Source organism: Cynocephalus volans, chromosome X (assembly GCF_027409185.1).
Source record: "Cynocephalus volans isolate mCynVol1 chromosome X, mCynVol1.pri, whole genome shotgun sequence".
Taxonomy (NCBI): Eukaryota; Metazoa; Chordata; class Mammalia; order Dermoptera; family Cynocephalidae; genus Cynocephalus; species Cynocephalus volans.
Window position 1 is genome coordinate 29,230,215 of NC_084478.1, and position 72,089 is coordinate 29,302,303.

At 38.7% G+C, this 72,089-nt stretch overlaps 2 protein-coding genes across 2 annotated transcripts; both read right to left on the reverse strand.

The window, feature by feature from the left end:
• Positions 1–21,243: 21,243 nt before the first annotated feature.
• Positions 21,244–23,082, reverse strand: LOC134367769 (probable ATP-dependent RNA helicase DDX53; the record flags this gene model as incomplete). The annotated part of the gene is made up of 1 exon (XM_063084477.1): positions 21,244–23,082. A coding segment is annotated over exon 1 (1,839 nt), but the record flags the coding sequence as incomplete, so codon positions are not given.
• Positions 23,083–47,424: 24,342 nt separating this feature from the next.
• Positions 47,425–49,263, reverse strand: LOC134367768 (probable ATP-dependent RNA helicase DDX53; the record flags this gene model as incomplete). The annotated part of the gene is made up of 1 exon (XM_063084476.1): positions 47,425–49,263. A coding segment is annotated over exon 1 (1,839 nt), but the record flags the coding sequence as incomplete, so codon positions are not given.
• Positions 49,264–72,089: the final 22,826 nt, after the last annotated feature.

A 72,089-nucleotide genomic window follows, 5' to 3' on the forward strand; every position in this document is an offset into this window, starting at 1 on the left:
TTTATAAATACCCTTTTCAGAAATAGTCTTCTTGGGATGATATGTGAGTGTACTTCAAAAAGTTGATAGGAAAATAGAATTAAAATATAAAAGATAATATGAATCTTTTCATGAACCTTTTGAAGACTCTTCATATATCGGGCCATTACTCTGTTCAGAAGATGTGATATATTATGGCAAAAACTACCATGATCATTGCACATACTGGTGTGTTTATTTTGTGCATAGAACCATACTCATACCATAGAGTTGAAAGAAGTTGCAGCGGTGTGGGATAGCAGTTAAGAACACTAGAGCCTAAATAACTGGGTTCAAATCTCACTTCCACCACTTATTTTCTGTGAGTCCTTGAGCAAGTTCCAAACTTATTATGCCTTAGTTTTGCTATCTGTAGAATAGCATGCTAATAGCTATCCCATACACACATAGAGACACATATAAAGATACAGAAGTTGGTTCGTAGTAGGAACTCTCCCAGTGTCAATTATCCATGGTATAGGAATCAAAGGTGTTGAGAGACAACTACGGAGGTCACCAAATGCCTGTCCAAGGATTTCCCCAATAGAATTTCCTCTGGTCCACATCAAAATGAAAAACTAAGGATAATATTTTTTTTTCACAAATATAAATTCATTCAATTTAAATTTTTTATTTTATTTTAACATTATGGCCTTTTATTTTTTGTAAAATATCCTTTTAAAAATGGAATGAAGATAACAAGTGATTTTAAAAGATTTTTCCTAGGGCAAGAAAGAGTGTAAAACTAGTGCCAGTGGCAAGTTTAGGCTTTGAAATGTTACTGGTATATGAAACCTCAGTACTTATAAGCATTGATCTAGAACATTAGTATGGTCTGAATGTTTGTGTCCCCCCAAATTTCATGTTGAAACCCTAACCTCCAAGATGATGGTATGAGGAGGTGGGGCCTTTGGGAGGTGATTAGGTCATGAGGGCAGAGCCCTCATGAATGGGATTAGTGCCCTTATAAAAGAGGCTCAAGAGAGACACCTTGCCCTTTCTGCCATGTGAGGCTACAGTGAAAAGACTGCTGTGAACCAAGAAGCAGGCCCTCACCAAACACTGAGTCTGCTGGTGATTTGATCTTGGACTTCCCAGTCTCCAGAGCTGTGAGAAATACATTTCTACTGTTTATAAGCAACCTAGTCTGTGGTGTTTTCTTATAGCAGCTTGAACAGACTAAGACAATTAGCAAACACAAGCTATGAGTTGTTACTCATGGTTACAGGCTGGAGGGAGGTCTGGGTGGATGGAAACTTGAGGTAAAGGCCTATAAGGGAGTTAGGTCTGATCTGTCACTAGAGGAGGTATGAGATGAGAGATAGAAGGATGTTAAACTTTCAGGGGAAAGAAAACCCAATGTGGCCTTGGGGGAAAGTTCAGGGAAGCCTTCCTGCCTTCTCTCCTCCCACCCTCCCTCCAGCTTATGAGTAAGGACTTGCAGTATTTCTCTTTCTGTGCCTGTCTCATTTCACTTAACATTTTTCTTTAAGCTCATTCATGTTGCTGTGAATGGCAAAATTTCATTCTTTTTTATGGCTGAGTAGTATTCTATTGTGTATACCCCATTTTCCCATCCAGTCATCCGCTGATGGACATTTAGGTTGGTTCCATATCTTGTCTATTATAAATAGAGCTGCGATGAACAAGGGAGAGCAGGCATCCCTTTGACATGATGATTTCCATTCTTTTGGGTATACACTCAGTAGTGGCATTGCTGGATCATAGGATAGTTTTATCTGTAGCTGTTTGAGAAACCTCCATACTGTTTTCCATAGTGGCTGTACTAATTTACAGTTCCACCAGCACTGTAGGGGCATTCCGCTTTCTCCATATCCTAGCCGACATTTGGTATTCTCTGTCATTTTGATAATAGCCTGCCTAACTGGGGTGAAAGGATATCTCAATGTGATTTTGATTTACATTTCAGTGATGTTGAGCATTTTTTCATGTACCTGTTGGCCATTTGTATGTCTTCCTTTGAGAAATGCCTATTCAGCTCCTTTGCCCATATTTTAATTGGATTTTTTTGTTTGTTTGTTTTCCTGTTAAGTTCTTGTATACTGTTGAGTTCCTTGTATATTCTGGATATTAATCCTTTGTCAGATGTATAATTTGGAAATATTTTCTCCCATTCTGTAGGTTGTGATTTCACTCTGTTGATTGTTTCCTTTGCTGTACAGGAGGAGTTTTTTAGTTTGATATAAACCCATTTGTTTATCTTTTCTTTGGTTGCTTGTACTTTTGAGATCTTTTTCACAAAGTCTTTGTCCAGACCTACATCCTGAAGTGTTTCCTCTCTGTCTTATTTTAGGAGTTTTATGGTTTCAGGTCTAATACTTAAGTCTTTAATCCATTTTGAGTTGATTTTGATATATGGTGAATATATGTATATATATGAGAATAAAATTAGAAATTACCAACAAACAAAACTTTGGAAACTATACAAACTTATAGAAATGAAACAACATGCTCTTGAATGACCAATGAGTCAAAGAAGAAATAAAGCAGGAAATCAAAACAAATTCTTGAAACAAATGAAAACACAAGCACAACTTACCCAAACCTATGGGAAACTGCAAAAGCAGTACTAAGAGGGAAGTTTATTGCAATAAGTGCTTGATTCAAAAGAATAGAAATAAACAACCTAACTTTAAATGTCAAAGACTAGAAAAACAAGAACAATCTAATCCCAAAAGCAGTAGACAGAAACAAGTAATTAAAATCAGAGAAGAACTAAATGAAATAGAGACCAAAAGAATGGTACAAAAAAATCAACGAAACAAAAGGTTGTGTTTTTTTGAAAAGAAACACAAAATAGACAAGTCATTGGCCAGACTAACTAAAAAAAGAAGAGAGGAGATCCAAATACCAAAAATCAGAAATGAAAAATGAGACATTATGACCAATACCACGGAAATACAGAGAAGAGTTAGAGATTTTTATAAACAAATATGTGCCAACAAATTTGAAAATCTGGAGGGAAGAAATAAACCCAGGGGGTTTCAAGATGGCGGCTGGCGTGGAGTAGCTGAGGTGGAAAAGGCGGCCACTGGGCCTCAGGCAGCCAGGAAACTTGAGGACCTTCCTCTTGCCATCTCTTAAGGGAGGACTGCAGCTGCTGGCCGGTCGTGGGGGCTGAACGCCACTTTGCCCCCGGCAGGAGAGGCTGCCTCATTTACAGGCAACAGCTTTGAAGTGTGGAGCAGGAAAAGAATTGTTTCTTAGCTGCAAAAGCGAGTCTCGAAACAGGGAACACGGCGCCAGGGCTGCTGTGGATGCAGACAGGACCCCGGAGGCCGGGGCCGCGCTGAAGGCGGCCAACTGCCCTATTCAGGATTCGAGGTTTCAGGCCGGCATTAAAGAAGATTCCTGGGAGCGCCCGAGCCGCGCCGCGACTGAACAGCCCAAGGCGGCAGCTGCCGAGAACACGGAAGACGGCAAACCAGAGACAGAGTGAGCGCTCGACCTGGCACAGCACTGTGAGTGATCCCTGGCACAGATCTGTTCGGGGGGTGGATGCCCACGCGGCTCCCGCCTGCATCACCAGGCCACTCACCGCCCCGGTGCTGCCTCCATTTTCCCAGGTGCGGGCAGCTCCGCCCAGCTCGGCCATCACTGAGCCCTCCCACTTGCTTGGCCTGGCGCGGGGCTTACCGGAGCCTGCGGGCCCGCCTCCTCTCCCTCTCCCTCCGCGGTTCTCTGGCGGGGCTGGTGCCGTGGGGTGTCCCCGGCCAGTGTTGGGAGGGCAAGGAAGTACGGGCGGGCCGACTGTCACTCCACCACACCCTGGACTCCGGCGCCCGGTAAACTTCCTGTTACTGGGAGGCAGATACCATCTCTGCGGCCACCAGTTTGGAAAAATGCCTAATGAATTTCTGGTTGGGAATAGTGTGGTAGGAGAGTTCCCAGGTCCGCTTGAACCTGCCAGAGAGCAGGCTGCAGGCGGGCGCTAGACTCGGTTTATACTGGGGGGGATACAAAGGTGAACAAGACCCGAGAAAGATCTACACAATGCTACAAAGGCACCCAGAGAGACCGGTCGTCTGTGCCTAGCAGAAACCTGGTACACTTCCTGGGCGAGGCGGTGCTGAGCAGGGTCTTGAAGGCCCAGCTGACAGACGAGGGTTGCAGAAGACACGCCCCAGCCCAGCACAGTGCGCACAGAGCGGGGAGACGTGCGGCCAGGGAGGCAGAGACTCGACAGAAACCACATACCCGGTGGGGTCGCCACTGCACGATCTAACAGCCTGGGCCAGAGCACACGGAACAGGGTGAAGTCCTGCACAGGAAGTGAAAGCTCAACAGAGATCACACACCCTGTGTTACATGATCCACCAGCCCAGCAGAGTCCAAGCTGACCAGAAAGGTGGCTCCCCGGTAAAGCCCAAGACCCGAGGCAACCACACACACAAGGCACTAGAGGCCAACTGAGCAGTCACGGAGGGAGCCATACCAAATTGGCAACCACAGCAAAATCCTAGTTAGTCATTAGTCTCAAACCGGTGGACTGTGAAACCCCCTGCCACAATGAATAAACACCAAAAAAAAGATACCAGAAATACAAAAAATCAAGAAAGTACACCACCAAAAGTTAATAAATCTCAAACTCTAGATCCTATAGAACAAGAAGCCCTTGAAATAACTGACAAGGAATTTCGAGTGATAATTCTAAGGAAACTGAATGAGCTACAAGAAAACTCAGCTAGACATCATGATGAAATGAGGAAAAGTATACAGGATCTGAAAGAGGAAATATACAAGGAAATCAATGTCCTGAAAAAAAATGTAGCAGAACTTGCAGAACTGAAGAAGTTATTCAGCGAAATAAAAAACACAACGGAGAGTTTAACCAGCAGGCTTGTCGAAGTTGAAGAGAGAACCTCTGAACTTGAAGATGGGCTGTTTGAAATAACACAAGCAGACAAAAAGAAAGAAAAAAGAATCAAGGACATTGAAGAAAATCTGAGAGAGATATCAGACAACCTTAAGCGATCAAATATCCGAGTCATGGGTATTCCAGAAGGGGAGGAAAATGGAGATTCCATTGAAAACATATTCAACAAAATAGTGGCAGAAAACTTCCCAGGTATAGGAAAAATCACAGATCTTCAGATCCAGGAAGCTCAACGATCTCCAAATGTATTCAACCCAAAAAGACCTTCTCCAAGACATGTCATAGTCAAATTGGCAAAACTCAGAGACAAAGAGAGAATCTTAAAAGCTGCAAGAGAGAAGCGTCAAATCACCTATAAGGGAGCCCCAATCAGGTTAACATCAGACTTTTCATCACAAACCCTAAAAGCTAGAAAGGAATGGGATGATATTTTCAGAATACTAAAAGGCAAAGATTGCCAGCCAAGAATACTCTACCCTGCAAGGCTATCCTTCCGAAATGAGGGGCAAATAGTATATTTCTCAGACAAACAAAAACTGCGGGATTTCACTACCACACGATCACCCCTACAAGAAATCCTCAAGGGAGTACTGGGTTTGGTTCCTAAAAAATAACTACCATTGCCATAAAAACCCAAGAAAAATTCTAAACCTGCTAGTATATTAAAAATGGCATTCATGAAGAGAAAACAAGCTAACAAAAACACTATCTACAACCTAAGGAACCACCAACAAAGAAAGCAAACAGTAAATCAGAAAGCAAGGAACAAAAGACACCTAAGACAACCAAACAACCAATAAAATGCTAGGAATAAATCAACACCTTTTAATAACAACTCTTAATGTAAAAGGCTTAAATTCCCCAATTAAAAGACACAGACTGGCTGACTGGATCAAAAAGCAGGACCCAACTATATGCTGCCTACAAGAGACCCACCTCACCCATAAAGATTCACACAGACTAAGAGTGAAAGGATGGAAAAAGATTTACCATGCAAACAGAAAAGAAAAACGAGCTGGAGTAGCTATTCTTATATCTGACAAAATAGACTTTAAACTAAAAACCATAAAAAGAGACAATGAGGGACACTACTTAATGATAAAAGGACTGATCCATCGAGAAGACATAACAATCATAAATATGTATGCACCCAATGTTGGAGCAGCCAGATTTATAAAACAAACTCTATTAGAACTAAAGAAGGAAATAGACACTAATACCATAATAGCAGGGGACCTGAACACCCCACTGTCAATATTAGACAGATCATCTAGGCAAAGAATCAGTAGAGAAACACAAGATCTAAACAAGACTCTAGACCAATTGGAATTGGCAGATATCTACAGAACATTCCACCCAACCATCTCAGAATATTCATTCTTCTCATCAGCACATGGATCATTCTCCAGGATAGATCACGTATTAGGTCACAAATCAAGTCTCAATAAATTCAAAAGAAATTGGAATTATCCCATGTATCTTCTCAGACCACAATGGATTAAAACTAGAAATTAATAACAAACGAAACTCTGGAAACTATACAAACACATGGAAATTAAACAGCATTCTACTTAATGACATATGGGTCCAAGAAGAAATCAAGCAGGAAATCAAAAAATTTCTTGAAACTAATGAAAACAATGATACATCATACCAAAACCTGTGGGATACTGCAAAAGCAGTATTGAGGGGAAAATTTATTGCATTAAACGCTCACTTCAGAAGAATAGAAAGATGGCAAGTGAACAACCTAACACTTCACCTTAAAGAACTAGAAAAACAAGAACAATCCAAACCTAAAGTTAGCAGACGGAAAGAAATCATTAAGATCAGAGCAGAACTGAATGAAATTGAAAACCAAAAAACCATTCAAAAGATCAACGAATCAAAAAGTTGGTTTTTTGAAAAGATAAATAAAATTGACAAACCATTAGCATGGCTAACAAAAAAAAGAAGAGAGAAGACTCAAATAACAAAAATTAGAAATGAAAAAGGCGATATTACAACTGATTCATCTGAAATACAAGGAATCATTCGAGACTACTATAAACAACTATACGCCAACAAATTTGAAAATCTGGAGGAAATGGATAAATTTCTAGACACACACAAGCTCCCAAAACTGAACCGTGAAGACGTAGAAAATTTGAACAGACCAATAACAATAAAGGAGATTGAAGCTGTTATCAGAAGGCTCCCAACAAAGAAAAGCCCAGGACCAGATGGATTCACAGCAGAATTTTACCAAACATTCAAACAGGAATTGACACCGATTCTTTACAAACTATTCCAAAAGATTGAAACGGACGCAAATCTCCCAAACTCATTCTATGAAGCAAACATCATCCTGATACCAAAACCAGGTAAAGATATAACCAAAAAAGAAAACTACAGGCCGATATCCTTGATGAATATAGATGCAAAAATCCTCACTAAAATACTAGCAAACAGAATACAGCAACACATACGAAAAATTATTCATCATGATCAAGTGGGATTCATCCCAGGGATGCAAGGTTGGTTCAACCTACGCAAATCAATAAATGTGATACACCATATGAATAAACTCAAACACAAGGACCATATGATCATCTCTATAGATGCTGAAAAAGCATTTGATAAAGTTCAGCACTCATTCTTGACGAAGACCCTCTATAAGTTAGGTATAGAGGGAAAGTATCTCAACATAATTAAAGCCATATATGCCCAACCCACTGCCAATATCATCCTGAATGGGGAAAAGTTGAAAGCTTTTCCTTTAAGAACAGGAACTAGACAAGGATGCCCACTCTCACCACTCCTATTCAACATAGTGTTGGAAGTACTAGCCAGAGCAATCAGAGAAGAGAAGGAAATAAAGGGCATCCAGATTGGAAAAGATGAAGTCAAACTGTCTCTGTTTGCAGATGACATGATCCTATATATCGAACAGCCTTAAACCTCTACAAAAAAACTGTTGGAATTGATACATGATTTCAGCACAGTAGCAGGATACAAAATAAACACACAAAAATCAGTAGCATTTCTTTTCTCCAATAGTGAACATGCAGAAGGAGAAATCAAGAAAGCCTGCCCATTTACAATAGCCACCAAAAAAATAAAATACTTAGGAATTGAGTTAACCAAGGAGGTGAAAAATCTCTATAATGAGAACTACAAACCACTGCTGAGAGAAATTAGAGAGGATACAAGAAGATGGAAAGATATTCCATGCTCTTGGATTGGAAGAATCAACATAGTGAAAATGTCCATACTACCCAAAGTGACATACAAATTCAATGCAATCCCCATCAAAATTCCAAAGACATTTTTCTCAGAAATGGAAAAAAACTATTCAGACATTTCTATGGAACACTAAAAGACCACGCATAGCCAAAGCAATGCTCAGCAAAAAAAATAAAGTTGGAGGCATAACACTACCTGACTTTAAGCTATATTACAAAGCTATAATAACCAAAACAGTTTGGTACTGGCATAAAAACAGACACACTGACCAATGGAATACAATAGAGAATCCAGAAATCAACCCACACACTTACTGCCATCTGATCTTTGACAAAGGCACCAAGCCTATTCACTGGGGAAGGGACTGCCTCTTCAGCAAATGGTGCTGGGAGAACTGGATATCCATATGCAGGAGAATGAAACTAGATCCATACCTCTAACCGTATACTAAAATCAACTCAAAATGGATTAAGGATTTAAATATACACCCTGAAACAATAAAACTTCTTAAAGAAAACATAGGAGAAACACTTCAGGAAATAGGACTGGGCACAGACTTCATGAATACGACCCCAAAAGCACGGGCAACCAAAGGAAAAATAAACAAATGGGATTATATCAAACTAAAAAGCTTCTGCACAGCAAAAGAAACAATTAACAGAGTTAAAAGACAACCAACAGAGTGGGAGAAAATATTTGCAAAATATACATCTGACAAAGGATTAATATTCAGAATATATAAGGAACTCAAACAACTTTACAAGAAGAAAACAAGCAACCCAATTAAAAAATGGGCAAAAGAGCTAAGTAGGCATTTCTCTAAGGAAGATATACAAATGGCCAACAGACATATGAAAAAATGCTCAACATCACTCAGCATCCGGGAAATGCAAATCAAAACCACATTGAGATACCATCTAACCCCAGTTAGGATGGCTAAAATCCAAAAGACTCTGAACAATAAATGCTGGCGAGGCTGCGGAGAAAAAGGAACTCTCATACATTGTTGGTGGGACTGCAAAATGGTGCAGCCTCTATGGAAAATGGTATGGAGATTCCTCAAACAATTGCAGATAGATCTACCATACGACCCAGCTATCCCACTGTTGGGAATATACCCAGAGGAATGGAAATCATCAAGTCGAAGCTATACCTGTTCCCCAATGTTGACCGCAGCACTCTTTACAATAGCCAAGAGTTGGAACCAGCCCAAATGCCCATCATCAGATGAGTGGATACGGAAAATGTGGTACATCTACACAATGGAATACTACTCAGCTATAAAAACGAATGAAATACTGCCATTTGCAACAACATGGATGGACCTTGAGAGAATTATATTAAGTGAAACAAGTCAGGCACAGAAAGAGAAATACCACATGTTCTCACTTATTGGTGGGAGCTAAAAATTAATAAATAAATTCACACACACACACACACACACACACACACACACACACACACACACACACACAAACCGGGGGGGGGGGAGAAGTTATAACAACCACAATTATATGAAGTTGATATGACAAGCAAACAGAAAGGACTTTGTTTGGGGGGAGGGGGGAGGGAGAAGGGAGGGAGGTTTTGGTGATGGGGAGCAATAATCAGCTACAATGTATATCGACAAAATAAAATTTAAAAAAATAAAATAAAATAAAATAAAATAAAGAAAAAAAAAAGAAAATCTGGAGGAAATGGATAAATTTCTGGACACATATAAACTACCAATACTGAAGCAAGAAGAAGTACTAAAATTGAACAGACCAGTAAGTAATGAGCAATGAGATTGAAGCAATAATCAACACTCTCCCAACAAAGAGAAGCCCAGGACCAGATGGCTTCACTGCTGGATTCTACCAAACCTTTAAAGAGGAATTAACACCGATTCTCCTTAAACTATTCCAAAAAATTGAAACAAAGACCGTTCTCCCAAACTCATTCTGTGAGGCCAGCATCACCATAATACCCAAATCAGACAGAGACATAACAACAACAAAAAAGCTACAGGCTTATATCCTTGATGAACATAGATACAAAAACTATCAACAAGACATTAGCAAACAGAATATAACAGCACATCAGAAAGATTATACACCTTGATCAAGTGGGATTCATGATCAAGTGGGATTATGATCAAGTGGGATTCAACATGTGCAAATCAACAAAAACCATATTATTATCTCAACAGATGCAGAAAAAGCATTTCACAAAGTTCAACATCCCTTCATAATAAAGGCTTTCAACAAATTAGGTAAGAAGTAAAGTATCTCAACACAATAAAAGTCATATATGACAAACCTAGTGCCAATGTCATCATGAATCTGGAAATGCAGAAAGCTTTTCCTTTAAGAACAGGAACAAGACAAGGATTTCCATTCTTACCACTCCTATTCAACATAGTACTGAAGCCAATGTAATTTTCTAAAAATAATCAAGGTCATTTTATAATCTGTTTTCCCTTATGCTATTAAACATTCTTTTTGCTTTTCTTTTGTTGTGGTTGCACAGTACATTTTTCATTGATTATGAATATTCATGAGATACAAAGCTGACTGTCACTACTCGTGCCCAAAATGTAATGGCTAGATCCATACTGGCAGCATGCCCATTAGTACAAATTGCGATTATACCCAATGTCCCCCACCCAATTATCCCCGACTTCACTACCCAACTCCCTTTCCTCCACTCCACTTTGTATCCCTAGGTACGTTCTCTCCCTCTGCAAGTCCAACACACCACTGTGGTCTTTCTTTGGTTCCTTCTTTCTCTCTTAGCAACCACTTATGAGTGAGTACATGTGGTATTTATCCCTCTGTGCTTTGCTTATTTCACTCAACATATTTCTCCAAGCTCATCTGTGTTGTTGCAAATGGAAGGATTTCATTCTTTTATGGCAGAGTGTTATTCTATAGTATATATATACCACATTTTCCTTATCCAATTATCCATCAATGTACATTTAGGTTGGTTCCATATCTTGGCTATTGTGAACAGAGCTGCAATGAACATGGGCGTGCAGGTATCTCTTCGACATGATGATTTCCATTCCTCTGGTATATACCCAGAAGTGGGATTGCTGGATCATATGGAAGATCAATCTGTAGTTGTCGAGAAAGCTCGATGCTGTTTTCCATAGTGGTTGTACTAATTTACAGTCCCACCAACAGTGTGGAGTGTTCCCTTCTCTCCACATCCTCATGAGCATTTGTTATTCTCCATCTTTTTGGCTATAGCCAGTTTAACTGGAGTGAGGTGGTACTGCAATGCGGTTTTAATTTGCATTTCCCTGATGACTAGTGATGTTGAGCATTTTCTCATGTACCTGTTGACCTTTTGTATGTCTTCCTTTGAAGAATGTATATTCAGTTCCTTCACCCATTTTTTAATTGGGTTATTTGGTTCTTTGCTGTGTAATTGCTTGAGTTCCTTGTATATCATGGAAATTAATCCCTTGTCAGATGCATAGTTAGCAAAAATTTTCTCCCAATCTGTAGGTCATTGTTTCACTCTGTTGATTGTTTCCTTTGCTGTGCAGAAGCTTTTTAGTTTGATATAGTCCCATTTGTTTACTTTTTCCTTGGCTGCTTGTGCTTTCATGCTCATGTTCATAAAGCCTGTGCCCAGAAAGAATTGCTGAAGTGATTCACCAATATTTTCCCTTAGTATTTTTACAGTTTCAGGTCTTATACTTAAGTCTTTAATCCATTTTGAGTTGTTTTAATATATGGTAAGAGACGCATGTCTGGTTTTATTCTTCTGCATGTGGATATCCAATTTTCCCAGCACCACTTATTGAAGAGGCAGTCTTTTCCTCAATGTAGGTTTTTGTTGTCCTTGTCAAATATCAGATGGCTGTAAGCCTGAGGGGTGATTTCTGGGTTCTCTATTCTACTCCACTGGTCTGCCTGTCTATTTTTTATGCTAGTACTTGCTGTTTTGGTTACTATAGCTTTGTAGTATAATTTGAAGTCAGGTAGTATTATGTCTCCAGCTTTAATTAATTAATTATTTATTTATTTGCTCAGGATTGCTTTGGCTATTCAGGGTCTTTTGTGATTCCATATGAATGTTAAGATTGTTTTTCCATTTCTGTGAAGAATGTCATTGGTATTTTGATGGGGGTTGCATTGAATCTGTAGATTGCTCTGGGTAATATAGACCTTTTTACAATGTTAATTCTTCCAATCCAGGAGCATGGAATATCTTTCCATCTTTTTGTGTCTTCTTTAATTCCTTTCAGTAGTGGCTTGTAGTTCTCATTGTAGAGATCTTTCACCTCCTTGGTTAAATTGGTTCCTAGGTATTTTATTTTTTTGTGACAATTGAAATTTGGCTTACTTTCTTGATTTCTCTTTCTGTTAGTTCATTATTGGAGAATATAAATGCAACTGATTTGAGGGATTTATTTTGTATCCTGCAACATTACTGAAATTATTAGCCAGCTCTAGGTGGTTTTTGATAGAGTCTTTAGATGTTTCTATATATGGGATCGTGTCATCTGCAAATAGGGACAGTTTGACTTCATCTTTTCCAATCTGGATGCCCTTTATTTCTTTCTCTTGCCTGATTGCTCTGGCTAGTACCAGAGGTGGTATGAGTGGGTATCCTTGTCTTGTTCCTGTTCTTAACAAAAAAGCCTTCAGTTTTTCCCCATTCAGAATGATACTGGCAGTGGGCTTGTCATAGATGGCTTTTATTGTGTTGAGATACATTCCTTCTATACCTAATTGGTCGAGAGTCTTTCTCACGAAGGCATATTGAGTTTTGTCAAATGTTTTTTCAGCATCTATTGAGATAATCATATGGTTTTTATCCTTGAGTTTGCTGATGTGATGTATCAACATCAAACATGATGTTTGTTGAATGTGTTGACTTTCATATGTTGAACCATCCTTGCATCCCTGGGATGAATCCTATTTGATCATGGTTTTTAATTTTTTTAGTGTGTTTCTGTATTCTGATTGCTAATATTTTATTGAGGAATTTTGCGTCTATGTTCATCAAAGATATTGGCCTGTTATTTTCTTTTTTTGGTTTCTTTATCTGGTTTTGGTATCAAAGTTATGTTGGCCTCATCGAATGAGTTTGGGAGAGTGGCTTCTGTTTCAGTTTTTTGGAATAGTTTTAGGAGAATTGGTATTAATTCAGCTGTAAAGCCACCCAGACCTGGAGGCCTTTCTCTGTTGGAATATTGTTGATTACCTCTTCAATCTCGTTGTTTGTTGTCGGTCTGTTCAGGTTTTCTATATCTTCTTGATTTGGTCTGGGTAGTTTGTATGTGTCCAGAAACTTATCCATATTTTCCAGGTTTTCATTTTTGTTGTCATACAGTTGTTTATAATATTCTCTAATGATTCTTCATATTCCTGTGCTATTGGTTGTAATGTCCCCCTTTTCATTTCTAATTTTTGTTATTTGGGTCTTCTCTCTTCTTTTATTTATTTATTTATTTATTTATTTATTTTGTTAACCTAGCTAATGGTTTGTCTATTTTATTTATCTTCTGAAAAAATAAACTTTTTGTTTTGTTGATCTTTTCCATTGCTTTTTGGGTCTCTATTTCATTTAGTACTGCTCTGAACTTAATTATTTCTCTCTGTCTACTACCTTTAGGATTAGATTGTTGCTGTTTTTCTAGTTCTTTGAGGTATAGGGTTAGGTCATTTATTTGAAGTCTTTACATTCTTTTGATGTAAGCATTTATTGCAATAAATTTCCCTCTGAGTATTGCTTTTGTAGTATCCCACAGGTTTTGGTATGATGTGTCTTTATTTTCATCAGTTTCAAGAAATTTTTTGATTTCCTGTTTGATTTCTTCTTGGATCCATAGGTCATTCAGGAGCCTATTGTTTAGTTTCCATCTATTTATATAGTTTCCAGAGTCTTGCTTGTTATTAATTTCCAGTTTTAGTCTGTTATGGTCTGAAAAGATACTTGGGATGTTTCAATTTATTTAAATTTGCTGAGACTAGATTTGTGGCCTAATATGTGGTCTATCCTGGAGAATGTTCCATGTGCTGATGAGAAGAAAGTATATTCTTTGGTTGTTGGGTGAAAAGTTCTGTATATATCTGACAGGTCTGGTTGGTTTAAGGTGTAGTTTAAATTCGGTGTCTCTTTGTTGATTTGTTGCCTGGAAGATCTGTCCTATACTGGGAGAGGGGTGTTCAGGTCACCCACTATTAATGTATTAGGTCCTATTTCTTTCTTTAGGTCTAAGAGTGTTTGCTTTATGCATCTGAGTGCTCCCATATTCAGTGCATACATATTTATGCTTGTTATGTCTTCTAGCTGGATAGATCCTTTTATCATTATACAGTGGCCTTCTCTGTCTCTTTTTATGTTTTTTGGTTTAAAGTCTATTTTATCCAATATAAGAATAGCTATTCCTGCTCATTTATGGTTTCAATTTGCATGTTATATCCTTTTCCATCCCTTCACCTTTAGTCTCTGTGTGCGTCTACAGATGAGGTGGGTCTCTTGAAGACTGCATATACTTGGGTCTAGCTTTTTAATCCAATCAATCAGTCTGTGTCTTTTGATGGGAAGTTTAATGCATTCACATTTAGGGTAGTTATTGACAAGTATTGTTTAATTCCTGTCATTTAGTTGCTTTTTGTTTAGATGATTCAAATATCTTTTGATCATTACTTCCCCTTTTATTTCTCTTCTTCAGTGTTAGCTGGAAATTTGAGGTGGCATGATTTAGCTTCTTTCTCTTTCTCACTGGCATTTTTGTTTTAACATCAGGTTTTTCTCTTTCTTGTATATTCATGATAGTGAATATTGTTCTTCGGATTCCAGATGCAGGACACCCTTGAGAAATTCTTACAGGCCTAGTCGTGCAGTAGTGAACTCCCAGAATTTTTGTTTCTCTGAGAAATGCACTATTTCTCCCTCATTTCTTAAGGAGTGCCTTGCTGGGTAAAGAATTCTTGGCTGGCAATTTTTTTCTTTCAGTATTTTGAATATATAATTCCACTTTCTTCTGGCCTGTAGGGTTTCAGTTGAGAAGTCTGCTGTTAGTCTGACAGGGGTTCCCTTATAGGTGACTTGTCATTTTTCTCTTGCTGCTTTTAGAATTCTCTCTTTGTCTTTGAGCTTTGCAAATTTGACGATAATGTTTCTCAGAGAGGATCATTTTGGATTGAATCTGTTTGGCAACCTTTGAGCTTCCTGGATCTGAAGGTCTGCATCTCCCCCTACACCTGGGAAGTTTTCTGTTATTGAAGTTTTCAATATCTTTTCCTTTCTCCAGCCCTTCTGAAATACCCACAATTTGGATGCTAGAGCACTTGAGTTTGTCTGCTATCTCTCTTAATTTTTTTTCATATTTTAAATTCTTTCCCTTTTTTTTTTTTTCTGGTCTGCCTGGGTTATTTCAAAAAGACCACCTTCGATATCTGAAATTCTTTCTTCTGCTTGCTCTAGCCTGCTGCTCACCTCTCTGTTACGTTTTTTATTTTATTGACTGAGTCTTTCATTTCTAGGAGTTCTGCTACACTCTTTTTTTAAGGTATCAATCTCTTTGTAAATTTCCTCCTTCGTGTTCTGGACATTTTTTCTTGTTTCATTGTGTTCTCTAATTGAGTCTTCTTTTACCTCTTTGATTTTTCTTCAGATCATTGCTCAGAATTCCTTTTCAGACATTTCAAGGATTCCATGTTCTATGGGGTCTGAAATTTGAGCATTACTGTATTCCTTTGGTGGTGTCATATCTTCTTGTTTTTTTGTAGTTCTAGTATTTTTTCATTGATGTTTGGTCATCTGGTAGAGGACTTGCTTCTTCTACTACTCTGGGGTTATCTATGAGGATAAAGACTTCTTCCTCTATTTTCAGGCTCTACTAGTGACCCTTCTTATATCTATGTAGTCAAGTGAGCAGCAGGTTGCCTTTAGAGTGGCCCTGGCTGGTACTGTGGTGGTGAACTGTCCTTGCAGTGTCAGTAGGTGCGGCAGTTGCTATATAACATCACCTTGACTCCTGTTATAGAATCTGTGGCCATAGACTGAGCTCCCAGTACCACATGGATCTCGGCTCACCTCTGCACTTGCTGGGCCTATGGGCGCTTCCCTCTGGGGCCTAGGACTGAGCCCTGGTGCCATGTAGGTCTGAGCTCACCTCAGAGGCTGCTGCAGCTGTTGGCACTTCCCTCTGGGGCCTAAGAGTGAGCCCCAGTGCCACACGGGTCTCCACTCCTTAAACATTCTTTAAGAAAATGATTTCTATTCTTCCAAATCAGGAATAGATATGCTGCAATTCATTTAACTAGTGCCCTATCATTGGACCTCGGGGTTTTTAAAAAATTACTTAAATTAACACTTTAAGCCTTGTACATAAATATTGGTATATATGTGATTATCTTATTAAGGTAAATGTCTAGAAGTAACATTACTGGGGCAAAGTCTATTAAACATATACAGATTTTATCCATAATTTCAACTATCTTTCCAAGGAATATAATTATGCCAAATTGTAATTTACTGGTGTTTATTTCCCTGCATGTTTTATAGCATTAGGTATTTTCAGGGTTTTTTTTTTTCTTTCTAATCTTAGCCCAATTTTCCAGAGAAAAAGTTATGTCATTGGTTTAATTTTTATTCCTTTCACTCTAAAGAAGTCAAGCACTTTTTAACACAATTACTCTTCACTTTTCTGGTGAATTGTCTTTTACATTTCTGTCCAAATTTCTACTTTGGGATTCATCTTTTTTTTCTTTGTAAAAAGCTCTGTATGTTAAATATAAATAACTATGATTGTGTTATATATTTAAAATTATTATTCTGGTGTTTCCTGTGTCTTTGATGGTACTTTTGACATTAAGAAGATTTTCATTTTTATGTTGTCAAACCTATTAATTTTCTGTGTTTGCTTTTATGTTTAAAAATTATTTTCCATTTTGATATCAGAAATTATTTTCCTATGTAAGCTTCAAGTTCTTTTCTCTTTTATAAAGAGCAAGAATCTAGTGTGGATTACTTTTTAATGGTAGGAGAATTTTGTTAATCAATTGTTCTGGCATGTATCACATAACTTTCATTTATTTATTTTATTTAGTTAGTTTAGAATAGACTTTCCTTTCTTTTCTGATTTAAAATTTCACCTTTATTACATACCTTATTTATATACAGATTTATCTCTGGACAGTTCTCTCTCACAGTTTGTCAATCACATGGGATAAAAATGTTTTAAGTATTGTACTTTTATAATGTATTTAAATACCTGATTGTGCAATTCCTCTTAATTCATTTGAATTTTTCAAAGTTGTCTCTGTCGGAATGCAAACTAGTATAGTATAAATGTCAACATTATTGTTAGATAAGGAGAGCTACAGAAGTTTTGAAATGAAGGAGAGCAGACAGGAACTTAGGGAAAATGTGGCACTTTGGCTGGACCCAGAATGATGACTATGATTTGGCTTGGCAGAGAGGAAAGAAAAGGGACATCCCAGACCGGGGCGAATAGCCTGAGCAGCGCCCAGAATACTGAACAAGCAGTGTATAATGGGTGATGGGAGAGTGAGGGTGAAAGGGATCTAACATTTGTGGAATACCTACTGAATGTGAGTCACTATGCTAAGAATCTTATAGGAAAATCTCTGAGGGCAGCTGAATCCTCAGACTTTCACTCCTGTGCCAGTGCATGTTCAGTGCCTTGTTTTCAAGCCCTTCCAATTTGGATGCAGAACTCAGTGTTTCTTTGACTTTCTGAGAAACAATTTGCTCACACAAGAACTTTATTGGTCAAAGTAAACCAGTTTCTTGACCTCAACACCATACATTTCAGACCAAAAGATCAGTTGTCATAGGGTGCTATCTGGTGCATTATAGGGTGTTTATCGCTGACTTCTGCCTGCTGGATGCCAGTAGCAATTCTGCTCCCTGATAGGGACAACTAAAACGGTCTCCAGACATTGCCAAATGTCAAACTGGGGACAAAATCAACTCCAGTTCAGAAACACAGATTGCAACAAAGACAGGAAAGTTTACAGGGGGGTTTATATTACACAGTGCACAATATATAATCTCTTTTTGTTTTCCTCCCTGAAGTGCCTTCGTGGTTTTGCCTTGGATTGATTGTACCCCCCAAACCTTGAATCCCCCCACCCCTGTGATGGTGTTAAGAGGGTGGGAAATCCTATTATGGTAACTTAAAGATGGAGCCTTGAAGAGGTGATTAGATTGCAGGACCATGCTGTAGTGAATGGATTAATAATTGTGGTCAGGGGCATGGTTTGAAGGGCTTTAAAAGGAGATTGAGGAGGTTCATCTCTGCTCTCTCTGCTTCTTGCAATGAGAAGGGTCACTGTCACCACCACCAGATATGTTCCTTGGACTTTGGACTTCCCAGCCTCAGAAACTGTCAGCAATAAATTTCAATTTCTTTATAAAATACCCAGTTCCGTATATTTTGTTATAAGCAACAGAAACAGACTAATACAGTATCTCTACAACTAGGTTTGATTTGCTGTTGTTGCTTGTTTCTTTTTGCTGAATTTATTGCACAGTGTCTCAACCACGGCACTACTGACATTTGGGCCAGATAATTCTCTGTTGTGGGGAGCCTCTCCTATGCATTGTGGGGTGTTTAGTGGTACCCAGGAGATGCCAATGCTACCACCACCACCCCAAGTTGTGACAACCAAATCTGTATCTAGACATTGACAAAATTGTCTCTGGTGGAGGACCGCTGATACAACTATACCAAAGATAGGAAATTTGTAGGGCTTTATTCTATACAATCCATAAGATATAGCTTAGAAACCCTCTATTTTTTTTTTTCCCTTTGGAGTCTATCACTATCCTTTCAGTGATGGAGATGCAAGGATTACTCAAAGCCCAAATATTTGAAAGCTATGAGAGGCCCAGAGGGACTACACCAAGCTAACTCCTGCAAGAAAGGAGAAAGCTGGTGCAGCCCTGAGCTCGGTCATGTCTCATCTTCTGTGGTAGTATCCAGACCTTGGCCATGTAACAAGCTGAATATAGTATTAAAAGAAGTACAGAAAGGAGTGTGTGAACAGGACAGAAAATGATCTCAGTGTTTCCTACTAATGAATCAGGACATCTTTGCTGTTTCCAGCATGTGCTGTTTTCAGCACATAATGTTCCCATTCTGTGCACTTAAGGCTTTTGCCCTTTGTGCATTCCCTATTCTAAACAGGCCCCTGTGTTCCCAAAGGAGCCCCTTCTTGGTTACTATGCAACTGGTTGTTTTGTTTTTCTTATGGTCTCTCAAGGATTCTCCATCTCAGCACTATTGTTTTAGGCCAGATAATTCTTTGTTGTGTGGGACTGTCCATAGATTGCAGGGTGTTTAGCAACTTCTACCCACTAGATGCCAGTAGTTCCTCACCCCCCGCCCAAAGTTGTAGCAACCATTACTGTCTTCAGATATTGTCAAAGGTCTCCTGGGTAGCAAAGTACCCCTGGTTAAGAACCGTTCTTCTGTCTCTACTTACCTTTCTCCATACACTGGCTCTTCTTTTCAGCCTTTTCTTATAGAAGAAATGCACACTTTTCTTACTCACAGACACTGAGTGATAGTTTTTGTTGTTGTTGTTATTTAGACATGATTGAGTAGGTTACTTATGAATATTAGAAATTATGAGATTAAGCACCTGGTATATGTCATTCAAATGTGTTAACCATTGCTATTAATTTTATCAGGAGATATTGAGCCTATATATAAAACCTTTAAAAGCAGACTTTAAACCTCAAATACCTATGCCTAGAGTGTTTAACTCTTTTTTCCTCTTAATTTCTGACTTATTTGTGTTCACAACTAAGGCAAGCAAGCTGTGGGAAAAGACAGTTGCATTCATTTTTCTCTTTATTTTGCCAGAAATGTTAAGTCTTAACTAATTCCAACGTTTCCATGAAAACTGAATTTTGGAATTTATTTTGCATCATTGTGGCGATATTGTTTGCAATTGTGAGATGTATGTTGCTTCTAAGTAAGGCATAAGAGATGGAATTATAAACAAAATTAGAGTTTTACTAAAATGGGTTCCTATGGCAAGAGTGTCATCTGATTTTTTTATATTTTCCCCAGTAGATGATATATTTCTCTTTCACACTCAATTTTTCCTCTGGTGTGTGTGTATATGTGGTTTTGACCTTTTCAAGACAAATTGAATCAAAAATTAAAAACAAAATATGATGAAAAGAAAAGCAAAGAATAAAAAGAAACCTGCCAGTCACATTACAAAGTTACTAAACATGCAGAAAGTATTTCTGATCTTTAAAAAGGGTTTCTTTGTTCAATTTATTACACAAGGGTGCAATTTTCCCTAGATTAGATTATAAGGTGTTAATACAAAGTTGGGGTACACGATTTTACTTATAATATCACAAAATTTTAGAGGTGAAGGAGACCCCCAATTTTTTTAATCTAACCATCCCATTTTATGAGTGGAGAAATTGAGACCTAGAGAAGACAAGTGACCTCCCTGGAATTTCTAATCAGGGGTTAGTGACAGAATTCACGTAAGGATATGATTCCCAGACAGTCAGACACGTGTTCTCTTGGTTACATCTATCAGATAATATAGAACTGTAGAATCTTCTAGAAGATTTAGCACTTATTTTCTAATGAACTAAAAAATAATTCAGGAATGACAGTGGAGATATGTTTAGGGATTACTGTGGCACCAACCATTGGGGGTGCTGGGGAGAGAATATTTTGACTGGAATAAGCTTAATGAAAGCGATGTATGCTGCAATTCAGCGCAACTATTATAAAGCAAGAAAAGCACCATCACTGCCTTCTCCCAAGTCTTTAAGACAGATCGACATGGCAGACTATTAAAGAAACAAGATTTTACCAATACATAGCATTCAATTTTTCCCCACAAAGTATCTCATGCTCTCATTTTAAAAACATTTTTTTATTAAAGAACATACACAGTATTGAAAGCTTAGAGTTATTTAAGAATCAGTTATGTCTTCAAACTGCCAGTATGTTTCCAATAACTTTCTTATGTATCTTGAATACTGTGTATGTTCAACATGCCTTAAATCTTCCCGTAGCTGGTACAACTTTTCAATGTAAACATAATTCTTCTTGGGTTTTCCTCAAGATTTTCCTGGTCTTTTTTCTGTGTCCCCTTTTTTTGTTTATGGAAGTTGTATCGCTTGGCCATCGCTACAAGATCTTCTGGGACACTCTGATTTGCTCTTTTCAGAATTTGAATCAATTCATTGGCAATCTTTGAATTATCTTGAGTGATAAGGGAAATTGACGTTCCAGTCTTTCCTGCTCGTCCAGTACGTCCTACTCTGTGGATATATTCTTCAATGTTTTGTGGGAAATCATAATTATATACGTGTGTGATATCGTTAACATCAAGTCCTCGGGATACTAAATCAGTTGTAATCAATATCTTCACTTTTCCACTTTTAAAGTCTTCTAATGCTTCCTCTCGATCACATAGCTCTCTGTCACCATGTAGTGATTGCACAGGGAGGCCTTGGATACCAAAATCACTTGATAAGTCATCAACAACAAGTTTTCGGTTGACAAACACTATGACTTTGTCTTTTGGTGACATATTCTCTAGGAATTCTTGGATAAGAGCTCGTTTTTCTGCTTCTGTGGTAACGATTATATTTTGCTTCACTGTGTTTACAGCAACTAGATCCAGAGTGCCAACATAAACAATCATAGGCTCTTTCAAATAAGACTGTGCAAGTCTACGGACAGAATCTGGCCAAGTTGCACTTGTCATAACAGTCTGCCGATCTGGGCGCACATCTAACAAAATTTTCTTAATCTGGTGCTCAAGCCCCAGATGTAGCATTTTATCTGCCTCATCTAAGACCAAGTAGGTTATGCTTCGTAGGTCAACAAACTTATTCATTTGCAGGTCATTCAGTCTTCCAGGAGTTGCAATAATGATATCTACACTTTTGGTAATGCCTTGAATTTGTCCTTCTCTATTTCTACCACCATGTATACAAATACTTTTCAGACCTTTATATGAATATTTAGAACATTCAGCTTCCACCTGAAGAGCTAATTCTCTGGTGGGAGTGAGGACTAGCATGCCAGGTCCATTCCTTTGTTCTCTAGATATCGGTTGACCATCAAGATGAATAAACCCAGGCATTAAGTAGGACAATGTTTTGCCTGTGCCAGTTTGGGCAACTCCTATAAGATCTACTCCTTTTAAGGCAATGGGCCATGCCTGTGCCTGAATTGGTGTTGGTTTTTGAAAACCCGCCCTTGTTATGCTTTTCATAAGTTCTGTGTACGGACGGAAAGCGTCCTCAAATTCACAAGCTGGATTAGGGATGGGACGCTTCTCACCATCTTTCAAGTCATCACACATTACGTTGTAATTTTCTTTCCTCCACTTGTCTACCTGTTCTTTAGACATGGAGCTTGTAGCTTTGGATTCTGTGTAAAAGTCTTTCTTAATTGGTGGTAAATCTGCCCACTTTCTTTTTTCCCACGCCACGGCTTCTGCCTTAATACGATCCAAATCCATCAATGGCGGAGCTTCTCTGACAACGTTAACTGTGCTTACGTCTCTCCCAACAGGAGGTTGGGACGCAGCATTATCCACATCCGATTCTGAACGGTACCTTTCTTGTCTTTTAATAAGAGTATCTATAGCTGCCTTGGCCTTTGCTTTCATATCTTTGCTGCCAAAAATTTTCACTACTGCTTCGCAATCCCCCTTTTTAATCTGTATTTTAGTGTTTGTCGAACGCTGTAGGTCTTTTATTTTTGACCCACCACGACCAATGACTGAGCCAACCAGGTGGTTCTCCAGTCTAAAGCAGAGTGGTGGTTCATGGGAGCCTGCGGCTCTAGGACCCAAACCGCCTGAGGGGCCATTCCAACTGCTGCCTCTGCCACCTCTGTCATCGCAGCTGGCCCCAGGAGCTCCTGGACTACGCTCTGCCCTCTTCCAGTCCGGGACCCGGGACATTGTAGGGTAGAGGTAGTGTCGGTGCCAGCTTCTGGCCTACATACGGTCAGGAGATGCGAGAAGGTCTGGTCTGCAGCCTCCCACTCTGCAGGCTTTGAAGCGGCTGTTACCTAAGCAACCAGTGTTTGAGGCTGCAGAGGGGAGGGGCGTTGAATGCCTGACCAATCACGGGGCCGGGACTAGTGTGATGTAAGCAGGTGGCTGTGACGTACATTTAAAGAGGCACTCCCTCTCAGGGGCTGACCCTGCCAGCAATTACAGGACCCTGAGAGAGCGCCTTCCTAACTTTTGTGACCTGAGTGTCCAGCTCACTCTCACTCTCGTCATGATAGTTCTGGCTCAGCTTGGGGGCAACCTTGAAGCAGGCCTTAAATTTGTACACATTGAACTTTTTATAGGCCCATTATTTCCATAGGAGAAAAAAATAGAGTTCTAAAAAATTAACTTATTTGTTTGTATACTTGTGTGTTTATGTGTTTATTTGTTTTGGTAAATTTCTTTTGGAGTATCAACAATACTTGGTCTAGAGGAATTCATCACTCCCCTGCCCTCTAGTGTAAATTAAATTATACCATCAATGGTCTCTCAGGTACATACTCAGGGATGGCATTTTGCCTCTGATTCTTCAGCTAAACCCCAGCACTTGTCCAGGCAGTTTCCAGATATTATCACAGGGATGATGGTTAGAAGAGAGGCAGAGTGCGGCCTGAGGGACCTTTGGGGGTGTTTTCAGCGGTTTGTCATTCTTCTCGGTGCCTCTTAATTTTTTCCCTTTCCCTGTGGTTTCATATATTCTGAGATCTTAGCACTAGAAGGTTCTGTAGAAGTCATTTATCAGGTATAATGCAGAAGACAACCTGGCAGCAATCTGGACAGCTGGGCATCCAGCTTCTATTTGAACAATCCCAGAGGAAGGAAGCTCACTTCATTTCAAGGATGTTCATTCTTTTGTGAGGCTGTTTAATGGTCACAGAGATGATGTGCTTCCACTTGCTTCCTTAGATCCTTCTTCTGACTTCTGAAGTTACACAGAATAGATTTCATTCTCCTTGTATCCCTGTGTATGTAAGGACCACTGTCAAATCCCGTTAGGATGTTTGTTCATCAGGGTAACATTTGAGTTTCTTCAACATTTCTTGCTATGACATAGTTTCCCAGATCCACATCATCCTGTTCCCTCTGCTTTGGAAATGTCTCAATGAGGACCTTTTCTTATGCAGCACATAGATCTTAAAAAAAAAAAAAAAAAAGATCTGCAGAAATGGCCTTACCATAAAAGTACTTTTAGGGCCTCTTCACCGAGCATGGCAGTTCTACTAAGTTGACCTAAGATCTCCTGAGACACAAAGCTGTTCGTAGTAACATAATGGGCACTTAAGTCCGTTCTTCTTCATCCTGAACTTACTCTGTTGATTTTTTGTTTTTAATTTGTTTAACTAAAAGTAAACTCTATGTTTATCCTTTTATATTCATCCCATTAAGTTTGGTCAATTGACGTAGCCTATTAAGTTTAATTTTAGTGATTATTTTCTCATCCATCATATTATCCCTAGTTTCAAATCTTCTGCCAATTTAATGTTCATGGCTTCTTTCTCTCTTCAGACAAAGATGCTGATTAAAATTTGAACATGGTCCAGTATAAGATAAGAGTCTGTAACACGTTGGGAAAAACTTTCTCTATGTCAGCACTTTTCTGGAAAGAAACTTTTTGAAGAAAGAAAAAAGGGTTCTGTCCAAATATGTTTGGAAAATGCAGCACCATACATTCCCTCTGATAAAGTTACCATGCTTAATAGATAGTCCCAAAGCTCTGATAATTACAAGCATTGAGATAATTAATTTCTTAACTGAAAGTTTCCCAAAGGAATTGGCCAATGGACCTCCTCATCAATTTTTAGAATAAACTTATTCTTTGGAATACTTTCAAATTTACAGAACAGTCACACAGATAGTATAGGGGGGTTCCCATATACCCCTCAACCTGTTTGTTTCTTCTAATCTTATCATCTCACATTACCGTGATCTATTTGTCAAATATAGGAAATCACTATTAGTGTGTTACTATTAACTAAACTAGTGAATTTATACCATCAGTTTTTCAATAATGCATTTATATTGAGATATAAACCCAGAACCATTCCTTGACTTGTGGACAGGGGCTTGTATTCCTTTGCTATAAGGTGACTAGCTTTTACTGTTGTTTTATGTGAGTGATATGGAAGAATAGAAGAAGCCTTGAAAGTGAAGTGAAGGAAGGTCATGTTATTGGGAGAGGGGTAGCTGTAAAATTTGAGTAGAGAGCAGTGCACTTTAAGGTGAAATCCATTGTGGTGAATTACTGGGATCATACAGAACTGATAGGAGACTTTTATGGGTATTGCAAGTACAGAGAGGGATTGTGCCTTCAGTGTCATTCATTACCACCTATGATGGACCTTATCAGTTGGAAAAATTGGTTGTTATCTAATTAAGGGCCACCAGTATAACATTCTTTTCTTCAAGTATCTCTACAGTAGTTTTGTCCCTTGTGTCTGAAATGTTCCCACTCAATATAAACCCCTGTGGCTTATCATGGTACTTTATTACCATGCTCTTGAAAAAACACAAAAGTGTGATGTTGTCAGATGCTTTCGAGTGAAGTAACTGGCTAAGAGGTTCTTGTTGGGCAGAGAGACAAAGAGTGAAGGGATTGAGTTTCTGGTAAAGGTTAGGTAAAGTTTGTCTCAAGGTAAGAAGAAAGGTGATGTAAGGAATGACAAGAATGTGTTTAAGACAACCCAACGTTTTGTTTAGGGTAGTTCCTAGGACCTTATAGGCAACAGCAAGGTAGTAAAATACTGCAGGCAGTGAATTGGGCTAATTTTCAATAACTCTAATTTCCACAAACTCTCCTATAAATTAGTTAATTCTGCTGGCCTAAAATATTGTAGATGGGATTCCCTTAGAAATAGTGTTTTATTTAATAAACCTTCTTTGATGACCTAAGAAAAACTTGACTTTTTAAATTCTAGTTGGTGTTGATAATTATACTAATTATAGCAGATTTTACATCCATACAGCACTTTACAATTTATAAATACCCTTTTCAGAAATAGTCTTCTTGGGATGATATGTGAGTGTACTTCAAAAAGTTGATAGGAAAATAGAATTAAAATATAAAAGATAATATGAATCTTTTCATGAACCTTTTGAAGACTCTTCATATATCGGGCCATTACTCTGTTCAGAAGATGTGATATATTATGGCAAAAACTACCATGATCATTGCACATACTGGTGTGTTTATTTTGTGCATAGAACCATACTCATACCATAGAGTTGAAAGAAGTTGCAGCGGTGTGGGATAGCAGTCAAGAACACTGGAGCCTAAATAACTGGGTTCAAATCTCACTTCCACCACTTATTTTCTGTGAGTGCTTGAGCAAGTTCCAAACTTATTATGCCTTAGTTTTGCTATCTGTAGAATAGCATGCTAATACCTATCCCATACACACATAGAGACACATATAAAGATACAGAAGTTGGTTCGTAGTAGGAACTCTCCCAGTGTCAATTATCCATGGTATAGGAATCAAAGGTGTTGAGAGACAACTACGGAGGTCACCAAATGCCTGTCCAAGGATTTCCCCAATAGAATTTCCTCTGGTCCACATCAAAATGAAAAACTAAGGATAATATTTTTTTTTTTCACAAATATAAATTCATTCAATTTAAATTTTTTATTTTATTTAACATTATGGCCTTTTATTTTTTGTAAAATATCCTTTTAAAAATGGAATGAAGATAACAAGTGATTTTAAAAGATTTTTCCTAGGGCAAGAAAGAGTGTAAAACTAGTGCCAGTGGCAAGTTTAGGCTTTGAAATGTTACTGGTATATGAAACCTAAGTACTTATAAGCATTGATCTAGAACATTAGTATGGTCTGAATGTTTGTGTCCCCCCAAATTTCATATGTTGAAACCCTAACCTCCAAGATGATGGTATGAGGAGGTGGGGCCTTTGGGAGGTGATTAGGTCATGAGGGCAGAGCCCTCATGAATGGGATTAGTGCCCTTATAAAAGAGGCTCAAGAGAGACACCTTGCCCTTTCTGCCATGTGAGGCTACAGTGAAAAGACTGCTGTGAACCAAGAAGCAGGCCCTCACCAAACACTGAGTCTGCTGGTGATTTGATCTTGGACTTCCCAGTCTCCAGAGCTGTGAGAAATACATTTCTACTGTTTATAAGCAACCTAGTCTGTGGTGTTTTCTTATAGCAGCTTGAACAGACTAAGACAATTAGCAAACACAAGTCAGGGTGCTATGAGTTGTTACTCATGGTTACAGGCTGGAGGGAGGTCTGGGTGGATGGAAACTTGAGGTAAAGGCCTATAAGGGAGTTAGGTCTGATCTGTCACTAGAGGAGGTATGAGATGAGAGATAGAAGGATGTTAAACTTTCAGGGGAAAGAAAACCCAATGTGGCCTTGGGGGAAAGTTCAGGGAAGCCTTCCTGCCTTCTCTCCTCCCACCCTCCCTCCAGCTTATGAGTAAGGACTTGCAGTATTTCTCTTTCTGTGCCTGTCTCATTTCACTTAACATTTTTCTTTAAGCTCATTCATGTTGCTGTGAATGGCAAAATTTCATTCTTTTTTATGGCTGAGTAGTATTCTATTGTGTATACCCCATTTTCCCATCCAGTCATCTGCTGATGGACATTTAGGTTGGTTCCATATCTTGTCTATTATAAATAGAGCTGCGATGAACAAGGGAGAGCAGGCATCCCTTTGACATGATGATTTCCATTCTTTTGGGTATACACTCAGTAGTGGCATTGCTGGATCATAGGATAGTTTTATCTGTAGCTGTTTGAATAACCTCCATACTGTTTTCCATAGTGGCTGTACTAATTTACAGTTCCACCAGCACTGTAGGGGCATTCCGCTTTCTCCATATCCTAGCCGACATTTGGTATTCTCTGTCATTTTGATAATAGCCTGCCTAACTGGGGTGAAAGGATATCTCAATGTGATTTTGATTTACATTTCAGTGATGTTGAGCATTTTTTCATGTACCTGTTGGCCATTTGTATGTCTTCCTTTGAGAAATGCCTATTCAGCTCCTTTGCCCATATTTTAATTGGATTTTTTTGTTTGTTTGTTTTCCTGTTAAGTTCTTGTATACTGTTGAGTTCCTTGTATATTCTGGATATTAATCCTTTGTCAGATGTATAATTTGGAAATATTTTCTCCCATTCTGTAGGTTGTGATTTCACTCTGTTGATTGTTTCCTTTGCTGTACAGGAGGAGTTTTTTAGTTTGATATAAACCCATTTGTTTATCTTTTCTTTGGTTGCTTGTACTTTTGAGATCTTTTTCACAAAGTCTTTGTCCAGACCTACATCCTCAAGTGTTTCCTCTCTGTCTTATTTTAGGAGTTTTATGGTTTCAGGTCTAATACTTAAGTCTTTAATCCATTTTGAGTTGATTTTGATATATGGTGAATATATGTATATATATGAGAATAAAATTAGAAATTACCAACAAACAAAACTTTGGAAACTATACAAACTTATAGAAATGAAACAACATGCTCTTGAATGACCAATGAGTCAAAGAAGAAATAGAGCAGGAAATCAAAACAAATTCTTGAAACAAATGAAAACACAAGCACAACTTACCCAAACCTATGGGAAACTGCAAAAGCAGTACTAAGAGGGAAGTTTATTGCAATAAGTGCTTGATTCAAAAGAATAGAAATAAACAACCTAACTTTAAATGTCAAAGAACTAGAAAAACAAGAACAATCTAATCCCAAAAGCAGTAGACAGAAACAAGTAATTAAAATCAGAGAAGAACTAAATGAAATAGAGACCAAAAGAATGGTACAAAAAAATCAACGAAACAAAAGGTTGTGTTTTTTTGAAAAGAAACACAAAATAGACAAGTCATTGGCCAGACTAACTAAAAAAAGAAGAGAGGAGATCCAAATACCAAAAATCAGAAATGAAAAATGAGACATTATGACCAATACCACGGAAATACAGAGAAGAGTTAGAGATTGTTATAAACAAATATGTGCCAACAAATTTGAAAATCTGGAGGGAAGAAATAAACCCAGGGGGTTTCAAGATGGCGGCGGCTGCGGCAGCTGGCGTGGAGTAGCTGAGGTGGAAAAGGCGGCCACTGGGCCTCAGGCAGCCAGGAAACTTGTGGACCTTCCTCTTGCCATCTCTTAAGGGAGGACTGCAGCTGCTGGCCGGTCGTGGGGGCTGAACGCCACTTTGCCCCCGGCAGGAGAGGCTGCCTCATTTACAGGCAACAGCTTTGAAGTGTGGAGCAGGAATAGAACTGTTTCTTAGCTGCAAAAGCGAGTCTCGAAACAGGGAACACGGCGCCAGGGCTGCTGTGGATGCAGACAGGACCCCGGAGGCCGGGGCCGCGCTGAAGGCGGCCAACTGCCCTATTCAGGATTCGAGGTTTCAGGCCGGCATTAAAGAAGATTCCTGGGAGCGCCCGAGCCGCGCCGCGACTGAACAGCCCGAGGCGGCAGCTGCCGAGAACACGGAAGACGGCAAACCAGAGACAGAGTGAGCGCTCGACCTGGCACAGCACTGTGAGTGATCCCTGGCACAGATCTGTTCGGGGGGTGGATGCCCACGTGGCTCCCGCCTGCATCACCAGGCCACTCACCGCCCCGGTGCTGCCTCCATTTTCCCAGGTGCGGGCAGCTCCGCCCAGCTCGGCCATCACTGAGCCCTCCCACTTGCTTGGCCTGGCGCGGGGCTTACCGGAGCCTGCGGGCCGGCCTCCTCTCCCTCTTCCTCTGCAGTTCTCTGGTGGGGCTGGTGCCGTGGGGCGTCCCCGGCCAGTGTTGGGAGGGCAAGGAAGTACGGGCGGGCCGACTGTCACTCCACCACACCCTGGACTCCGGCGCCCGGTAAACTTCCTGTTACTGGGAGGCAGATACCATCTCTGCGGCCACCAGTTTGGAAAAATGCCTAATGAATTTCTGGTTGGGAATAGTGTGGTAGAAGAGTTCCCAGGTCCGCTTGAACCTGCCAGAGAGCAGGCTGCAGGCGGGCGCTAGACTCGGCTTATACCGGGGGGGGATACAAAGGTGAACAAGACCCGAGAAAGATCTACACAATGCTACAAAGGCACCCAGAGAGACCGGTCGTCTGTGCCTAGCAGAAACCTGGTACACTTCCTGGGCGAGGCGGTGCTGAGCAGGGTCTTGAAGGCCCAGCTGACAGACGAGGGTTGCAGAAGACACGCCCCAGCCCAGCACAATGCGCACAGAGTGGGGAGACGTGCGGCCAGGGAGGCAGAGACTCGACAGAAACCACATACCCGGTGGGGTCACCACTGCACGATCTAACAGCCTGGGCCAGAGCACACGGAACAGGGTGAAGTCCTGCACAGGAAGTGAAAGCTCAACAGAGATCACACACCCTGTGTTACATGATCCACCAGCCCAGCAGAGTCCAAGCTGACCAGAAAGGTGGCTCCCCGGAAAAGCCCAAGACCCGAGGCAACCACACACACAAGGCACTAGAGGCCAACTGAGCAGTCACGGAGGGAGCCATACCAAATTGGCAACCACAGCAAAATCCTAGTTAGTCATTAGTCTCAAACCGGTGGACTGTGAAACCCCCTGCCACAATGAATAAACACCAAAAAAAAGATACCAGAAATACAAAAAATCAAGAAAGTACACCACCAAAAGTTAATAAATCTCAAACTCTAGATCCTATAGAACAAGAAGCCCTTGAAATAACTGACAAGGAATTTCGAGTGATAATTCTAAGGAAACTGAATGAGCTACAAGAAAACTCAGCTAGACATCATGATGAAATGAGGAAAAGTATACAGGATCTGAAAGAGGAAATATACAAGGAAATCAATGTCCTGAAAAAAAATGTAGCAGAACTTGCAGAACTGAAGAAGTTATTCAGCGAAATAAAAAACACAACGGAGAGTTTAACCAGCAGGCTTGTCAAAGTTGAAGAGAGAAACTCTGAACTTGAAGATGGGCTGTTTGAAATAACACAAGCAGACAAAAAGAAAGAAAAAAGAATCAAGGACATGGAAGAAAATCTGAGAGAGATATCAGACAACCATAAGCGATCAAATATCCGAGTCATGGGTATTCCAGAAGGGGAGGAAAATGGAGATTCCATTGAAAACATATTCAACAAAATAGTGGCAGAAAACTTCCCAGGTATAGGAAAAATCACAGATCTTCAGATCCAGGAAGCTCAACGATCTCCAAATGTATTCAACCCAAAAAGACCTTCTCCAAGACATGTCATAGTCAAATTGGCAAAACTCAGAGACAAAGAGAGAATCTTAAAAGCTGCAAGAGAGAAGCGTCAAATCACCTATAAGGGAGCCCCAATCAGCTAACATCAGACTTTTCATCACAAACCCTAAAATCTAGAAAGGAATGGGATGATATTTTCAAAATACTAAAAGACAAAGATTGCCAGCCAAGAATACTCTACCCTGCAAGGCTATCCTTCCGAAATGAGGGGCAAATAGTATATTTCTCAGACAAACAAAAACTGCGGGATTTCACTACCACACGACCACCCCTACAAGAAATCCTCAAGGGAGTACTGGGTTTGGTTCCTAAAAAATAACTACCTCTGCCATTAAAACCCAAGAAAAATTCTAAACCTGCTAGTATAATAAAAATGGCATTCATGAAGAGAAAACAAGCTAACAAAAACACTATCTACAACCTAAGGAACCACCAAACAAAGAAAGGAAACAGTAAATCAGAAAGCAAGGAACAAAAGACACCTAAGACAACCAAACAACCAATAAAATGCTAGGAATATATCAACACCTTTCGATAACAACTCTTAATGTAAAAGGCTTAAATTCCCCAATCAAAAGACACAGACTGGCTGACTGGATCAAAAAGCAGGACCCAACTATATGCTGCCTACAGGAGACCCACCTCACCCATAAAGATTCACACAGACTAAGAGTGAAAGGTTGGAAAAAGATTTACCATGCAAACAGAAAAGAAAAACGAGCTGGAGTAGCTATTCTTATATCTGACAAAATAGACTTTAAAGTAAAAACCATAAAAAGAGACAATGAGGGACACTACTTAATGATAAAAGGACTGATCCATCAAGAAGACATAACAATCATAAATATGTACGCACCCAATGTTGGAGCAGCCAGATTTATAAAACAAACTCTATTAGACATAAAGAAGGAAATAGACACTAATACCATAATAGCAGGGGACCTGAACACCCCACTGTCAATATTAGACAGATCATCTAGGCAAAGAATCAGTAGAGAAACACAAGATCTAAACAAGACTCTAGACCAATTGGAATTGGCAGATATCTACAGAACATTCCACCCAACCATCTCAGAATATTCATTCTTCTCATCAGCACATGGATCATTCTCCAGGATAGATCACGTATTAGGTCACAAATCAAGTCTCAATAAATTCAAAAGAAATTGGAATTATCCCATGTATCTTCTCAGACCACAATGGATTAAAACTAGAAATTAATAACAAACGAAACTCTGGAAACTATACAAACACATGGAAATTAAACAGCATTCTACTTAATGACATATGGGTCCAAGAAGAAATCAAGCAGGAAATCAAAAAATTTATTGAAACTAATGAAAACAATGATACATCATACCAAAACCTGTGGGATACTGCAAAAGCAGTATTGAGGGGAAAATTTATTGCATTAAACGCTCACTTCAGAAGAATAGAAAGATGGCAAGTGAACAAACTAACACTTCACCTTAAAGAACTAGAAAAACAAGAACAATCCAAACCTAAAGTTAGCAGACGGAAAGAAATCATTAAGATCAGAGCAGAACTGAATGAAATTGAAAACCAAAAAACCATTCAAAAGATCAACGAATCAAAAAGTTGGTTTTTTGAAAAGATAAATAAAATTGACAAACCATTAGCATGGCTAACAAAAAAAAGAAGAGAGAAGACTCAAATAACAAAAATTAGAAATGAAAAAGGCGATATTACAACTAATTCATCTGAAATACAAGGAATCATTCGCGACTACTATAAACAACTAGACGCCAACAAATTTGAAAATCTGGAGGAAATGGATAAATTTCTAGACACACACAAGCTCCCAAAACTGAACCGTGAAGACGTAGAAAATTTGAACAGACCAATAACAATAAAGGAGATTGAAGCTGTTATCAGAAGGCTCCCAACAAAGAAAAGCCCAGGACCAGATGGATTCACAGCAGAATTTTACCAAACATTCAAACAGGAATTGACACCGATTCTTTACAAACTATTCCAAAAGATTGAAACGGACGCAAATCTCCCAAACTCATTCTATGAAGCAAACATCATCCTGATACCAAAACCAGGTAAAGATATAACCAAAAAAGAAAACTACAGGCCGATATCCTTGATGAATATAGATGCAAAAATCCTCACTAAAATACTAGCAAACAGAATACAGCAACACATACGAAAAATTATTCATCACGATCAAGTGGGATTCATCCCAGGGATGCAAGGTTGGTTCAACCTACGCAAATCAATAAATGTGATACACCATATGAATAAACTCAAACACAAGGACCATGTGATCATCTCTATAGATGCTGAAAAAGCATTTGATAAAGTTCAGCACTCATTCTTGACGAAGACCCTCTATAAGTTAGGTATAGAGGGAAAGAAAGTATCTCAACATAATTAAAGCCATATATGCCCAACCCACTGCCAATATCATCCTGAATGGGGAAAAGTTGAAAGCTTTTCCTTTAAGAACAGGAACTAGACAAGGATGCCCACTCTCACCACTCCTATTCAACATAGTGTTGGAAGTACTAGCCAGAGCAATCAGAGAAGAGAAGGAAATAAAGGGCATCCAGATTGGAAAAGATGAAGTCAAACTGTCCCTGTTTGCAGATGACATGATCCTATATATCGAACAGCCTTAAACCTCTACAAAAAAACTGTTGGAATTGATACATGATTTCAGCACAGTAGCAGGATACAAAATCAACACACAAAAATCAGTAGCATTTCTTTTCTCCAATAGTGAACATGCAGAAGGAGAAATCAAGAAAGCCTGCCCATTTACAATAGCCACCAAAAAAATAAAATACTTAGGAATTGAGTTAACCAAGGAGGTGAAAAATCTCTATAATGAGAACTACAAACCACTGCTGAGAGAAATTAGAGAGGATACAAGAAGATGGAAAGATATCCCATGCTCTTGGATTGGAAGAATCAACATAGTGAAAATGTGCATACTACCCAAAGTGATATACAAATTCAATGCAATCCCCATCAAAATTCCAAAGACAATTTTGTCAGAAATGGAAAGAACTCTCCAGACATTTCTATGGAACACTAAAAGACCACGCATAGCCAAAGCAATGCTCAGCAAAAAAAATAAAGTTGGAAGCATAACACTACCTGACTTTAAGCTATATTACAAAGCTATAATAACCAAAACAGTTTGGTACTGGCATAAAAACAGACACACTGACCAATGGAATACAATAGAGAATCCAGAAATCAACCCACACACTTACTGCCATCTGATCTTTGACAAAGGCACCAAGCCTATTCACTGGGGAAGGGACTGCCTCTTCAGCAAATGGTGCTGGGAGAACTGGATATCCATATGCAGGAGAATGAAACTAGATCCATACCTCTCACCGTATACTAAAATCAACTCAAAATGGATTAAGGATTTAAATATACACCCTGAAACAATAAAACTTCTTAAAGAAAACATAGGAGAAACACTTCAGGAAATAGGACTGGGCACAGACTTCATGAATACGACCCCAAAAGCACGGGCAACCAAAGGAAAAATAAACAAATGGGATTATATCAAACTAAAAAGCTTCTGCACAGCAAAAGAAACAATTAACAGAGTTAAAAGACAACCAACAGAGTGGGAGAAAATATTTGCAAAATATACATCTGACAAAGGATTAATATCCAGAATATATAAGGAACTCAAACAACTTTACAAGAAGAAAACAAGCAACCCAATTAAAAAATGGGCAAAAGAGCTAAGTAGGCATTTCTCTAAGGAAGATATACAAATGGCCAACAGACATATGAAAAAATGCTCAACATCACTCAGCATCCGGGAAATGCAAATCAAAACCACATTGAGATACCATCTAACCCCAGTTAGGATGGCTAAAATACAAAAGACGCTGCGGAGAAAAAGGAACTCTCATACATTGTTGGTGGGACTGCAAAATGGTGCAGCCTCTATGGAAAGTGGTATGGAGATTCCTCAAACAATTGCAGATAGATCTACCATACGACCCAGCTATCCCACTGTTGGGAATATACCCAGAGGAATGGAAATCATCAAGTCGAAGTTATACCTGTTCCCCAATGTTGACCGCAGCACTCTTTACAATAGCCAAGAGTTGGAACCAGCCCAAATGCCCATCATCAGATGAGTGGATACGGAAAATGTGGTACATCTACACAATGGAATACTACTCAGCTATAAAAACGAATGAAATACTGCCATTTGCCACAACATGGATGGACCTTGAGAGAATTATATTAAGTGAAACAAGTCAGGCACAGAAAGAGAAATACCACATGTTCTCACTTATTGGTGGGAGCTAAAAATTAATAAATAAATTCACACACACACACACACACACACACACACACACACACACACACACACACACACACACATACACACAAACCGGGGGGGGGGGAAGAAGTTATAACAACCACAATTATTTGAAGTTGATATGACAAGCAAACAGAAAGGACTTTGTTTGGGGGGAGGGGGGAGGGAGAAGGGAGGGAGGTTTTGGTGATGGGGAGCAATAATCAGCTACAATGTATATCGACAAAATAAAATTTAAAAAAATAAAATAAAATAAAATAAAGAAAAAAAAAAGAAAATCTGGAGGAAATGGATAAATTTCTGGACACATATAAACTACCAATACTGAAGCAAGAAGAAGTACTAAAATTGAACAGACCAGTAAGTAATGAGCAATGAGATTGAAGCAATAATCAACACTCTCCCAACAAAGAGAAGCCCAGGACCAGATGGCTTCACTGCTGGATTCTACCAAACCTTTAGAGAGGAATTAACACCGATTCTCCTTAAACTATTCCAAAAAATTGAAACAAAGACCGTTCTCCCAAACTCATTCTGTGAGGCCAGCATCACCATAATACCCAAATCAGACAGAGACATAACAACAACAAAAAAGCTACAGGCTTATATCCTTGATGAACATAGATACAAAAACTATCAACAAGACATTAGCAAACAGAATATAACAGCACATCAGAAAGATTATACACCTTGATCAAGTGGGATTCATGATCAAGTGGGATTATGATCAAGTGGGATTATGATCAAGTGGGATTCAACATGTGCAAATCAACAAAAACCATATTATTATCTCAACAGATGCAGAAAAAGCATTTCACAAAATTCAACATCCCTTCATAATAAAGGCTTTCAACAAATTAGGTAAGAAATAAAGTATCTCAACACAATAAAAGTCATATATGACAAACCTAGTGCCAATGTCATCATGAATCTGGAAATGCAGAAAGCTTTTCCTTTAAGAACAGGAACAAGACAAGGATTTCCATTCTTACCACTCCTATTCAACATAGTACTGAAGCCAATGTAATTTTCTAAAAATAATCAAGGTCATTTTATAATCTGTTTTCCCTTATGCTATTAAACATTCTTTTTGCTTTTCTTTTGTTGTGGTTGCACAGTACATTTTTCATTGATTATGAATATTCATGAGATACAAAGCTGACTGTCACTACTCGTGCCCAAAATGTAATGGCTAGATCCATACTGGCAGCATGCCCATTAGTACAAATTGCGATTATACCCAATGTCCCCCACCCAATTATCCCCGACTTCACTACCCAACTCCCTTTCCTCCACTCCACTTTGTATCCCTAGGTACGTTCTCTCCCTCTGCAAGTCCAACACACCACTGTGATCTTTCTTTGGTTCCTTCTTTCTCTCTTAGCAACCACTTATGAGTGAGTACATGTGGTATTTATCCCTCTGTGCTTTGCTTATTTCACTCAACATATTTCTCCAAGCTCATCTGTGTTGTTGCAAATGGAAGGATTTCATTCTTTTATGGCAGAGTGTTATTCTATAGTATATATATACCACATTTTCCTTATCCAATTATCCATCAATGTACATTTAGGTTGGTTCCATATCTTGGCTATTGTGAACAGAGCTGCAATGAACATGGGCGTGCAGGTATCTCTTCGACATGATGATTTCCATTCCTCTGGTATATACCCAGAAGTGGGATTGCTGGATCATATGGAAGATCAATCTGTAGTTGTCGAGAAAGCTCGATGCTGTTTTCCATAGTGGTTGTACTAATTTACAGTCCCACCAACAGTGTGGAGTGTTCCCTTCTCTCCACATCCTCATGAGCATTTGTTATTCTCCATCTTTTTGGCTATAGCCAGTTTAACTGGAGTGAGGTGGTACTGCAATGCGGTTTTAATTTGCATTTCCCTGATGACTAGTGATGTTGAGCATTTTCTCATGTACCTGTTGACCTTTTGTATGTCTTCCTTTGAAGAATGTATATTCAGTTCCTTCACCCATTTTTTAATTGGGTTATTTGGTTCTTTGCTGTGTAATTGCTTGAGTTCCTTGTATATCATGGAAATTAATCCCTTGTCAGATGCATAGTTAGCAAAAATTTTCTCCCAATCTGTAGGTCATTGTTTCACTCTGTTGATTGTTTCCTTTGCTGTGCAGAAGCTTTTTAGTTTGATATAGTCCCATTTGTTTACTTTTTCCTTGGCTGCTTGTGCTTTCATGCTCATGTTCATAAAGCCTGTGCCCAGAAAGAATTGCTGAAGTGATTCACCAATATTTTCCCTTAGTATTTTTACATTTTCAGGTCTTATACTTAAGTCTTTAATCCATTTTGAGTTGTTTTAGTATATGGTAAGAGACGCATGTCTGGTTTTATTCTTCTGCATGTGGATATCCAATTTTCCCAGCACCACTTATTGAAGAGGCAGTCTTTTCCTCAATGTAGGTTTTTGTTGTCCTTGTCAAATATCAGATGGCTGTAAGCCTGAGGGGTGATTTCTGGGTTCTCTATTCTACTCCACTGGTCTGCCTGTCTATTTTTTTATGCTAGTACTTGCTGTTTTGGTTACTATAGCTTTGTAGTATAATTTGAAGTCAGGTAGTATTATGCCTCCAGCTTTAATTAATTAATTATTTATTTATTTGCTCAGGATTCCTTTGGCTATTCAGGGTCTTTTGTGATTCCATATGAATGTTAAGATTGTTTTTCCATTTCTGTGAAGAATGTCATTGGTATTTTGATGGGGGTTGCATTGAATCTGTAGATTGCTCTGGGTAATATAGACCTTTTTACAATGTTAATTCTTCCAATCCAGGAGCATGGAATATCTTTCCATCTTTTTGTGTCTTCTTTAATTCCTTTCAGTAGTGGCTTGTAGTTCTCATTGTAGAGATCTTTCACCTCCTTGGTTAAATTGGTTCCTAGGTATTTTATTTTTTTGTGACAATTGAAATTTGGCTTACTTTCTTGATTTCTCTTTCTGTTAGTTCATTATTGGAGAATATAAATGCAACTGATTTGAGGGATTTATTTTGTATCCTGCAACATTACTGAAATTATTAGCCAGCTCTAAGTGGTTTTTGATAGAGTCTTTAGATGTTTCTATATATGGGATCGTGTCATCTGCAAATAGGGACAGTTTGACTTCATCTTTTCCAATCTGGATGCCCTTTATTTCTTTCTCTTGCCTGATTGCTCTGGCTAGTACCAGAGGTGGTATGAGTGGGTATCCTTGTCTTGTTCCTGTTCTTAACAAAAAAGCCTTCAGTTTTTCCCCATTCAGAATGATACTGGCAGTGGGCTTGTCATAGATGGCTTTTATTGTGTTGAGATACATTCCTTCTATACCTAATTGGTCGAGAGTCTTTCTCACGAAGGCATATTGAGTTTTGTCAAATGTTTTTTCAGCATCTATTGAGATAATCATATGGTTTTTATCCTTGAGTTTGCTGATGTGATGTATCAACATCAAACATGATGTTTGTTGAATGTGTTGACTTTCATATGTTGAACCATCCTTGCATCCCTGGGATGAATCCTATTTGATCATGGTTTTTAATTTTTTTAGTGTGTTTCTGTATTCTGATTGCTAATATTTTATTGAGGAATTTTGCGTCTATGTTCATCAAAGATATTGGCCTGTTATTTTCTTTTTTTGGTTTCTTTATCTGGTTTTGGTATCAAAGTTATGTTGGCCTCATCGAATGAGTTTGGGAGAGTGGCTTCTGTTTCAGTTTTTTGGAATAGTTTTAGGAGAATTGGTATTAATTCAGCTGTAAAGCCACCCAGACCTGGAGGCCTTTCTCTGTTGGAATATTGTTGATTACCTCTTCAATCTCGTTGTTTGTTGTCGGTCTGTTCAGGTTTTCTATATCTTCTTGATTTGGTCTGGGTAGTTTGTATGTGTCCAGAAACTTATCCATATTTTCCAGGTTTTCATTTTTGTTGTCATACAGTTGTTTATAATATTCTCTAATGATTCTTCATATTCCTGTGCTATTGGTTGTAATGTCCCCCTTTTCATTTGTAATTTTTGTTATTTGGGTCTTCTCTCTTCTTTTATTTATTTATTTATTTATTTATTTTGTTAACCTAGCTAATGGTTTGTCTATTTTATTTATCTTCTGAAAAAATAAACTTTTTGTTTTGTTGATCTTTTCCATTGCTTTTTGGGTCTCTATTTCATTTAGTACTGCTCTGAACTTAATTATTTCTCTCTGTCTACTACCTTTAGGATTAGATTGTTGCTGTTTTTCTAGTTCTTTGAGGTATAGGGTTAGGTCATTTATTTGAAGTCTTTACATTCTTTTGATGTAAGCATTTATTGCAATAAATTTCCCTCTGAGTATTGCTTTTGTAGTATCCCACAGGTTTTGGTATGATGTGTCTTTATTTTCATCAGTTTCAAGAAATTTTTTGATTTCCTGTTTGATTTCTTCTTGGATCCATAGGTCATTCAGGAGCCTATTGTTTAGTTTCCATCTATTTATATAGTTTCCAGAGTCTTGCTTGTTATTAATTTCCAGTTTTAGTCTGTTATGGTCTGAAAAGATACTTGGGATGTTTCAATTTATTTAAATTTGCTGAGACTAGATTTGTGGCCTAATATGTGGTCTATCCTGGAGAATGTTCCATGTGCTGATGAGAAGAAAGTATATTCTTTGGTTGTTGGGTGAAAAGTTCTGTATATATCTGACAGGTCTGGTTGGTTTAAGGTGTAGTTTAAATTCGGTGTCTCTTTGTTGATTTGTTGCCTGGAAGATCTGTCCTATACTGGGAGAGGGGTGTTCAGGTCACCCACTATTAATGTATTAGGTCCTATTTCTTTCTTTAGGTCTAAGAGTGTTTGCTTTATGCATCTGAGTGCTCCCATATTCAGTGCATACATATTTATGCTTGTTATGTCTTCTAGCTGGATAGATCCTTTTATCATTATACAGTGGCCTTCTCTGTCTCTTTTTATGTTTTTTGGTTTAAAGTCTATTTTATCCAATATAAGAATAGCTATTCCTGCTCATTTATGGTTTCAATTTGCATGTTATATCCTTTTCCATCCCTTCACCTTTAGTCTCTGTGTGCGTCTACAGATGAGGTGGGTCTCTTGAAGACTGCATATACTTGGGTCTAGCTTTTTAATCCAATCAATCAGTCTGTGTCTTTTGATGGGAAGTTTAATGCATTCACATTTAGGGTAGTTATTGACAAGTATTGTTTAATTCCTGTCATTTAGTTGCTTTTTGTTTAGATGATTCAAATATCTTTTGATCATTACTTCCCCTTTTATTTCTCTTCTTCAGTGTTAGCTGGAAATTTGAGGTGGCATGATTTAGCTTCTTTCTCTTTCTCACTGGCATTTTTGTTTTAACATCAGGTTTTTCTCTTTCTTGTATATTCATGATAGTGAATATTGTTCTTCGGATTCCAGATGCAGGACACCCTTGAGAAATTCTTACAGGCCTAGTCGTGCAGTAGTGAACTCCCAGAATTTTTGTTTCTCTGAGAAATGCACTATTTCTCCCTCATTTCTTAAGGAGTGCCTTGCTGGGTAAAGAATTCTTGGCTGGCAATTTTTTTCTTTCAGTATTTTGAATATATAATTCCACTTTCTTCTGGCCTGTAGGGTTTCAGTTGAGAAGTCTGCTGTTAGTCTGACAGGGGTTCCCTTATAGGTGACTTGTCATTTTTCTCTTGCTGCTTTTAGAATTCTCTCTTTGTCTTTGAGCTTTGCAAATTTGACGATAATGTTTCTCAGAGAGGATCATTTTGGATTGAATCTGTTTGGCAACCTTTGAGCTTCCTGGATCTGAAGGTCTGCATCTCCCCCTACACCTGGGAAGTTTTCTGTTATTGAAGTTTTCAATATCTTTTCCTTTCTCCAGCCCTTCTGAAATACCCACAATTTGGATGCTAGAGCACTTGAGTTTGTCTGCTATCTCTCTTAATTTTTTTTCATATTTTAAATTCTTTCCCTTTTTTTTTTTTTCTGGTCTGCCTGGGTTATTTCAAAAAGACCACCTTCGATATCTGAAATTCTTTCTTCTGCTTGCTCTAGCCTGCTGCTCACCTCTCTGTTACGTTTTTTATTTTATTGACTGAGTCTTTCATTTCTAGGAGTTCTGCTACACTCTTTTTTTAAGGTATCAATCTCTTTGTAAATTTCCTCCTTCGTGTTCTGGACATTTTTTCTTGTTTCATTGTGTTCTCTAATTGAGTCTTCTTTTACCTCTTTGATTTTTCTTCAGATCATTGCTCAGAATTCCTTTTCAGACATTTCAAGGATTCCATGTTCTATGGGGTCTGAAATTTGAGCATTACTGTATTCCTTTGGTGGTGTCATATCTTCTTGTTTTTTTGTAGTTCTAGTATTTTTTCATTGATGTTTGGTCATCTGGTAGAGGACTTGCTTCTTCTACTACTCTGGGGTTATCTATGAGGATAAAGACTTCTTCCTCTATTTTCAGGCTCTACTAGTGACCCTTCTTATATCTATGTAGTCAAGTGAGCAGCAGGTTGCCTTTAGAGTGGCCCTGGCTGGTACTGTGGTGGTGAACTGTCCTTGCAGTGACAGTAGGTGCGGCAGTTGCTATATAACATCACCTTGACTCCTGTTATAGAATCTGTGGCCATAGACTGAGCTCCCAGTACCACATGGATCTCGGCTCACCTCTGCACTTGCTGGGCCTATGGGCGCTTCCCTCTGGGGCCTAGGACTGAGCCCTGGTGCCATGTAGGTCTGAGCTCACCTCAGAGGCTGCTGCAGCTGTTGGCACTTCCCTCTGGGGCCTAAGAGTGAGCCCCAGTGCCACACGGGTCTCCACTCCTTAAACTTTCTTTAAGAAAATGATTTCTATTCTTCCAAATCAGGAATAGATATGCTGCAATTCATTTAACTAGTGCCCTATCATTGGACCTCGGGGTTTTTAAAAAATTACTTAAATTAACACTTTAAGCCTTGTACATAAATATTGGTATATATGTGATTATCTTATTAAGGTAAATGTCTAGAAGTAACATTACTGGGGCAAAGTCTATTAAACATATACAGATTTTATCCATAATTTCAACTATCTTTCCAAGGAATATAATTATGCCAAATTGTAATTTACTGGTGTTTATTTCCCTGCATGTTTTATAGCATTAGGTATTTTCAGGGTTTTTTTTTTTCTTTCTAATCTTAGCCCAATTTTCCAGAGAAAAAGTTATGTCATTGGTTTAATTTTTATTCCTTTCACTCTAAAGAAGTCAAGCACTTTTTAACACAATTACTCTTCACTTTTCTGGTGAATTGTCTTTTACATTTCTGTCCAAATTTCTACTTTGGGATTCATCTTTTTTTTTTCTTTGTAAAAAGCTCTGTATGTTAAATATAAATAACTATGATTGTGTTATATATTTAAAATTATTATTCTGGTGTTTCCTGTGTCTTTGATGGTACTTTTGACATTAAGAAGATTTTCATTTTTATGTTGTCAAACCTATTAATTTTCTGTGTTTGCTTTTATGTTTAAAAATTATTTTCCATTTTGATATCAGAAATTATTTTCCTATGTAAGCTTCAAGTTCTTTTCTCTTTTATAAAGAGCAAGAATCTAGTGTGGATTACTTTTTAATGGTAGGAGAATTTTGTTAATCAATTGTTCTGGCATGTATCACATAACTTTCATTTATTTATTTTATTTAGTTAGTTTAGAATAGACTTTCCTTTCTTTTCTGATTTAAAATTTCACCTTTATTACATACCTTATTTATATACAGATTTATCTCTGGACAGTTCTCTCTCACAGTTTGTCAATCACATGGGATAAAAATGTTTTAAGTATTGTACTTTTATAATGTATTTAAATACCTGATTGTGCAATTCCTCTTAATTCATTTGAATTTTTCAAAGTTGTCTCTGTCGGAATGCAAACTAGTATAGTATAAATGTCAACATTATTGTTAGATAAGGAGAGCTACAGAAGTTTTGAAATGAAGGAGAGCAGACAGGAACTTAGGGAAAATGTGGCACTTTGGCTGGACCCAGAATGATGACTATGATTTGGCTTGGCAGAGAGGAAAGAAAAGGGACATCCCAGACCGGGGCGAATAGCCTGAGCAGCGCCCAGAATACTGAACAAGCAGTGTATAATGGGTGATGGGAGAGTGAGGGTGAAAGGGATCTAACATTTGTGGAATACCTACTGAATGTGAGTCACTATGCTAAGAATCTTATAGGAAAATCTCTGAGGGCAGCTGAATCCTCATACTTTCACTCCTGTGCCAGTGCATGTTCAGTGCCTTGTTTTCAAGCCCTTCCAATTTGGATGCAGAACTCAGTGTTTCTTTGACTTTCTGAGAAACAATTTGCTCACACAAGAACTTTATTGGTCAAAGTAAACCAGTTTCTTGACCTCAACACCATACATTTCAGACCAAAAGATCAGTTGTCATAGGGTGCTATCTGGTGCATTATAGGGTGTTTATCGCTGACTTCTGCCTGCTGGATGCCAGTAGCAATTCTGCTCCCTGATAGGGACAACTAAAACGGTCTCCAGACATTGCCAAATGTCAAACTGGGGACAAAATCAACTCCAGTTCAGAAACACAGATTGCAACAAAGACAGGAAAGTTTACAGGGGGGTTTATATTACACAGTGCACAATATATAATCTCTTTTTGTTTTCCTCCCTGAAGTGCCTTCGTGGTTTTGCCTTGGATTGATTGTACCCCCCAAACCTTGAATCCCCCCACCCCTGTGATGGTGTTAAGAGGGTGGGAAATCCTATTATGGTAACTTAAAGATGGAGCCTTGAAGAGGTGATTAGATTGCAGGACCATGCTGTAGTGAATGGATTAATAATTGTGGTCAGGGGCATGGTTTGAAGGGCTTTAAAAGGAGATTGAGGAGGTTCATCTCTGCTCTCTCTGCTTCTTGCAATGAGAAGGGTCACTGTCACCACCACCAGATATGTTCCTTGGACTTTGGACTTCCCAGCCTCAGAAACTGTCAGCAATAAATTTCAATTTCTTTATAAAATACCCAGTTCCGTATATTTTGTTATAAGCAACAGAAACAGACTAATACAGTATCTCTACAACTAGGTTTGATTTGCTGTTGTTGCTTGTTTCTTTTTGCTGAATTTATTGCACAGTGTCTCAACCACGGCACTACTGACATTTGGGCCAGATAATTCTCTGTTGTGGGGAGCCTCTCCTATGCATTGTGGGGTGTTTAGTGGTACCCAGGAGATGCCAATGCTACCACCACCACCCCAAGTTGTGACAACCAAATCTGTATCTAGACATTGACAAAATTGTCTCTGGTGGAGGACCGCTGATACAACTATACCAAAGATAGGAAATTTGTAGGGCTTTATTCTATACAATCCATAAGATATAGCTTAGAAACCCTCTATTTTTTTTTTTCCCTTTGGAGTCTATCACTATCCTTTCAGTGATGGAGATGCAAGGATTACTCAAAGCCCAAATATTTGAAAGCTATGAGAGGCCCAGAGGGACTACACCAAGCTAACTCCTGCAAGAAAGGAGAAAGCTGGTGCAGCCCTGAGCTCGGTCATGTCTCATCTTCTGTGGTAGTATCCAGACCTTGGCCATGTAACAAGCTGAATATAGTATTAAAAGAAGTACAGAAAGGAGTGTGTGAACAGGACAGAAAATGATCTCAGTGTTTCCTACTAATGAATCAGGACATCTTTGCTGTTTCCAGCATGTGCTGTTTTCAGCACATAATGTTCCCATTCTGTGCACTTAAGGCTTTTGCCCTTTGTGCATTCCCTATTCTAAACAGGCCCCTGTGTTCCCAAAGGAGCCCCTTCTTGGTTACTATGCAACTGGTTGTTTTGTTTTTCTTATGGTCTCTCAAGGATTCTCCATCTCAGCACTATTGTTTTAGGCCAGATAATTCTTTGTTGTGTGGGACTGTCCATAGATTGCAGGGTGTTTAGCAACTTCTACCCACTAGATGCCAGTAGTTCCTCACCCCCCGCCCAAAGTTGTAGCAACCATTACTGTCTTCAGATATTGTCAAAGGTCTCCTGGGTAGCAAAGTACCCCTGGTTAAGAACCGTTCTTCTGTCTCTACTTACCTTTCTCCATACACTGGCTCTTCTTTTCAGCCTTTTCTTATAGAAGAAATGCACACTTTTCTTACTCACAGACACTGAGTGATAGTTTTTGTTGTTGTTGTTATTTAGACATGATTGAGTAGGTTACTTATGAATATTAGAAATTATGAGATTAAGCACCTGGTATATGTCATTCAAATGTGTTAACCATTGCTATTAATTTTATCAGGAGATATTGAGCCTATATATAAAACCTTTAAAAGCAGACTTTAAACCTCAAATACCTATGCCTAGAGTGTTTAACTCTTTTTTCCTCTTAATTTCTGACTTATTTGTGTTCACAACTAAGGCAAGCAAGCTGTGGGAAAAGACAGTTGCATTCATTTTTCTCTTTATTTTGCCAGAAATGTTAAGTCTTAACTAATTCCAACGTTTCCATGAAAACTGAATTTTGGAATTTATTTTGCATCATTGTGGCGATATTGTTTGCAATTGTGAGATGTATGTTGCTTCTAAGTAAGGCATAAGAGATGGAATTATAAACAAAATTAGAGTTTTACTAAAATGGGTTCCTATGGCAAGAGTGTCATCTGATTTTTTTATATTTTCCCCAGTAGATGATATATTTCTCTTTCACACTCAATTTTTCCTCTGGTGTGTGTGTATATGTGGTTTTGACCTTTTCAAGACAAATTGAATCAAAAATTAAAAACAAAATATGATGAAAAGAAAAGCAAAGAATAAAAAGAAACCTGCCAGTCACATTACAAAGTTACTAAACATGCAGAAAGTATTTCTGATCTTTAAAAAGGGTTTCTTTGTTCAATTTATTACACAAGGGTGCAATTTTCCCTAGATTAGATTATAAGGTGTTAATACAAAGTTGGGGTACACGATTTTACTTATAATATCACAAAATTTTAGAGGTGAAGGAGACCCCCAATTTTTTTAATCTAACCATCCCATTTTATGAGTGGAGAAATTGAGACCTAGAGAAGACAAGTGACCTCCCTGGAATTTCTAATCAGGGGTTAGTGACAGAATTCACGTAAGGATATGATTCCCAGACAGTCAGACACGTGTTCTCTTGGTTACATCTATCAGATAATATAGAACTGTAGAATCTTCTAGAAGATTTAGCACTTATTTTCTAATGAACTAAAAAATAATTCAGGAATGACAGTGGAGATATGTTTAGGGATTACTGTGGCACCAACCATTGGGGGTGCTGGGGAGAGAATATTTTGACTGGAATAAGCTTAATGAAAGCGATGTATGCTGCAATTCAGCGCAACTATTATAAAGCAAGAAAAGCACCATCACTGCCTTCTCCCAAGTCTTTAAGACAGATCGACATGGCAGACTATTAAAGAAACAAGATTTTACCAATACATAGCATTCAATTTTTCCCCACAAAGTATCTCATGCTCTCATTTTAAAAACATTTTTTTATTAAAGAACATACACAGTATTGAAAGCTTAGAGTTATTTAAGAATCAGTTATGTCTTCAAACTGCCAGTATGTTTCCAATAACTTTCTTATGTATCTTGAATACTGTGTATGTTCAACATGCCTTAAATCTTCCCGTAGCTGGTACAACTTTTCAATGTAAACATAATTCTTCTTGGGTTTTCCTCAAGATTTTCCTGGTCTTTTTTCTGTGTCCCCTTTTTTTGTTTATGGAAGTTGTATCGCTTGGCCATCGCTACAAGATCTTCTGGGACACTCTGATTTGCTCTTTTCAGAATTTGAATCAATTCATTGGCAATCTTTGAATTATCTTGAGTGATAAGGGAAATTGACGTTCCAGTCTTTCCTGCTCGTCCAGTACGTCCTACTCTGTGGATATATTCTTCAATGTTTTGTGGGAAATCATAATTATATACGTGTGTGATATCGTTAACATCAAGTCCTCGGGATACTAAATCAGTTGTAATCAATATCTTCACTTTTCCACTTTTAAAGTCTTCTAATGCTTCCTCTCGATCACATAGCTCTCTGTCACCATGTAGTGATTGCACAGGGAGGCCTTGGATACCAAAATCACTTGATAAGTCATCAACAACAAGTTTTCGGTTGACAAACACTATGACTTTGTCTTTTGGTGACATATTCTCTAGGAATTCTTGGATAAGAGCTCGTTTTTCTGCTTCTGTGGTAACGATTATATTTTGCTTCACTGTGTTTACAGCAACTAGATCCAGAGTGCCAACATAAACAATCATAGGCTCTTTCAAATAAGACTGTGCAAGTCTACGGACAGAATCTGGCCAAGTTGCACTTGTCATAACAGTCTGCCGATCTGGGCGCACATCTAACAAAATTTTCTTAATCTGGTGCTCAAGCCCCAGATGTAGCATTTTATCTGCCTCATCTAAGACCAAGTAGGTTATGCTTCGTAGGTCAACAAACTTATTCATTTGCAGGTCATTCAGTCTTCCAGGAGTTGCAATAATGATATCTACACTTTTGGTAATGCCTTGAATTTGTCCTTCTCTATTTCTACCACCATGTATACAAATACTTTTCAGACCTTTATATGAATATTTAGAACATTCAGCTTCCACCTGAAGAGCTAATTCTCTGGTGGGAGTGAGGACTAGCATGCCAGGTCCATTCCTTTGTTCTCTAGATATCGGTTGACCATCAAGATGAATAAACCCAGGCATTAAGTAGGACAATGTTTTGCCTGTGCCAGTTTGGGCAACTCCTATAAGATCTACTCCTTTTAAGGCAATGGGCCATGCCTGTGCCTGAATTGGTGTTGGTTTTTGAAAACCCGCCCTTGTTATGCTTTTCATAAGTTCTGTGTACGGACGGAAAGCGTCCTCAAATTCACAAGCTGGATTAGGGATGGGACGCTTCTCACCATCTTTCAAGTCATCACACATTACGTTGTAATTTTCTTTCCTCCACTTGTCTACCTGTTCTTTAGACATGGAGCTTGTAGCTTTGGATTCTGTGTAAAAGTCTTTCTTAATTGGTGGTAAATCTGCCCACTTTCTTTTTTCCCACGCCACGGCTTCTGCCTTAATACGATCCAAATCCATCAATGGCGGAGCTTCTCTGACAACGTTAACTGTGCTTACGTCTCTCCCAACAGGAGGTTGGGACGCAGCATTATCCACATCCGATTCTGAACGGTACCTTTCTTGTCTTTTAATAAGAGTATCTATAGCTGCCTTGGCCTTTGCTTTCATATCTTTGCTGCCAAAAATTTTCACTACTGCTTCGCAATCCCCCTTTTTAATCTGTATTTTAGTGTTTGTCGAACGCTGTAGGTCTTTTATTTTTGACCCACCACGACCAATGACTGAGCCAACCAGGTGGTTCTCCAGTCTAAAGCAGAGTGGTGGTTCATGGGAGCCTGCGGCTCTAGGACCCAAACCGCCTGAGGGGCCATTCCAACTGCTGCCTCTGCCACCTCTGTCATCGCAGCTGGCCCCAGGAGCTCCTGGACTACGCTCTGCCCTCTTCCAGTCCGGGACCCGGGACATTGTAGGGTAGAGGTAGTGTCGGTGCCAGCTTCTGGCCTACATACGGTCAGGAGATGCGAGAAGGTCTGGTCTGCAGCCTCCCACTCTGCAGGCTTTGAAGCGGCTGTTACCTAAGCAACCAGTGTTTGAGGCTGCAGAGGGGAGGGGCGTTGAATGCCTGACCAATCACGGGGCCGGGACTAGTGTGATGTAAGCAGGTGGCTGTGACGTACATTTAAAGAGGCACTCCCTCTCAGGGGCTGACCCTGCCAGCAATTACAGGACCCTGAGAGAGCGCCTTCCTAACTTTTGTGACCTGAGTGTCCAGCTCACTCTCACTCTCGTCATGATAGTTCTGGCTCAGCTTGGGGGCAACCTTGAAGCAGGCCTTAAATTTGTACACATTGAACTTTTTATAGGCCCATTATTTCCATAGGAGAAAAAAATAGAGTTCTAAAAAATTAACTTATTTGTTTGTATACTTGTGTGTTTATGTGTTTATTTGTTTTGGTAAATTTCTTTTGGAGTATCAACAATACTTGGTCTAGAGGAATTCATCACTCCCCTGCCCTCTAGTGTAAATTAAATTATACCATCAATGGTCTCTCAGGTACATACTCAGGGATGGCATTTTGCCTCTGATTCTTCAGCTAAACCCCAGCACTTGTCCAGGCAGTTTCCAGATATTATCACAGGGATGATGGTTAGAAGAGAGGCAGAGTGCGGCCTGAGGGACCTTTGGGGGTGTTTTCAGCGGTTTGTCATTCTTCTCGGTGCCTCTTAATTTTTTCCCTTTCCCTGTGGTTTCATATATTCTGAGATCTTAGCACTAGAAGGTTCTGTAGAAGTCATTTATCAGGTATAATGCAGAAGACAACCTGGCAGCAATCTGGACAGCTGGGCATCCAGCTTCTATTTGAACAATCCCAGAGGAAGGAAGCTCACTTCATTTCAAGGATGTTCATTCTTTTGTGAGGCTGTTTAATGGTCACAGAGATGATGTGCTTCCACTTGCTTCCTTAGATCCTTCTTCTGACTTCTGAAGTTACACAGAATAGATTTCATTCTCCTTGTATCCCTGTGTATGTAAGGACCACTGTCAAATCCCGTTAGGATGTTTGTTCATCAGGGTAACATTTGAGTTTCTTCAACATTTCTTGCTATGACATAGTTTCCCAGATCCACATCATCCTGTTCCCTCTGCTTTGGAAATGTCTCAATGAGGACCTTTTCTTATGCAGCACATAGATCTTAAAAAAAAAAAAAAAAAAGATCTGCAGAAATGGCCTTACCATAAAAGTACTTTTAGGGCCTCTTCACCGAGCATGGCAGTTCTACTAAGTTGACCTAAGATCTCCTGAGACACAAAGCTGTTCGTAGTAACATAATGGGCACTTAAGTCCGTTCTTCTTCATCCTGAACTTACTCTGTTGATTTTTTGTTTTTAATTTGTTTAACTAAAAGTAAACTCTATGTTTATCCTTTTATATTCATCCCATTAAGTTTGGTCAATTGACGTAGCCTATTAAGTTTAATTTTAGTGATTATTTTCTCATCCATCATATTATCCCTAGTTTCAAATCTTCTGCCAATTTAATGTTCATGGCTTCTTTCTCTCTTCAGACAAAGATGCTGATTAAAATTTGAACATGGTCCAGTATAAGATAAGAGTCTGTAACACGTTGGGAAAAACTTTCTCTATGTCAGCACTTTTCTGGAAAGAAACTTTTTGAAGAAAGAAAAAAGGGTTCTGTCCAAATATGTTTGGAAAATGCAGCACCATACATTCCCTCTGATAAAGTTACCATGCTTAATAGATAGTCCCAAAGCTCTGATAATTACAAGCATTGAGATAATTAATTTCTTAACTGAAAGTTTCCCAAAGGAATTGGCCAATGGACCTCCTCATCAATTTTTAGAATAAACTTATTCTTTGGAATACTTTCAAATTTACAGAACAGTCACACAGATAGTATAGGGGGGTTCCCATATACCCCTCAACCTGTTTGTTTCTTCTAATCTTATCATCTCACATTACCGTGATCTATTTGTCAAATATAGGAAATCACTATTAGTGTGTTACTATTAACTAAACTAGTGAATTTATACCATCAGTTTTTCAATAATGCATTTATATTGAGATATAAACCCAGAACCATTCCTTGACTTGTGGACAGGGGCTTGTATTCCTTTGCTATAAGGTGACTAGCTTTTACTGTTGTTTTATGTGAGTGATATGGAAGAATAGAAGAAGCCTTGAAAGTGAAGTGAAGGAAGGTCATGTTATTGGGAGAGGGGTAGCTGTAAAATTTGAGTAGAGAGCAGTGCACTTTAAGGTGAAATCCATTGTGGTGAATTACTGGGATCATACAGAACTGATAGGAGACTTTTATGGGTATTGCAAGTACAGAGAGGGATTGTGCCTTCAGTGTCATTCATTACCACCTATGATGGACCTTATCAGTTGGAAAAATTGGTTGTTATCTAATTAAGGGCCACCAGTATAACATTCTTTTCTTCAAGTATCTCTACAGTAGTTTTGTCCCTTGTGTCTGAAATGTTCCCACTCAATATAAACCCCTGTGGCTTATCATGGTACTTTATTACCATGCTCTTGAAAAAACACAAAAGTGTGATGTTGTCAGATGCTTTCGAGTGAAGTAACTGGCTAAGAGGTTCTTGTTGGGCAGAGAGACAAAGAGTGAAGGGATTGAGTTTCTGGTAAAGGTTAGGTAAAGTTTGTCTCAAGGTAAGAAGAAAGGTGATGTAAGGAATGACAAGAATGTGTTTAAGACAACCCAACGTTTTGTTTAGGGTAGTTCCTAGGACCTTATAGGCAACAGCAAGGTAGTAAAATACTGCAGGCAGTGAATTGGGCTAATTTTCAATAACTCTAATTTCCACAAACTCTCCTATAAATTAGTTAATTCTGCTGGCCTAAAATATTGTAGATGGGATTCCCTTAGAAATAGTGTTTTATTTAATAAACCTTCTTTGATGACCTAAGAAAAACTTGACTTTTTAAATTCTAGTTGGTGTTGATAATTATACTAATTATAGCAGATTTTACATCCATACAGCACTTTACAATTTATAAATACCCTTTTCAGAAATAGTCTTCTTGGGATGATATGTGAGTGTACTTCAAAAAGTTGATAGGAAAATAGAATTAAAATATAAAAGATAATATGAATCTTTTCATGAACCTTTTGAAGACTCTTCATATATCGGGCCATTACTCTGTTCAGAAGATGTGATATATTATGGCAAAAACTACCATGATCATTGCACATACTGGTGTGTTTATTTTGTGCATAGAACCATACTCATACCATAGAGTTGAAAGAAGTTGCAGCGGTGTGGGATAGCAGTCAAGAACACTGGAGCCTAAATAACTGGGTTCAAATCTCACTTCCACCACTTATTTTCTGTGAGTGCTTGAGCAAGTTCCAAACTTATTATGCCTTAGTTTTGCTATCTGTAGAATAGCATGCTAATACCTATCCCATACACACATAGAGACACATATAAAGATACAGAAGTTGGTTCGTAGTAGGAACTCTCCCAGTGTCAATTATCCATGGTATAGGAATCAAAGGTGTTGAGAGACAACTACGGAGGTCACCAAATGCCTGTCCAAGGATTTCCCCAATAGAATTTCCTCTGGTCCACATCAAAATGAAAAACTAAGGATAATATTTTTTTTTTCACAAATATAAATTCATTCAATTTAAATTTTTTATTTTATTTAACATTATGGCCTTTTATTTTTTGTAAAATATCCTTTTAAAAATGGAATGAAGATAACAAGTGATTTTAAAAGATTTTTCCTAGGGCAAGAAAGAGTGTAAAACTAGTGCCAGTGGCAAGTTTAGGCTTTGAAATGTTACTGGTATATGAAACCTAAGTACTTATAAGCATTGATCTAGAACATTAGTATGGTCTGAATGTTTGTGTCCCCCCAAATTTCATATGTTGAAACCCTAACCTCCAAGATGATGGTATGAGGAGGTGGGGCCTTTGGGAGGTGATTAGGTCATGAGGGCAGAGCCCTCATGAATGGGATTAGTGCCCTTATAAAAGAGGCTCAAGAGAGACACCTTGCCCTTTCTGCCATGTGAGGCTACAGTGAAAAGACTGCTGTGAACCAAGAAGCAGGCCCTCACCAAACACTGAGTCTGCTGGTGATTTGATCTTGGACTTCCCAGTCTCCAGAGCTGTGAGAAATACATTTCTACTGTTTATAAGCAACCTAGTCTGTGGTGTTTTCTTATAGCAGCTTGAACAGACTAAGACAATTAGCAAACACAAGTCAGGGTGCTATGAGTTGTTACTCATGGTTACAGGCTGGAGGGAGGTCTGGGTGGATGGAAACTTGAGGTAAAGGCCTATAAGGGAGTTAGGTCTGATCTGTCACTAGAGGAGGTATGAGATGAGAGATAGAAGGATGTTAAACTTTCAGGGGAAAGAAAACCCAATGTGGCCTTGGGGGAAAGTTCAGGGAAGCCTTCCTGCCTTCTCTCCTCCCACCCTCCCTCCAGCTTATGAGTAAGGACTTGCAGTATTTCTCTTTCTGTGCCTGTCTCATTTCACTTAACATTTTTCTTTAAGCTCATTCATGTTGCTGTGAATGGCAAAATTTCATTCTTTTTTATGGCTGAGTAGTATTCTATTGTGTATACCCCATTTTCCCATCCAGTCATCTGCTGATGGACATTTAGGTTGGTTCCATATCTTGTCTATTATAAATAGAGCTGCGATGAACAAGGGAGAGCAGGCATCCCTTTGACATGATGATTTCCATTCTTTTGGGTATACACTCAGTAGTGGCATTGCTGGATCATAGGATAGTTTTATCTGTAGCTGTTTGAATAACCTCCATACTGTTTTCCATAGTGGCTGTACTAATTTACAGTTCCACCAGCACTGTAGGGGCATTCCGCTTTCTCCATATCCTAGCCGACATTTGGTATTCTCTGTCATTTTGATAATAGCCTGCCTAACTGGGGTGAAAGGATATCTCAATGTGATTTTGATTTACATTTCAGTGATGTTGAGCATTTTTTCATGTACCTGTTGGCCATTTGTATGTCTTCCTTTGAGAAATGCCTATTCAGCTCCTTTGCCCATATTTTAATTGGATTTTTTTGTTTGTTTGTTTTCCTGTTAAGTTCTTGTATACTGTTGAGTTCCTTGTATATTCTGGATATTAATCCTTTGTCAGATGTATAATTTGGAAATATTTTCTCCCATTCTGTAGGTTGTGATTTCACTCTGTTGATTGTTTCCTTTGCTGTACAGGAGGAGTTTTTTAGTTTGATATAAACCCATTTGTTTATCTTTTCTTTGGTTGCTTGTACTTTTGAGATCTTTTTCACAAAGTCTTTGTCCAGACCTACATCCTCAAGTGTTTCCTCTCTGTCTTATTTTAGGAGTTTTATGGTTTCAGGTCTAATACTTAAGTCTTTAATCCATTTTGAGTTGATTTTGATATATGGTGAATATATGTATATATATGAGAATAAAATTAGAAATTACCAACAAACAAAACTTTGGAAACTATACAAACTTATAGAAATGAAACAACATGCTCTTGAATGACCAATGAGTCAAAGAAGAAATAGAGCAGGAAATCAAAACAAATTCTTGAAACAAATGAAAACACAAGCACAACTTACCCAAACCTATGGGAAACTGCAAAAGCAGTACTAAGAGGGAAGTTTATTGCAATAAGTGCTTGATTCAAAAGAATAGAAATAAACAACCTAACTTTAAATGTCAAAGAACTAGAAAAACAAGAACAATCTAATCCCAAAAGCAGTAGACAGAAACAAGTAATTAAAATCAGAGAAGAACTAAATGAAATAGAGACCAAAAGAATGGTACAAAAAAATCAACGAAACAAAAGGTTGTGTTTTTTTGAAAAGAAACACAAAATAGACAAGTCATTGGCCAGACTAACTAAAAAAAGAAGAGAGGAGATCCAAATACCAAAAATCAGAAATGAAAAATGAGACATTATGACCAATACCACGGAAATACAGAGAAGAGTTAGAGATTGTTATAAACAAATATGTGCCAACAAATTTGAAAATCTGGAGGGAAGAAATAAACCCAGGGGGTTTCAAGATGGCGGCGGCTGCGGCAGCTGGCGTGGAGTAGCTGAGGTGGAAAAGGCGGCCACTGGGCCTCAGGCAGCCAGGAAACTTGTGGACCTTCCTCTTGCCATCTCTTAAGGGAGGACTGCAGCTGCTGGCCGGTCGTGGGGGCTGAACGCCACTTTGCCCCCGGCAGGAGAGGCTGCCTCATTTACAGGCAACAGCTTTGAAGTGTGGAGCAGGAATAGAACTGTTTCTTAGCTGCAAAAGCGAGTCTCGAAACAGGGAACACGGCGCCAGGGCTGCTGTGGATGCAGACAGGACCCCGGAGGCCGGGGCCGCGCTGAAGGCGGCCAACTGCCCTATTCAGGATTCGAGGTTTCAGGCCGGCATTAAAGAAGATTCCTGGGAGCGCCCGAGCCGCGCCGCGACTGAACAGCCCGAGGCGGCAGCTGCCGAGAACACGGAAGACGGCAAACCAGAGACAGAGTGAGCGCTCGACCTGGCACAGCACTGTGAGTGATCCCTGGCACAGATCTGTTCGGGGGGTGGATGCCCACGTGGCTCCCGCCTGCATCACCAGGCCACTCACCGCCCCGGTGCTGCCTCCATTTTCCCAGGTGCGGGCAGCTCCGCCCAGCTCGGCCATCACTGAGCCCTCCCACTTGCTTGGCCTGGCGCGGGGCTTACCGGAGCCTGCGGGCCGGCCTCCTCTCCCTCTTCCTCTGCAGTTCTCTGGTGGGGCTGGTGCCGTGGGGCGTCCCCGGCCAGTGTTGGGAGGGCAAGGAAGTACGGGCGGGCCGACTGTCACTCCACCACACCCTGGACTCCGGCGCCCGGTAAACTTCCTGTTACTGGGAGGCAGATACCATCTCTGCGGCCACCAGTTTGGAAAAATGCCTAATGAATTTCTGGTTGGGAATAGTGTGGTAGAAGAGTTCCCAGGTCCGCTTGAACCTGCCAGAGAGCAGGCTGCAGGCGGGCGCTAGACTCGGCTTATACCGGGGGGGGATACAAAGGTGAACAAGACCCGAGAAAGATCTACACAATGCTACAAAGGCACCCAGAGAGACCGGTCGTCTGTGCCTAGCAGAAACCTGGTACACTTCCTGGGCGAGGCGGTGCTGAGCAGGGTCTTGAAGGCCCAGCTGACAGACGAGGGTTGCAGAAGACACGCCCCAGCCCAGCACAATGCGCACAGAGTGGGGAGACGTGCGGCCAGGGAGGCAGAGACTCGACAGAAACCACATACCCGGTGGGGTCACCACTGCACGATCTAACAGCCTGGGCCAGAGCACACGGAACAGGGTGAAGTCCTGCACAGGAAGTGAAAGCTCAACAGAGATCACACACCCTGTGTTACATGATCCACCAGCCCAGCAGAGTCCAAGCTGACCAGAAAGGTGGCTCCCCGGAAAAGCCCAAGACCCGAGGCAACCACACACACAAGGCACTAGAGGCCAACTGAGCAGTCACGGAGGGAGCCATACCAAATTGGCAACCACAGCAAAATCCTAGTTAGTCATTAGTCTCAAACCGGTGGACTGTGAAACCCCCTGCCACAATGAATAAACACCAAAAAAAAGATACCAGAAATACAAAAAATCAAGAAAGTACACCACCAAAAGTTAATAAATCTCAAACTCTAGATCCTATAGAACAAGAAGCCCTTGAAATAACTGACAAGGAATTTCGAGTGATAATTCTAAGGAAACTGAATGAGCTACAAGAAAACTCAGCTAGACATCATGATGAAATGAGGAAAAGTATACAGGATCTGAAAGAGGAAATATACAAGGAAATCAATGTCCTGAAAAAAAATGTAGCAGAACTTGCAGAACTGAAGAAGTTATTCAGCGAAATAAAAAACACAACGGAGAGTTTAACCAGCAGGCTTGTCAAAGTTGAAGAGAGAAACTCTGAACTTGAAGATGGGCTGTTTGAAATAACACAAGCAGACAAAAAGAAAGAAAAAAGAATCAAGGACATGGAAGAAAATCTGAGAGAGATATCAGACAACCATAAGCGATCAAATATCCGAGTCATGGGTATTCCAGAAGGGGAGGAAAATGGAGATTCCATTGAAAACATATTCAACAAAATAGTGGCAGAAAACTTCCCAGGTATAGGAAAAATCACAGATCTTCAGATCCAGGAAGCTCAACGATCTCCAAATGTATTCAACCCAAAAAGACCTTCTCCAAGACATGTCATAGTCAAATTGGCAAAACTCAGAGACAAAGAGAGAATCTTAAAAGCTGCAAGAGAGAAGCGTCAAATCACCTATAAGGGAGCCCCAATCAGCTAACATCAGACTTTTCATCACAAACCCTAAAATCTAGAAAGGAATGGGATGATATTTTCAAAATACTAAAAGACAAAGATTGCCAGCCAAGAATACTCTACCCTGCAAGGCTATCCTTCCGAAATGAGGGGCAAATAGTATATTTCTCAGACAAACAAAAACTGCGGGATTTCACTACCACACGACCACCCCTACAAGAAATCCTCAAGGGAGTACTGGGTTTGGTTCCTAAAAAATAACTACCTCTGCCATTAAAACCCAAGAAAAATTCTAAACCTGCTAGTATAATAAAAATGGCATTCATGAAGAGAAAACAAGCTAACAAAAACACTATCTACAACCTAAGGAACCACCAAACAAAGAAAGCAAACAGTAAATCAGAAAGCAAGGAACAAAAGACACCTAAGACAACCAAACAACCAATAAAATGCTAGGAATATATCAACACCTTTCGATAACAACTCTTAATGTAAAAGGCTTAAATTCCCCAATCAAAAGACACAGACTGGCTGACTGGATCAAAAAGCAGGACCCAACTATATGCTGCCTACAGGAGACCCACCTCACCCATAAAGATTCACACAGACTAAGAGTGAAAGGTTGGAAAAAGATTTACCATGCAAACAGAAAAGAAAAACGAGCTGGAGTAGCTATTCTTATATCTGACAAAATAGACTTTAAAGTAAAAACCATAAAAAGAGACAATGAGGGACACTACTTAATGATAAAAGGACTGATCCATCAAGAAGACATAACAATCATAAATATGTACGCACCCAATGTTGGAGCAGCCAGATTTATAAAACAAACTCTATTAGACATAAAGAAGGAAATAGACACTAATACCATAATAGCAGGGGACCTGAACACCCCACTGTCAATATTAGACAGATCATCTAGGCAAAGAATCAGTAGAGAAACACAAGATCTAAACAAGACTCTAGACCAATTGGAATTGGCAGATATCTACAGAACATTCCACCCAACCATCTCAGAATATTCATTCTTCTCATCAGCACATGGATCATTCTCCAGGATAGATCACGTATTAGGTCACAAATCAAGTCTCAATAAATTCAAAAGAAATTGGAATTATCCCATGTATCTTCTCAGACCACAATGGATTAAAACTAGAAATTAATAACAAACGAAACTCTGGAAACTATACAAACACATGGAAATTAAACAGCATTCTACTTAATGACATATGGGTCCAAGAAGAAATCAAGCAGGAAATCAAAAAATTTATTGAAACTAATGAAAACAATGATACATCATACCAAAACCTGTGGGATACTGCAAAAGCAGTATTGAGGGGAAAATTTATTGCATTAAACGCTCACTTCAGAAGAATAGAAAGATGGCAAGTGAACAAACTAACACTTCACCTTAAAGAACTAGAAAAACAAGAACAATCCAAACCTAAAGTTAGCAGACGGAAAGAAATCATTAAGATCAGAGCAGAACTGAATGAAATTGAAAACCAAAAAACCATTCAAAAGATCAACGAATCAAAAAGTTGGTTTTTTGAAAAGATAAATAAAATTGACAAACCATTAGCATGGCTAACAAAAAAAAGAAGAGAGAAGACTCAAATAACAAAAATTAGAAATGAAAAAGGCGATATTACAACTAATTCATCTGAAATACAAGGAATCATTCGCGACTACTATAAACAACTAGACGCCAACAAATTTGAAAATCTGGAGGAAATGGATAAATTTCTAGACACACACAAGCTCCCAAAACTGAACCGTGAAGACGTAGAAAATTTGAACAGACCAATAACAATAAAGGAGATTGAAGCTGTTATCAGAAGGCTCCCAACAAAGAAAAGCCCAGGACCAGATGGATTCACAGCAGAATTTTACCAAACATTCAAACAGGAATTGACACCGATTCTTTACAAACTATTCCAAAAGATTGAAACGGACGCAAATCTCCCAAACTCATTCTATGAAGCAAACATCATCCTGATACCAAAACCAGGTAAAGATATAACCAAAAAAGAAAACTACAGGCCGATATCCTTGATGAATATAGATGCAAAAATCCTCACTAAAATACTAGCAAACAGAATACAGCAACACATACGAAAAATTATTCATCACGATCAAGTGGGATTCATCCCAGGGATGCAAGGTTGGTTCAACCTACGCAAATCAATAAATGTGATACACCATATGAATAAACTCAAACACAAGGACCATGTGATCATCTCTATAGATGCTGAAAAAGCATTTGATAAAGTTCAGCACTCATTCTTGACGAAGACCCTCTATAAGTTAGGTATAGAGGGAAAGAAAGTATCTCAACATAATTAAAGCCATATATGCCCAACCCACTGCCAATATCATCCTGAATGGGGAAAAGTTGAAAGCTTTTCCTTTAAGAACAGGAACTAGACAAGGATGCCCACTCTCACCACTCCTATTCAACATAGTGTTGGAAGTACTAGCCAGAGCAATCAGAGAAGAGAAGGAAATAAAGGGCATCCAGATTGGAAAAGATGAAGTCAAACTGTCCCTGTTTGCAGATGACATGATCCTATATATCGAACAGCCTTAAACCTCTACAAAAAAACTGTTGGAATTGATACATGATTTCAGCACAGTAGCAGGATACAAAATCAACACACAAAAATCAGTAGCATTTCTTTTCTCCAATAGTGAACATGCAGAAGGAGAAATCAAGAAAGCCTGCCCATTTACAATAGCCACCAAAAAAATAAAATACTTAGGAATTGAGTTAACCAAGGAGGTGAAAAATCTCTATAATGAGAACTACAAACCACTGCTGAGAGAAATTAGAGAGGATACAAGAAGATGGAAAGATATCCCATGCTCTTGGATTGGAAGAATCAACATAGTGAAAATGTGCATACTACCCAAAGTGATATACAAATTCAATGCAATCCCCATCAAAATTCCAAAGACAATTTTGTCAGAAATGGAAAGAACTCTCCAGACATTTCTATGGAACACTAAAAGACCACGCATAGCCAAAGCAATGCTCAGCAAAAAAAATAAAGTTGGAAGCATAACACTACCTGACTTTAAGCTATATTACAAAGCTATAATAACCAAAACAGTTTGGTACTGGCATAAAAACAGACACACTGACCAATGGAATACAATAGAGAATCCAGAAATCAACCCACACACTTACTGCCATCTGATCTTTGACAAAGGCACCAAGCCTATTCACTGGGGAAGGGACTGCCTCTTCAGCAAATGGTGCTGGGAGAACTGGATATCCATATGCAGGAGAATGAAACTAGATCCATACCTCTCACCGTATACTAAAATCAACTCAAAATGGATTAAGGATTTAAATATACACCCTGAAACAATAAAACTTCTTAAAGAAAACATAGGAGAAACACTTCAGGAAATAGGACTGGGCACAGACTTCATGAATACGACCCCAAAAGCACGGGCAACCAAAGGAAAAATAAACAAATGGGATTATATCAAACTAAAAAGCTTCTGCACAGCAAAAGAAACAATTAACAGAGTTAAAAGACAACCAACAGAGTGGGAGAAAATATTTGCAAAATATACATCTGACAAAGGATTAATATCCAGAATATATAAGGAACTCAAACAACTTTACAAGAAGAAAACAAGCAACCCAATTAAAAAATGGGCAAAAGAGCTAAGTAGGCATTTCTCTAAGGAAGATATACAAATGGCCAACAGACATATGAAAAAATGCTCAACATCACTCAGCATCCGGGAAATGCAAATCAAAACCACATTGAGATACCATCTAACCCCAGTTAGGATGGCTAAAATACAAAAGACGCTGCGGAGAAAAAGGAACTCTCATACATTGTTGGTGGGACTGCAAAATGGTGCAGCCTCTATGGAAAGTGGTATGGAGATTCCTCAAACAATTGCAGATAGATCTACCATACGACCCAGCTATCCCACTGTTGGGAATATACCCAGAGGAATGGAAATCATCAAGTCGAAGTTATACCTGTTCCCCAATGTTGACCGCAGCACTCTTTACAATAGCCAAGAGTTGGAACCAGCCCAAATGCCCATCATCAGATGAGTGGATACGGAAAATGTGGTACATCTACACAATGGAATACTACTCAGCTATAAAAACGAATGAAATACTGCCATTTGCCACAACATGGATGGACCTTGAGAGAATTATATTAAGTGAAACAAGTCAGGCACAGAAAGAGAAATACCACATGTTCTCACTTATTGGTGGGAGCTAAAAATTAATAAATAAATTCACACACACACACACACACACACACACACACACACACACACACACACACACACACACACACACACACATACACACAAACCGGGGGGGGGGAAGAAGTTATAACAACCACAATTATTTGAAGTTGATATGACAAGCAAACAGAAAGGACTTTGTTTGGGGGGAGGGGGGAGGGAGAAGGGAGGGAGGTTTTGGTGATGGGGAGCAATAATCAGCTACAATGTATATCGACAAAATAAAATTTAAAAAAATAAAATAAAATAAAATAAAGAAAAAAAAAAGAAAATCTGGAGGAAATGGATAAATTTCTGGACACATATAAACTACCAATACTGAAGCAAGAAGAAGTACTAAAATTGAACAGACCAGTAAGTAATGAGCAATGAGATTGAAGCAATAATCAACACTCTCCCAACAAAGAGAAGCCCAGGACCAGATGGCTTCACTGCTGGATTCTACCAAACCTTTAAAGAGGAATTAACACCGATTCTCCTTAAACTATTCCAAAAAATTGAAACAAAGACCGTTCTCCCAAACTCATTCTGTGAGGCCAGCATCACCATAATACCCAAATCAGACAGAGACATAACAACAACAAAAAAGCTACAGGCTTATATCCTTGATGAACATAGATACAAAAACTATCAACAAGACATTAGCAAACAGAATATAACAGCACATCAGAAAGATTATACACCTTGATCAAGTGGGATTCATGATCAAGTGGGATTATGATCAAGTGGGATTATGATCAAGTGGGATTCAACATGTGCAAATCAACAAAAACCATATTATTATCTCAACAGATGCAGAAAAAGCATTTCACAAAATTCAACATCCCTTCATAATAAAGGCTTTCAACAAATTAGGTAAGAAGTAAAGTATCTCAACACAATAAAAGTCATATATGACAAACCTAGTGCCAATGTCATCATGAATCTGGAAATGCAGAAAGCTTTTCCTTTAAGAACAGGAACAAGACAAGGATTTCCATTCTTACCACTCCTATTCAACATAGTACTGAAGCCAATGTAATTTTCTAAAAATAATCAAGGTCATTTTATAATCTGTTTTCCCTTATGCTATTAAACATTCTTTTTGCTTTTCTTTTGTTGTGGTTGCACAGTACATTTTTCATTGATTATGAATATTCATGAGATACAAAGCTGACTGTCACTACTCGTGCCCAAAATGTAATGGCTAGATCCATACTGGCAGCATGCCCATTAGTACAAATTGCGATTATACCCAATGTCCCCCACCCAATTATCCCCGACTTCACTACCCAACTCCCTTTCCTCCACTCCACTTTGTATCCCTAGGTACGTTCTCTCCCTCTGCAAGTCCAACACACCACTGTGATCTTTCTTTGGTTCCTTCTTTCTCTCTTAGCAACCACTTATGAGTGAGTACATGTGGTATTTATCCCTCTGTGCTTTGCTTATTTCACTCAACATATTTCTCCAAGCTCATCTGTGTTGTTGCAAATGGAAGGATTTCATTCTTTTATGGCAGAGTGTTATTCTATAGTATATATATACCACATTTTCCTTATCCAATTATCCATCAATGTACATTTAGGTTGGTTCCATATCTTGGCTATTGTGAACAGAGCTGCAATGAACATGGGCGTGCAGGTATCTCTTCGACATGATGATTTCCATTCCTCTGGTATATACCCAGAAGTGGGATTGCTGGATCATATGGAAGATCAATCTGTAGTTGTCGAGAAAGCTCGATGCTGTTTTCCATAGTGGTTGTACTAATTTACAGTCCCACCAACAGTGTGGAGTGTTCCCTTCTCTCCACATCCTCATGAGCATTTGTTATTCTCCATCTTTTTGGCTATAGCCAGTTTAACTGGAGTGAGGTGGTACTGCAATGCGGTTTTAATTTGCATTTCCCTGATGACTAGTGATGTTGAGCATTTTCTCATGTACCTGTTGACCTTTTGTATGTCTTCCTTTGAAGAATGTATATTCAGTTCCTTCACCCATTTTTTAATTGGGTTATTTGGTTCTTTGCTGTGTAATTGCTTGAGTTCCTTGTATATCATGGAAATTAATCCCTTGTCAGATGCATAGTTAGCAAAAATTTTCTCCCAATCTGTAGGTCATTGTTTCACTCTGTTGATTGTTTCCTTTGCTGTGCAGAAGCTTTTTAGTTTGATATAGTCCCATTTGTTTACTTTTTCCTTGGCTGCTTGTGCTTTCATGCTCATGTTCATAAAGCCTGTGCCCAGAAAGAATTGCTGAAGTGATTCACCAATATTTTCCCTTAGTATTTTTACATTTTCAGGTCTTATACTTAAGTCTTTAATCCATTTTGAGTTGTTTTAGTATATGGTAAGAGACGCATGTCTGGTTTTATTCTTCTGCATGTGGATATCCAATTTTCCCAGCACCACTTATTGAAGAGGCAGTCTTTTCCTCAATGTAGGTTTTTGTTGTCCTTGTCAAATATCAGATGGCTGTAAGCCTGAGGGGTGATTTCTGGGTTCTCTATTCTACTCCACTGGTCTGCCTGTCTATTTTTTTATGCTAGTACTTGCTGTTTTGGTTACTATAGCTTTGTAGTATAATTTGAAGTCAGGTAGTATTATGCCTCCAGCTTTAATTAATTAATTATTTATTTATTTGCTCAGGATTCCTTTGGCTATTCAGGGTCTTTTGTGATTCCATATGAATGTTAAGATTGTTTTTCCATTTCTGTGAAGAATGTCATTGGTATTTTGATGGGGGTTGCATTGAATCTGTAGATTGCTCTGGGTAATATAGACCTTTTTACAATGTTAATTCTTCCAATCCAGGAGCATGGAATATCTTTCCATCTTTTTGTGTCTTCTTTAATTCCTTTCAGTAGTGGCTTGTAGTTCTCATTGTAGAGATCTTTCACCTCCTTGGTTAAATTGGTTCCTAGGTATTTTATTTTTTTGTGACAATTGAAATTTGGCTTACTTTCTTGATTTCTCTTTCTGTTAGTTCATTATTGGAGAATATAAATGCAACTGATTTGAGGGATTTATTTTGTATCCTGCAACATTACTGAAATTATTAGCCAGCTCTAAGTGGTTTTTGATAGAGTCTTTAGATGTTTCTATATATGGGATCGTGTCATCTGCAAATAGGGACAGTTTGACTTCATCTTTTCCAATCTGGATGCCCTTTATTTCTTTCTCTTGCCTGATTGCTCTGGCTAGTACCAGAGGTGGTATGAGTGGGTATCCTTGTCTTGTTCCTGTTCTTAACAAAAAAGCCTTCAGTTTTTCCCCATTCAGAATGATACTGGCAGTGGGCTTGTCATAGATGGCTTTTATTGTGTTGAGATACATTCCTTCTATACCTAATTGGTCGAGAGTCTTTCTCACGAAGGCATATTGAGTTTTGTCAAATGTTTTTTCAGCATCTATTGAGATAATCATATGGTTTTTATCCTTGAGTTTGCTGATGTGATGTATCAACATCAAACATGATGTTTGTTGAATGTGTTGACTTTCATATGTTGAACCATCCTTGCATCCCTGGGATGAATCCTATTTGATCATGGTTTTTAATTTTTTTAGTGTGTTTCTGTATTCTGATTGCTAATATTTTATTGAGGAATTTTGCGTCTATGTTCATCAAAGATATTGGCCTGTTATTTTCTTTTTTTGGTTTCTTTATCTGGTTTTGGTATCAAAGTTATGTTGGCCTCATCGAATGAGTTTGGGAGAGTGGCTTCTGTTTCAGTTTTTTGGAATAGTTTTAGGAGAATTGGTATTAATTCAGCTGTAAAGCCACCCAGACCTGGAGGCCTTTCTCTGTTGGAATATTGTTGATTACCTCTTCAATCTCGTTGTTTGTTGTCGGTCTGTTCAGGTTTTCTATATCTTCTTGATTTGGTCTGGGTAGTTTGTATGTGTCCAGAAACTTATCCATATTTTCCAGGTTTTCATTTTTGTTGTCATACAGTTGTTTATAATATTCTCTAATGATTCTTCATATTCCTGTGCTATTGGTTGTAATGTCCCCCTTTTCATTTGTAATTTTTGTTATTTGGGTCTTCTCTCTTCTTTTATTTATTTATTTATTTATTTATTTTGTTAACCTAGCTAATGGTTTGTCTATTTTATTTATCTTCTGAAAAAATAAACTTTTTGTTTTGTTGATCTTTTCCATTGCTTTTTGGGTCTCTATTTCATTTAGTACTGCTCTGAACTTAATTATTTCTCTCTGTCTACTACCTTTAGGATTAGATTGTTGCTGTTTTTCTAGTTCTTTGAGGTATAGGGTTAGGTCATTTATTTGAAGTCTTTACATTCTTTTGATGTAAGCATTTATTGCAATAAATTTCCCTCTGAGTATTGCTTTTGTAGTATCCCACAGGTTTTGGTATGATGTGTCTTTATTTTCATCAGTTTCAAGAAATTTTTTGATTTCCTGTTTGATTTCTTCTTGGATCCATAGGTCATTCAGGAGCCTATTGTTTAGTTTCCATCTATTTATATAGTTTCCAGAGTCTTGCTTGTTATTAATTTCCAGTTTTAGTCTGTTATGGTCTGAAAAGATACTTGGGATGTTTCAATTTATTTAAATTTGCTGAGACTAGATTTGTGGCCTAATATGTGGTCTATCCTGGAGAATGTTCCATGTGCTGATGAGAAGAAAGTATATTCTTTGGTTGTTGGGTGAAAAGTTCTGTATATATCTGACAGGTCTGGTTGGTTTAAGGTGTAGTTTAAATTCGGTGTCTCTTTGTTGATTTGTTGCCTGGAAGATCTGTCCTATACTGGGAGAGGGGTGTTCAGGTCACCCACTATTAATGTATTAGGTCCTATTTCTTTCTTTAGGTCTAAGAGTGTTTGCTTTATGCATCTGAGTGCTCCCATATTCAGTGCATACATATTTATGCTTGTTATGTCTTCTAGCTGGATAGATCCTTTTATCATTATACAGTGGCCTTCTCTGTCTCTTTTTATGTTTTTTGGTTTAAAGTCTATTTTATCCAATATAAGAATAGCTATTCCTGCTCATTTATGGTTTCAATTTGCATGTTATATCCTTTTCCATCCCTTCACCTTTAGTCTCTGTGTGCGTCTACAGATGAGGTGGGTCTCTTGAAGACTGCATATACTTGGGTCTAGCTTTTTAATCCAATCAATCAGTCTGTGTCTTTTGATGGGAAGTTTAATGCATTCACATTTAGGGTAGTTATTGACAAGTATTGTTTAATTCCTGTCATTTAGTTGCTTTTTGTTTAGATGATTCAAATATCTTTTGATCATTACTTCCCCTTTTATTTCTCTTCTTCAGTGTTAGCTGGAAATTTGAGGTGGCATGATTTAGCTTCTTTCTCTTTCTCACTGGCATTTTTGTTTTAACATCAGGTTTTTCTCTTTCTTGTATATTCATGATAGTGAATATTGTTCTTCGGATTCCAGATGCAGGACACCCTTGAGAAATTCTTACAGGCCTAGTCGTGCAGTAGTGAACTCCCAGAATTTTTGTTTCTCTGAGAAATGCACTATTTCTCCCTCATTTCTTAAGGAGTGCCTTGCTGGGTAAAGAATTCTTGGCTGGCAATTTTTTTCTTTCAGTATTTTGAATATATAATTCCACTTTCTTCTGGCCTGTAGGGTTTCAGTTGAGAAGTCTGCTGTTAGTCTGACAGGGGTTCCCTTATAGGTGACTTGTCATTTTTCTCTTGCTGCTTTTAGAATTCTCTCTTTGTCTTTGAGCTTTGCAAATTTGACGATAATGTTTCTCAGAGAGGATCATTTTGGATTGAATCTGTTTGGCAACCTTTGAGCTTCCTGGATCTGAAGGTCTGCATCTCCCCCTACACCTGGGAAGTTTTCTGTTATTGAAGTTTTCAATATCTTTTCCTTTCTCCAGCCCTTCTGAAATACCCACAATTTGGATGCTAGAGCACTTGAGTTTGTCTGCTATCTCTCTTAATTTTTTTTCATATTTTAAATTCTTTCCCTTTTTTTTTTTTTCTGGTCTGCCTGGGTTATTTCAAAAAGACCACCTTCGATATCTGAAATTCTTTCTTCTGCTTGCTCTAGCCTGCTGCTCACCTCTCTGTTACGTTTTTTATTTTATTGACTGAGTCTTTCATTTCTAGGAGTTCTGCTACACTCTTTTTTTAAGGTATCAATCTCTTTGTAAATTTCCTCCTTCGTGTTCTGGACATTTTTTCTTGTTTCATTGTGTTCTCTAATTGAGTCTTCTTTTACCTCTTTGATTTTTCTTCAGATCATTGCTCAGAATTCCTTTTCAGACATTTCAAGGATTCCATGTTCTATGGGGTCTGAAATTTGAGCATTACTGTATTCCTTTGGTGGTGTCATATCTTCTTGTTTTTTTGTAGTTCTAGTATTTTTTCATTGATGTTTGGTCATCTGGTAGAGGACTTGCTTCTTCTACTACTCTGGGGTTATCTATGAGGATAAAGACTTCTTCCTCTATTTTCAGGCTCTACTAGTGACCCTTCTTATATCTATGTAGTCAAGTGAGCAGCAGGTTGCCTTTAGAGTGGCCCTGGCTGGTACTGTGGTGGTGAACTGTCCTTGCAGTGACAGTAGGTGCGGCAGTTGCTATATAACATCACCTTGACTCCTGTTATAGAATCTGTGGCCATAGACTGAGCTCCCAGTACCACATGGATCTCGGCTCACCTCTGCACTTGCTGGGCCTATGGGCGCTTCCCTCTGGGGCCTAGGACTGAGCCCTGGTGCCATGTAGGTCTGAGCTCACCTCAGAGGCTGCTGCAGCTGTTGGCACTTCCCTCTGGGGCCTAAGAGTGAGCCCCAGTGCCACACGGGTCTCCACTCCTTAAACATTCTTTAAGAAAATGATTTCTATTCTTCCAAATCAGGAATAGATATGCTGCAATTCATTTAACTAGTGCCCTATCATTGGACCTCGGGGTTTTTAAAAAATTACTTAAATTAACACTTTAAGCCTTGTACATAAATATTGGTATATATGTGATTATCTTATTAAGGTAAATGTCTAGAAGTAACATTACTGGGGCAAAGTCTATTAAACATATACAGATTTTATCCATAATTTCAACTATCTTTCCAAGGAATATAATTATGCCAAATTGTAATTTACTGGTGTTTATTTCCCTGCATGTTTTATAGCATTAGGTATTTTCAGGGTTTTTTTTTTTCTTTCTAATCTTAGCCCAATTTTCCAGAGAAAAAGTTATGTCATTGGTTTAATTTTTATTCCTTTCACTCTAAAGAAGTCAAGCACTTTTTAACACAATTACTCTTCACTTTTCTGGTGAATTGTCTTTTACATTTCTGTCCAAATTTCTACTTTGGGATTCATCTTTTTTTTTTCTTTGTAAAAAGCTCTGTATGTTAAATATAAATAACTATGATTGTGTTATATATTTAAAATTATTATTCTGGTGTTTCCTGTGTCTTTGATGGTACTTTTGACATTAAGAAGATTTTCATTTTTATGTTGTCAAACCTATTAATTTTCTGTGTTTGCTTTTATGTTTAAAAATTATTTTCCATTTTGATATCAGAAATTATTTTCCTATGTAAGCTTCAAGTTCTTTTCTCTTTTATAAAGAGCAAGAATCTAGTGTGGATTACTTTTTAATGGTAGGAGAATTTTGTTAATCAATTGTTCTGGCATGTATCACATAACTTTCATTTATTTATTTTATTTAGTTAGTTTAGAATAGACTTTCCTTTCTTTTCTGATTTAAAATTTCACCTTTATTACATACCTTATTTATATACAGATTTATCTCTGGACAGTTCTCTCTCACAGTTTGTCAATCACATGGGATAAAAATGTTTTAAGTATTGTACTTTTATAATGTATTTAAATACCTGATTGTGCAATTCCTCTTAATTCATTTGAATTTTTCAAAGTTGTCTCTGTCGGAATGCAAACTAGTATAGTATAAATGTCAACATTATTGTTAGATAAGGAGAGCTACAGAAGTTTTGAAATGAAGGAGAGCAGACAGGAACTTAGGGAAAATGTGGCACTTTGGCTGGACCCAGAATGATGACTATGATTTGGCTTGGCAGAGAGGAAAGAAAAGGGACATCCCAGACCGGGGCGAATAGCCTGAGCAGCGCCCAGAATACTGAACAAGCAGTGTATAATGGGTGATGGGAGAGTGAGGGTGAAAGGGATCTAACATTTGTGGAATACCTACTGAATGTGAGTCACTATGCTAAGAATCTTATAGGAAAATCTCTGAGGGCAGCTGAATCCTCAGACTTTCACTCCTGTGCCAGTGCATGTTCAGTGCCTTGTTTTCAAGCCCTTCCAATTTGGATGCAGAACTCAGTGTTTCTTTGACTTTCTGAGAAACAATTTGCTCACACAAGAACTTTATTGGTCAAAGTAAACCAGTTTCTTGACCTCAACACCATACATTTCAGACCAAAAGATCAGTTGTCATAGGGTGCTATCTGGTGCATTATAGGGTGTTTATCGCTGACTTCTGCCTGCTGGATGCCAGTAGCAATTCTGCTCCCTGATAGGGACAACTAAAACGGTCTCCAGACATTGCCAAATGTCAAACTGGGGACAAAATCAACTCCAGTTCAGAAACACAGATTGCAACAAAGACAGGAAAGTTTACAGGGGGGTTTATATTACACAGTGCACAATATATAATCTCTTTTTGTTTTCCTCCCTGAAGTGCCTTCGTGGTTTTGCCTTGGATTGATTGTACCCCCCAAACCTTGAATCCCCCCACCCCTGTGATGGTGTTAAGAGGGTGGGAAATCCTATTATGGTAACTTAAAGATGGAGCCTTGAAGAGGTGATTAGATTGCAGGACCATGCTGTAGTGAATGGATTAATAATTGTGGTCAGGGGCATGGTTTGAAGGGCTTTAAAAGGAGATTGAGGAGGTTCATCTCTGCTCTCTCTGCTTCTTGCAATGAGAAGGGTCACTGTCACCACCACCAGATATGTTCCTTGGACTTTGGACTTCCCAGCCTCAGAAACTGTCAGCAATAAATTTCAATTTCTTTATAAAATACCCAGTTCCGTATATTTTGTTATAAGCAACAGAAACAGACTAATACAGTATCTCTACAACTAGGTTTGATTTGCTGTTGTTGCTTGTTTCTTTTTGCTGAATTTATTGCACAGTGTCTCAACCACGGCACTACTGACATTTGGGCCAGATAATTCTCTGTTGTGGGGAGCCTCTCCTATGCATTGTGGGGTGTTTAGTGGTACCCAGGAGATGCCAATGCTACCACCACCACCCCAAGTTGTGACAACCAAATCTGTATCTAGACATTGACAAAATTGTCTCTGGTGGAGGACCGCTGATACAACTATACCAAAGATAGGAAATTTGTAGGGCTTTATTCTATACAATCCATAAGATATAGCTTAGAAACCCTCTATTTTTTTTTTTCCCTTTGGAGTCTATCACTATCCTTTCAGTGATGGAGATGCAAGGATTACTCAAAGCCCAAATATTTGAAAGCTATGAGAGGCCCAGAGGGACTACACCAAGCTAACTCCTGCAAGAAAGGAGAAAGCTGGTGCAGCCCTGAGCTCGGTCATGTCTCATCTTCTGTGGTAGTATCCAGACCTTGGCCATGTAACAAGCTGAATATAGTATTAAAAGAAGTACAGAAAGGAGTGTGTGAACAGGACAGAAAATGATCTCAGTGTTTCCTACTAATGAATCAGGACATCTTTGCTGTTTCCAGCATGTGCTGTTTTCAGCACATAATGTTCCCATTCTGTGCACTTAAGGCTTTTGCCCTTTGTGCATTCCCTATTCTAAACAGGCCCCTGTGTTCCCAAAGGAGCCCCTTCTTGGTTACTATGCAACTGGTTGTTTTGTTTTTCTTATGGTCTCTCAAGGATTCTCCATCTCAGCACTATTGTTTTAGGCCAGATAATTCTTTGTTGTGTGGGACTGTCCATAGATTGCAGGGTGTTTAGCAACTTCTACCCACTAGATGCCAGTAGTTCCTCACCCCCCGCCCAAAGTTGTAGCAACCATTACTGTCTTCAGATATTGTCAAAGGTCTCCTGGGTAGCAAAGTACCCCTGGTTAAGAACCGTTCTTCTGTCTCTACTTACCTTTCTCCATACACTGGCTCTTCTTTTCAGCCTTTTCTTATAGAAGAAATGCACACTTTTCTTACTCACAGACACTGAGTGATAGTTTTTGTTGTTGTTGTTATTTAGACATGA